This window comes from Thalassophryne amazonica, chromosome 6 (assembly GCF_902500255.1).
Source record: "Thalassophryne amazonica chromosome 6, fThaAma1.1, whole genome shotgun sequence".
NCBI classification, from domain to species: Eukaryota; Metazoa; Chordata; class Actinopteri; order Batrachoidiformes; family Batrachoididae; genus Thalassophryne; species Thalassophryne amazonica.
Genome location: NC_047108.1, coordinates 73,004,521 through 73,076,609, shown reverse-complemented (window position 1 = coordinate 73,076,609; position 72,089 = coordinate 73,004,521). Strand labels below are relative to the sequence as shown.

The window sequence follows — 72,089 nt, the reverse complement described above, 5'->3', positions numbered from 1 at the left end:
TTCACTGTAGGGATGGTGCCTGGTTTCCTCCAAACATGATGCCTGGCATTCACGCCAAAGTGTTCAATCTGCCTCATCAGACCAGATAATTTTGTTTCTCATGGTCTGAGAGTCCTTCAGGTGCCTTTTGGAAAACTGCAGGCAGGCTGACATGTGCCTTTTACTAAGGAGTGGCTTCCGTCTGGCCACTCTACCATACAGGCCTGATTGGTGGATTGTTGCAGAGATGGTTGTCATTCTGGAAGGTTCTCGTCTCTGCACAGAGGAAAGCTGGAGCTCTGACAGAGTGACCATCAGGTCTTGGTCACCTCTCCTTCTAAGGCCTTCTCCCCTGATAGCTCAGTTTCTCAGTTTAGACATGCATCCAGCTCTAGAAAGAGTCGTAGTGGATCTAAATTTCTGCCATTTATGGATGATGGAAGCCACTGTGCTTATTGGGACCGTCAAAGCAGCAGAAATGTTTCTGTACCCTTCCACAGATTTGTCCCTCGAGACAATCTTGTCTCTGAGGTCTACAGACAATTGCTTTGACTTCATGCTTGGTTCGTGCTCTGACTGTCAACTGTGGGACCTTATATGTAGACAGGTGTCTTTCCAATTCCTGTCCAATCAACTGAATTTACCCCTGGAGGACTCCAATTAAGTTGTAGAATCATTTCAAGGATGATCAGTGGAAACAGGATGCATCTGAGCTCAATTTTGAGCTTCATGACAGAGGCTGTGAATACTTATGTACATATAATTTCTTAGTTTTTTTTTTTTTTTTTTTTTGATAAATTTGGAAAAATCTAAATAAAAACAACCTGTTGTATGGCTGGGGGGGCCTGGCTGCCTTTTTGTTTCTGTCTTTTGTTTTTCCTTCCAGGTGGTGCGCATTTGGGACTGAGTGGCTGTGTAGCTGAGTTTATCAGGACCTCACCCTGATCACCTGCGGCTCGTCAGGGCTCACAGCTGTGGTGCATCTACATGGATTGGAACATGGTGGCATTTAAGACTGGAGTACACAGTGTGTATTTGCCAGAGACTCGACCTTGTGACCAGACGGGTGAGATCGTCGTCTCAAGAGCCATCTCATCATCCGTTGATGCAGAGAACGTCCAGGTTTGATGCATGGTCTGTGAAAGAGGAGGGGGTGAGGTCTCACGCTCGTCAGCACACTTCCTGAGGTACGTTTGGTTTTGTGACTAACATTTATACAGTCAGTAAATGTGGTGTCCCTCACACCTTTATTATATTGAGCTGTATGTTAGTCGTTTAAATCAGCTTCCACTGCAGTGGAGTTTTGTGAACGGGGTGTTCTATGCCTGCAGGGTGGGAAGCTGATTTGCAATTAAGCCAGGAAGTGTTTGCTGTTTGTACACCTTTGAGTGGTCTCTCTGTGTGTTGAGTGTGGACTCACATAATGGTTCCTTCTTTCACAGACTCGGTTTGTCGCGGCCACCTGGGGGGTGTCGGCGGGGTCCTTGGGTCCGAACTGGTTCTGGCTCCGGACCGTTTAGTGCTGCTGGGAGCACACCGCAAATCCGCCACGCCAGACCGCGCACTTATTTGTTTGTATTTTTTCACAGCACTGTTATGTTCATTAAACTCTGTTATCCTTTGTACCGTGCTCTGCTTATTTTATACTGGGTCCTTCAAACGCTGGTCGGTTCTCCGGGCTGCGTCCGACACATAACACAACCTTTTTTTCAAATTGTCATTATGGAGTATTGTGTGTAGAATTCTGAGAAAAAAAAAAAAATTTCATCTATTTTGGAATAAGGTTGTAACATAACAATATATGGAATAAGTGAAGCCCTGTGAATACTTCCTGGATGCACTGTATGTTTTACCAGCTCCTTATACAATTTGCAATTGTCACCAACCCTTGTACTGTGACGCTTTTGGATGATTTTCAGAGTGCCATCAGAGATAAAACACCTCCTCATGTGAACATAGGTAACTTCAATGTAATCCCTAGCAGCTCTCAGGGTCTTGTTGCAAAACAGCTTCCACATTCTTTATGAATAGGGTTTTTTGTGTCCATCTTTACAGATTATGTCTGAGACACTAATCAGACAACACTTAGGGAAAGTTCAAAAAGTCTGTGATTAGAGTTTACAAGCATGAAACTTATATGGACCCTGCCTTAGCTATATCACTAGTATTAGAATGCAGTGTTCAGGGGTGCCACTTTGTACAATGAAACTGGGATCAAGCATCTCATAGCCCCCAAGATTTTACAGTGTCAAGGAAACTGAGTCATATTAACCATGGTTGCCAGAGATATGACAGCAGTCTTCATAACCAGCCATGTCAGTGACTGTGGTTGAATTAGAATTACCTGTAGCAGCAGCAGTATTACTAGTGTCTTCACTGGGGTTAGGGTTAGTTGCCAAGCACGAGTGAAGTTGTGAGGAGAATGTGTTATTCACTAAGATGTCATTCAATGCAGTTGGAGCATCAACTGAGACAACAGACAGGATGCTCAAAGAATGCTTAAGTCTTAGTCCCATAATGCCTATTAACAGAGGTAACATCTGTCACCATCTGAGGACTTAGTCCACCACAGCAACTGTCAGGTATACCAACGATTGGGGTGTATAGACCAAAGATATGTACGTATATCCATGCATCAAGATGTTACTGCTTCCAGGTCTGCAGTCCACAGAAAGAAAGGCTGTTCCAGGTGCTCACCTGAAAAAGCTCCCCTTAAGTTTAGATTTGGAAGATTCCATGCAATGTACAACCCCTCATCACTGCTCCAGTCAACATCCTCCAGAGACAAAGATGTATCCAGTGTTTCTTTATTTGCCAAGAATGATGATCATAAAAACCTTTCTCACATTCCTTCCATAATTTTTTCCAAGGTCTAACAGAAAGTAGCAGCACAGCTACTCACAAAAAGGGTACAAACAAAAGATCTTATTTTCTGGTGTTGAGATTAGAGACGCATTTTAAGATGGCTGGAGTTCCAATCCCACTTCCAACCACCCAAAATAAAGTCATCTCCACTCTGGAGGACCATTCTACAGTTCCAGGTGTTGTTTGATGACATGCCCAGAACTACTTTATATAACCCGAAGTTTTTGTACTTTTTGTTATAATTCCATGCTGTAAAATACTGTAATTTACCTACGAGATGTTGAGTTACATTGACTCTTTGAGTTCTGTTGCAGTCTGAAACATCAGAGCAGTGGTGCTCCCTGAAACTGAGGCAGCTAAATTCTGCCAGAGTTTCAGAGTTGGACCATCTAAATGAGAAATGGATTGCATTTATATAACGTTTTTCGATTTGCATCAGACTCTCACCCCGATGTCAGGCTGCTGCCATACAAGGTACTCACTACACACCAGGAGCAACTAGGGGATTAAGGACCTTGCCCAAGGGCCCTTAGTGATTTTCAGGTCAGACTGGGATTTGAACTGAGGATCCTCTGGTCTCAAGCCCAAGACTTAACCACGAGACCATCACCTCCCCATCTACTTCAAATGCCAGTCCAAACTACTTTTCCAGAAGGAGGTTGGGAATCTTTAAGTTCCAATTTCCTATGAATTCAACATGAAATTGTATTTATTTATTCATTTATTTTAGTAAACCTAGTATTTATGTTTGAATCCTGACATGTTTATATTAATATGATATACTGTGGTCTTAATAAGAAGTCAATTTGTTGTTATAGTGTGCAGTATCAAGCAAAAGCTGTGAAGAGCTGCCTATTTGTACACTGACAGACTGACTCAAAGATGAGACTCATGGAAAGAAAGCATCAGTCTGGCCAACAGTTGATTATCTTTGGTTCAAATTATGTGTTGTCAAGTGACTTCTGCAAAAGTGCACACAGACAAAATAAGACAAAAGCAGCTGTAAGTTGGACTTGAAATACAAAGCCTGTGTTGGTCCAGGGCAGCCAATATTTTATCTGGTAATTACAGCAATTACACTCATGAAAATTCTGAGTAAGTTAAATAAAAATGTGGTGCAGAAACATTCTTATATATGCATATGTACAACATGTACATATTTGTATGCATTTTTTCTATATTTGCAAATTTTCACATATTGAAAATTTGTTACTTTTGTTACACATTGTTACTTTTTTTTTTTTTTTACATATTATGCATTTTACAAAGACAACTGTGCTTACAAACACCTAGGAAATTAGATGTAGGAAATACATCTAAAACGAATCAGATGCCATGAAATTAGCCCCCAGACCATGTGCATGTGCGTGTGTGCACCATATTACTATGATGCTTTTCATACGCTATAATATAAAAATGTAAACACTATTTTGTGCATATTCCTATGATTTCCCAATGCGCGTGTTGCACTTCACTTTCAGAAATGTGTGTTTGTGTTTTGGTTAAGGTTAGGGTTAAGTTAACGTTAAGGTAACAACAAACAATATTTAAAAGAAGACATCACTTTTTATTTTTGCTCAGATGATCTGCTATCGTGTCCCCTGGCGGAGGGGGCATGATAGCAGATCATCTGAGCAAAAAAAAGGGCAGCCCTGGCGCCAGGGCTTTGTCACTGGTTCTGTTCATTATCATTATGGACAGAATTTCTAGGTGCAGTCAGGGTGTAGAGGGGGTCTGGTTTGGGAACCACAGAATCTCGTCTCTGCTGTTTGCGGACAATGTGGTTCTGTTGGCTTCGTCAAATTAGGACCTTCAGCATGCACTGGGGCAGTTTGCAGCCGAGTGTAAAGCGTCCGGGATGAAAATCAGCACCTCCAAATCCGAGGACATGGTTCTCGACTGGAAAAAGGTGCTTTGCCCTCTTCAGGTTGGTGGAGTGTCTTTGCCTCAAGTGGAGGAGTTTAAGTATCTCGGGGTCTTGTTCACGAGTGAGGGACGGATGGAGCGTGAGATCGACAGATGGATCGGTGCAGCATCTGCAGTGATGCGGTCGCTGTATCGGACCGACGTGGTGAAGACAGAGTTGAGTGGGGGGCAAAGCTCTCGATTTACCGATTGATCTACGTTCCGATCCTCACCTATGGTCATGAGATTTGGCTCATGACCGAAAGAACGAGATCGCGAGTACAAGCGGCCGAGATGAGTTTCCTCCGCAGGGTGGCTGGGCGCTCCCTTAGAGATAGGGTGAGGAGCTCGGTCACTCGGGAGGAGCTCGGAGTCGAGCCGCTGCTCCTCCACGTCGAAAGGAGCCAATTGAGGTGGCTCGGGCATCTTTTCCAGATGCCCCCTGGACGCCTCGCTGGAGAGGTGTTTTGGGCACGTCCCATCAGGAGGAGGCCCCGGGGAAGACCCAGGACATGCTGGAGGGACTACGTCTCTCGGCTGGCTTGGGAACACCTTGGGGTGTGTGTGTGGATCGGGAGGTCTGGGCGTCTTTGCTTGAGCTGCTGCCCCTACGACCCGACTCCAGATAAAGTGGAAGAAAATGGATGGATGGATGGATGATCTGCTATTGTAGTCATCACTGTCTCCCTGTGGAAAATACATACAGTGGGGAAAATAAGTATTTGATCCCCTGTCAGTTTTGCAGGTTTTACCACCTCCAAAGAATGGAGAGGTCTGCAATTTTTATTGTAGGTACACTTCAAATGTGAGAGACAGAATAAAAAAAATCCAAAAAATCACATTGTATGATTTTTAAATAATTAATTAGCATTTTATTGCATGAAATAAGTATTTGACCCCCTAGAAAACCAGAGCTTAACAATTGGTACAGAAACATTTGTCTGCCATTACAGAGGTCAGATGTTTCTTGTAGTTCTTCACCAAGTTTTCACACACTGCAACAGGGATTTTGGTCCACTCCTCCATACAGATCTCCAAATATTTCAGGTTTGGAGTTTCAGCTCCCTCCAGAGATTTTCTATTGAGTTCAGGTCTGGAGACTGGCCAGGCCACTCCAGGACCTTGAAATGCTTCTTTTGGAGCCCCTCCTTAGTTGCCCTGGCTGTGTTTGGCTTTCATTGTCATGCTGGAAGACCCAGCCATGACCCATCTTCAATGCTCTTACTGAGGGAAGAAGGTTGTTTGCCAAAATCTCGCAATACATGACCCCATCCATCCTCCCTTCAATACAGTGCAGTCAACCTGTCCCCTTTGCAGAAGAGCACCCCCAGAGTATGATGTTTCCACCCCCATGCTTCACGGTTGGGATGGTTTTCTTGGGGTTGTTCCCATCTTCTAAACATGGTAAGTGGATTTGATTCCAAAAAGCTCTATTTTGGTCTCATCTGACCACATGACCTTCTCCCATGCCTCCTCTGGATCATCCAGATGGTCACTGGTGAACTTCAAACGGGTCTGGACATGTGCTGGCTTGAGTAGGGGGACCTTGCTGTCCTGCAGGATTTTAAACCATGACAGCATCATGTGTTACTAATGTAATCTTTGTGACTGTGGTCCCAGCTCTCTTCAGGTCATTGACCAAGTCCTCCTGTGTAGTTCTGAGCTTTCTCAGAATCATCCTTACCCCACAAAGTGAGATCTTGCATGGGATCCCAGACCGAGGGAAATTGACAGTCATCTTGTGTTTCTTCCACTTTCTAATAAATAATCATAACAGTTGTTGTCTTCTATCAAGCTGCTTGCCTGTTGTCCTGTAGTCCATCCCAGCGTTGTGCAGGTCGACAGTTTTGTCCCTGGTGTCCTTAGACAGCTCTTTGGTCTTGGCTATGGTGGACAGGTTGGAGTGTGATTGAGTGTGTGAACAGGTGTCTTTTATACAGGTAACAAGTTCAAACAGGTGCAATTAATACAGGTAAAGAGTGCAGAATAAGAAGGCTTCTTAAAGAAAAATTAACAGGTCTGTGTGAGCCAGAATTCTTGCTAGTTGGTAGGAGGTCAAATACTTATTTCATGCAATAAAATGCAAATTAATTATTTTAAAAAATAATACAATATGATTTTCTGCTGGTCTGCTCTGTGTCAGCCTGATCCTGTCACATCTCAGAAGCTAAGCAGAGCAGGATCTGGTTAGTACTTGGATGGGAGACCTCTTTGGAACACCAGCGGCTGTGTGTGTTTCTCCAGGTAAAAGTGGAGTTGCGTCAGGAAGGGCATCCGGCGAAAAACTTGTGCCAATTATTTTTCTGGATTTTTTTTTTAGATTCTGTCTCTCACAGTTGAAGGGTACCTATGATAAAAATTACAGACCTCTCCTTTCTTTGTAGGTGGGAAAACCTGCAAAACTGACAGGGGGTCAAATACTTATGTTCCCCACTGTATTATCATGATGTGTTTTACACAATATGTTACAAAAAGTTAAGTGCATGTTGTGCACGTTCCTGTAAATTCCCATGGTCATGCACAACATGTGCTTTGTATTATCATTCCGAAACATGTTTTTGCAGTAGGGTTTGGTTATGTTTAACATTAGAATAACAATAATAATTAAAAGATGACTTGCCATATTTTATTTTCACAGAAATGATTTGCCATCTTAGTGCAGGTGATGTCATTACTGCCTCCTGGTGGAAAATATATGGGATATGCATGAAATCTGCACAAATAATATGTACATATTCATATTACCATATACGGTACATACCGTATGACCATAGTGCAAAAACATGCTTCTGAATGTTAAATGGAAAACACATGTTGTGCATGTCTGTGGGAATTTATAGGAAGATGCACAAAATCTAGAGCGTAACTTTTTGTATTATACTGTGTAAAATGGATCATGATAATATGTAGGACACAAACGTGTACACTCACACAGTCATAGACTGACCTGGCTGTGACTTGTGTGGCATTTCTTTAGATTTTGATGTACAGGGTGACCAAAAAACAAACAAATGCAGAACCCATAAAATTGTAATAACTTGTACAAAAGTCCAGGAAATTCCTTCAAATTTGCTGGAATTAAACTACAGTCTGTGTACGATCATTCCCCAAAGTTTCAGTTGTCTTGGTTGCTTTGCATAAAAGCCATGTTCTTCCATGATATAACAGGCCTGGAGGTCTATTTTGCCAACAAATCATACCATTTGGAGCATATTTTGGAAAGAACATAACTTCTATGCAAAGTGACCAAGATAAATGAAACTTTGGAGAAAGATCATACACAGACTGAAGTTTAAAGCCAACAAATTTCAAGAAATTTGCTGGACATTTGTAGGATTATTACAAGTTTTATGGGTTCTGTTTTTTGGGGGTCACCCTGTACTTTGGGTGTTTGGTAGGTGTTTGTGATCAGACTTTCCATGTATTATGTTCACCACATTTTGAGTTAAGTGGTGAATGGAGTGCAATTCCATAGTGCTTTTCCATCTGATGTTTAAAATGCTTTACAATGATGACCTACAGTCACACGATGTTGATTTGCTGCCATGCAAGGTGCTCAACTGCAGACCGGGAGCAACTTGGAGATTAAGAACCTTGCCCAAGGGCCCTCACTGACTTTACACTCAGACTGGAAATCAAACAAACTAATCTCTGATGACCTGTCTAACCACTCCACCATCACCACTCCGCTTTAGATTTCTCTACCAGTCTGGTGTTTATACAATGTGAGCTATATTATGGTGATCCATGTGTTTATGCTTTAAATGGTTTGCACAGTCAACTGGTTTCTCTCATCTGTATTCCTGCACCTGTCTCTTATCTGTAATAACACATTTGTGTTTTGTTGTCTCATTACTTGTTTCAGTGTATCCGTTTTGTTTTTTCATTTTTTTTTTTTTGTTGTTGTTGTTTTGCGAGTCGTTGACAGTACTGTATTTTCCAGAGTATAAGTCACTTTTTTTTTACTAGTTTGAAAGGTCCTACGACTTATAGCCCGGTTCGACTTATATACAAAAAAAAAAAATCATGATTCATGACCACAAATTTTCTTTACACTTGAAATGAGAAACACACCATTAAACTGCCTTTTTTTTTTTAAAAAAAAACAAGAGAGGTGGAAACTTCCTCACAGGGCTTAATTATTTTCAGCACATAAAACCGATTCGGGTCACACAAGCGTTTTTGAAACAAGCGATCATGGTGTTACTATTTTGATCTCTTCCTCATGCTGGCTCCAGTTAAAATACAATTAGCAGTCATGCTCCCTTCAAGCAAGTATGTAGGAATAAATGTCTTTATCCAATAGCAAAGCGTGTTCAATGACACGAAGAACTGCACCATAAAAACACACAGGAACAGACATTTATGTCTGTGTGCAGTGCATGCGTGTGTATGTGTGTGTGTGTGTGTGCACAGTGCACTGTTACTGCACAAATGAACAGACAATTGTGTGTGTGTGTGTGTGTGTGTGTGTGTGTGTGTTTGTGTGTGTGTGCATTGTTACGGCACAAATTAAAAGATGTTTATTTGCAACGTGAACAGTAAACGGATAAATGGTGCTGTGAGCTGATTTAAGACTGAACTTACCGGAAGTTTGTGTTGGACCACTCTGTCACTTTGGGAAATGTTCCAGAAAGTAATCCACAAGAGGTCAGTGCTGTGCTCAAAAAGTCCATTTGATAATCCACAGTTAAACGAGGAAGAGGAAAACCAGCTGATTGAGCTCTGGAAAGAGACTCAAACAAAACAATCCATCGTCTGATCACAAAACATGGTCCTGGCGGATCTGTAGCTGAGAGGATCCACGAAAGGAGCCCATTCAGAGGGAGAGGCCACCCATGAGGCAGGTTTATTAGTCCCGCTTTTCACCCAAAGCTATGGTGTGGTGTAAATCTCACCCAAGATGTTTTCCTTCAGGAAGGAGACCTCTGAACCACCCGAATAAGATCACAAAAGACATAAAGAAAGAAAAAAAAAGCTCTTTGTTCTGAAGAAATATCATAATGTGTTTTTACTGGAAGGCCACACTTTTGAATGAAAATTGACTTTTTTCTCCAATTGGAAGAAACCTTATTTGAACTTGGTTATCTGTTCAGTGCCTGAAATAAATGGACTGCATTTATATAGCACTTTTCCATCTGTATCAGACGCTCAAAGCGCTTTACTCACTAATGCCTCACATTCACCCCGATGTCAGGCTGCTGCCATACAAGGTACTCACTACACACCAGGAGCAGCTAGGGGATTAAGGACCTTGCCCAAGGGCCCTTAGTGATTTTCTGGTCAGGCTGGGATGTGAACCGAGGATCCTTTCATCTCAAACCCAACGCTTCTCCACTAGACCATCACTTCCCCTAAAAATAAGCAGTTTATTTGCATTTCGTGCCCTTTATAGTGACATTACCTGTGCTCCTTTACATGTGTGCCTTATAAATGAAAAATACAGTGATTTAATCCATTTTGCTTCTTTTTGCATGAAGTGATCAATGCAACTTATACTCCAGTGTGAATTTTAAAAAAATTTGCTTAAAGAGGCATCCAATGTGACTTATACTCTGGAAAATACGGTACATTTGGTTCTCATCTTTGAAGTAGTTGGTCAAGTCCTTGTCCAGTTTTTGTTCTGACTCTTCACTACATCTACTGTTCACTGGTCAAGCTGTAAACTCACACAGCCTCTCTATCTTATGTCTCTCAAACCTTCACATCTTGTCAGCCTGTCAATCTCAATACTTCACGACTCTTCAGTCTGGTCTTAAACCTTCACCTCTCATCAGTCAAGCCTTCCCAACGCCAAGTCTTATGTCGCTCCCAGCTTTCATGTTACACAATGCCAAGCCTTCATTCTCACTGAGTCACATCATGTCCTCTCATCAAGGCTCCTCCCTCCAACAGCTCTCTACACCACCACCTCCTCTTCCCCAAATCCATTTTCCCTTACCGTTTATTAAACCGTTTCACAAGTTATTTCTTCTCTGTGTTGCTGCATCTGTATTTGGTTCCTGTTTAATCTTCAATACAAGGGGTATTTTCATTAGAGTCAAAGGACAAAACACACATTTCGGGTCATTTTCAATATAATGTTCATCTGAATCAAATAGATTCTTTAAAACTACTTTTAAACTACTCCCCTACCCTCAGTGGTAGGGGAGTTTTATATATTAACATGGCAGTGTCTCAGTTTCTACACTTAAAAAAAAAAAAAAAAAAAAAAAAATCCCAAAATTCTGTTGTTTCTATGACAAAAAAAAAAAAAAAAAAAAAAAAAAAAAAGCTGTGGTTGCCAGAACAATTCTGTAAAACTGAATAAATAAACAGTAAAAATATGTGAGTACCTTCACAGAAAATTTTAATACATTTTACAGTATGAAACCATTGCAATTTGCATACAATTAATAATGATAATGATAATAATAATAATAATAATAACAAGACAGGTGGCCTTGAAGTGGGGATATTCTGTTTGGGAAGGAATCACACTAACACTTTGTGCCATGTATGTGCTGGTCTGAATGTAATGTAATGAATTATAGAATCCATTTTATCCTGTTGATCTAAACATGTATTTTCAGAACTCTTCATATTAACATACTTTGTACAAATACAGTAAAAATATGTTACTATGGCAAAATGATGTACAATTCATAATATTTTTAAAGTAGTTCCTATTGTGTGACAGCACAGTGGCTCAAACACCAAGCACTGTTGTTTTACCAAACAAAATGTGGATCAAATGTGGAAAATGTGAATGTGAAAATGTGGATCCCATGCCAAACCTCTAGAGAATTATTTTGGTAATCATGGCTGCTGGGTTTATATATATATATATATATATATATATATATATATAAAATTATGAACAACAGATTTATTTTTTTAATAGTATAACAGTGATAAGAACCTGCAGAAACTTCTATGGCATAATGTGATGTAAAAAGAATCATAGACATTTTACATTTCAGTCAAATGAATAAATCTTTTTTTTGTGAGGCTTATTAATTGTCAAGCAGGCATTAAAATATATCTTGACATGACATAATGATGTGACCTTTGTGTATCTTATGTTCAGCTCTCAGTCCCTCGTTCCACCTGTTCCTGCAGTGCTGGTTTTAACCCGGTGAGTCCTGGGTCAGGACTGATGACAGGAAGCAGGGAGCCTCTGTCACTGAGGATGGAAATACTTGCTGAGCTCATCCCTGGACTGCCTGATCGGTGACAACCCAGCACACTTTGAGCCTCACAGGGGCACGTTATTTATCATTCCTCCAACACTTCATGCCTCAGCTTTTCTCTTTACATTTTCCCCTTGCAACTGTCCTTTCATAAAAAAATCCAGCATGATTATAATGTATCAACGATGAAATCAATTGGATTAGTCCAAAATCTCTGACTGTGTAAATCCCACCCTTATGTCTCCGACACTCTCGTGCAATCATCAAGCGTTTCAACACCTTCAGCACTTTTCCTCTGGGATATGATAGCCAGATTGCACATCAAGGTAAACTGTTCCTCCAACTGACAAGAAGGTGCTTGAATGTTTTTTTTTATCAAGAGAACATTGGGGTCAAGTTTGCAGAACTGGAAAAAAGAAAGGTGGAGAACAAGAGAAAACTCTGTTCCAGCTCATGCCCCTTGAGAGGGAACATAACTCAATGGTGTTTATGCTTCCCTAATTCTTTTTGATTTAGCAGAAAATTGTTGGTGAAGCTGTAAAAAATATTCACCGGAGCACAACGTCTTCTCACAAACCCACTCCAGCCTGTGCATTTGTGCACAGAGCAGCCCGACACTAAATACTATGAAAATGTGCGCGCTACAGCGCCAACCAAGAATAAATGTCTGAAAGACACTTATAGCTTTAAAAGTAGCTCTGGCATAAATGCCACAACTGTTTACTCAACGTTTTGATGAAATAATAGTTTGCAACAGGTAGTTAATTCCAATACGTTCATTTCCGGCAGGGATTTACCAGATTTGCTGGTTTGTTATCTGAATCAACTTCTTAATTCAGTGTTACAAAGTCCCAGGCGAAAGTTGTGGACTTCCCATGAACAAATCGACAAACAGTTGTTGAGTTTGCGAAAGATCTCAGTCTACTTAAAAGCAAATTTTCTCTTTGTCAGGAGTCATTCGAGGACACTGAGGAACATCATGGTTTGGACAGCGGATGAGCTCTCGCTGCCAAGACTGAAGACAACCTGACACACATATATGAGCAGGAAGGTACGGACAGAGACGGTGTGCTGGGTCCGTATTCCAGCAGTGTTTCAGCGCTCTGTTGCTCTTACACATGTGGTTCATATTTAAGACATAAAGCTGTACAAGTTGGCTCTGTTCTCTAAAGACCCACATTCCCTTCTTCTTTCTCTTCTGCTGTTCTTTGTGGTGGAGCTCCAGGAATAATTGATCACTGATATTTTACTTCATAATAAATTGAGGAATAAGCAGTTTTGCACAGAGAACAGCTATTTTTCGGAGTGTGAAAAAATAACGTTTCATATATACTGTTATAATATTATGATCATTGACTAAACATATTTTGACTGCATATATAATATTTATGACTGATTAATTTGAAATTCCACATTTCTCCATGTAATGTGGAATTATGTCAGGAAGGGCATCCGGCGTAAAACTTGTGCCAACTCAACATGCAGATCCACTTCGGATTTGCTGTGGCGACCCCGAGTGGAAAACAAGGAAGCAGCCCAAGGGACTTACTAATTACAAATTCCACATATAACAAAGTTGCATATCCGTGGAATTTGCTCAGCCATTATTTTTGTTGACATGTCTAAAAAAAATGTGAGTAAGCTCTATTATAATAACATTTTTGGCTAAATATTAGCTCATTCCCCAAATCGTGTAACCAAATTAATACGATGGTGCTAGTGGGGAGGTGATGGTCTAGTGGTTTCCTGACTGGAAAATCACTAAGGGCCCTTGGGCAAGGTCTTTAATCCCGTATTGCTCCCGGTGTGTAGTGAGCGCCTTGTATGGCAGCACCCTGACATCAGGGTGAATGTGAGGCATTATTTGTAAAGCGCTTTGAACGTCTGATGCAGATGGAAAAGCGTTATATAAATGCAGTCCATTTACCATTTTTTTACCATAACACATATATACAGTATATAATATATTCAGCCCAGTCTCACATATTTTTTGTGCCCTCGGCACGAAAAGCACCTGCTTTTCGTGACACAGATTTTTTTTGTTTTGCTATTATATTGGTATTAATAATCTTCCCCTTCTCCTAACTCTAACCATAACCATAGCGTAAGTGTGTACCCTCCCCAAACGTTACCCATGACCTCCTCCAGACCCCCGCCCTACACCCCACATTTTGTGTCCCCTTCACAAAATGAATTTGTGCTCCCATTATGTAAAGCACCCCATTTTCGTACCCCCGTCAGAAACCCATTACTTTTCATAACCCACTCCCACAAACTGCCATGAGAGTGGGTTGTATATATTACAGGTGTCAAAATCTAGCCCCTCATCTGCGTTGTGACACCTGGGTAATGAATCAAGTAGGGGATTACCTGTTGAGGATCAATACAGTGTGGACCTTGTGTGCACCATGGCCACGATGGTAGCCATGTAGGCCCAAGAGGAACCCTGCATGAGCTGGCTGATGGGGCTCTGGTGTAAAAGAATTCCTCACCAGTGATCAGCAGAGCTGCCAGCCGTCCTGCATTACCCCCATATCCCACTTTCCGCATGAGTGTGTGTAGGGCGCTCATTAGTCCCGCAGTTGTGTGAGTCTGGGCACGCCCCCAGACACCCCTAATTATGCTCCATGACATTGCCGTTCGCGGCTATGTGTGGGTGTCCCGCATTGTGACATCAAATGTTGGCAGTTATGGATCAGGCGGAGGAAGTGATGGCTGTGAAGGGAGATGAATGCAGCAGGTCTGTAGACACTGATGGTTTGGGATTTCCCAGCCATCAGACCAATGCTAAGAATCTGTCAGGGACCGTGTGCAACGACATTCCCATTTTAAACAAACCCATGCACAGGCATCTCTAGATGAACCCTGGATGTAGATATCCCATCCAGGTATCAATCAAGAGGCACTCTTCCTTGCCTCTGATTCCGGAAAGTTGCAGTTTGAAACCAAGTTGTTACCTTGAAGAATCTTAGAAGATCTTTCAGGGTATCCATTGTGAACCAGAATAGTCTGTCATTGTGCTGTTGTCTTGTTTCAACCATGGCAGAGTTTTCATCATGTTAAGTGCTTTTCTCTGGCCACGACTTTTGAATATTTTGGAAATCCTTTGCATTTCCATGGAGTGTGTACTGTTGCACATGCTGTAACATTGGCAGGAGGTATTCAGGAAGCACCATTACTTTGCTAAAATAATATTACACATGCACCATGATGTCTACAGTTATGATGTTTTTACACAGTACAAGCTAGACATGGTAGACTGGCAAGTGACATTATCAAGTGAGCAACCAGGATCTTCACAAACAGCTTGTCACAGTTATAGATCAAGTGGTTCTGGAATGCATGAGAATGAAAATGGAGCTTTAAAATCAGTGATTCATGGGAGGTTCACCTTTTTAAATATTGAAATAAGTTGCCTTTTTTTGCAACCATATCAAAATGTTTGTAAGCCTCTGATTACACTTCACTTTTAATGATTGCTTTGTTTGTGGGAAATTCATTTTTTGACAAATCATTTGGCCAGCTATCCCAGGAATGTCAAATTCACCATATGATCAAAATGGCAATGACATAACGCTCAGAAATGACATTTTTAATCACGGAAATTGGTCAGTTTGGTGTTTTGTTTGATTTTTCTTGTTCTTCCTAATATACTGGTTTATGTCAAGGCAGCGGATATAGTTCTGGTCAGGTGGCTTGGCACAGATGGAACGCACAGTATATAATAACAATATCACCAGATGTAAGGAATCATATAATGCATAAACAACTTAATAACTACAGTATGCAATTTTAGGATGTGGAAAAGTAGTTTTTAATTATTTTAGAGCTCTGTCCTTCTGGTGCTCAACTGACATTTATTTCCTTTTCAGCACATGTTTGAAAAGATTTCAGGTTTGATTGACAAATTTTAATGTGATTGAAGTTAGAAAGAAAGAAATATATTCCAATGTAATTTCATTAGTGTTTTAGAGAACAGCAAAAAAAAAAAAAGTCATTTTATTGCCATTTATTTTAACTGGTGAGCATTTAAGATCGAAGTCACTTTAACTTTCTGATACTGGAAAGAACGATTAACTTCTCATTCCAGGTTACAGGTGAACTGGGGTCACATCAGGACCGTATATCCGTCCGTCCATCCCACCCTTATTTCTCTTTCGGATAAACCCAATAACCCTTTTTTTGCCCAATGGTCGAGAGGAGCTGTCTGCATGGAGCCCTCCCTTATCTCTCCCCCTCTCTCTCCTCTGACTCTGGCCCCTGCGCACCGATAAAGGAGAGAGTCCAGTGCGAACATCCGAGCCGCCGCTGTACGCGTCACAGAGCCGACACAGTCTCACCGAGCCCTGCATGCACCCTCTTTGAGTTCAACTTTAATTCGAACTTCTGAACTCACCAGAAAGAAAAGAAAATCAGGACAAGAATCTTGCCAGAGCTGACTGATCGTCCACTGCGGTGAAATCACTTGTTGCCAGTCAGGTAAAGTTGCGTTCTGGTGCGCACATGGCACTGGACACGCGCTCCTCAGTCTCCTGACAGCCGCGCACTATATGGAGACGCACGCTGGATAATAAAGCCTGCTGTACCTGCTTCACAACAAACATCACCTTTATAAAAAAAAAAAAAAAAAAATCTTCGAAATTTGAATTTTTTTTTTGGAAGTTTTCAAGATAAAGCTGGCGCAGGCATGCTGGGTTTAAACAGGATTCTAAGCCTCCGGCCAGCGCACATTCAGAGATGTTCTTCGCCAGGAGTTAAAGACTCATCCCGGTCATCACTGTGCCAAAACCCCGTGGCCAATTCCAGGATATACTGTGCGTGTTTTTTGCTGCTGCTGCTGGTCACCCCGCGGGTGGACTCTTCATGGTGGTGAGTAAAATTTACACCCAACACGCCCACGGGCCTGTTATGATTTATAAAGCATGAGGCATTTATTATTATGATTACTATTATGATGATGATTATTAATATTATTTTATTTATTCATTTATTAGAAAGATGCTCGCATTATTTATCTTCTTCATTTGAAACGGACCTGAACTTGCCTATTTTGATTTTTTTTTCTTGAGGTTTTCAAGGATACAAATTGCCAGTGAATTTAATTCATGACTATTTTTTAATGCGTAATTTCCCCTTTAAAAGCAAAACCTGCTCCTATTTAAATTACGCGTCAGCTTTTTTTTCCAGTGTGTGTGTGTGTGTGTGTGTGTGTGTGGGGGGGGGGGGGGGGGGGTGCGCTAGACATGGTAGACATGGTGTGTGTGCAAGTTTGGGTTAATTTATAGTTTTTCCGCGCATTCCACAGAGCTGTTGGCAACATTTTGAATTTGATGATTGTCCTTGGTGGGTGTTTAATCTAAATTAACAAGTTGATTTGATCAAAATGTATTTCATGGGCTATTTCTCATAAATGTGAGCAATCTGAATGCATTTTAATGAATGCCAACGTGTTTCTGTCAACGCTTCATTTGAAGCCAATTTACCTTTTTTTCAAAACTTTCTGCAAGGTTTCATTTCTCGAAATAATTTTCTTCATTTGTTGGCCTGCCACGTTGCGCAATAATAAAAGAGCGATAAATTTAATTTATGTGCGCGGCAGCGTGTCGAGCTCAGCTGGAGCTTAAAGTGGAGCACTCATTAATTCACCAGGTACCACACAAATAAAGTTATGCCGTCACTCAAATAGCCCCAAAGCAGCCATGTAGAGCGTAGGTGAGCCTGGGGTATTAAAAAAAGTGCCTAAGTCCGTGCGTGTTTGTGGGAGAAGTGTCTGTGTGTGGGCGGGTGTGCAGGCTGCGTGGAATGTCGAAGAGTTTGTGTAGATTAAAGGCGCGTAATGGGAAGTTACGTGCGTAAAAGCTTTGGCTGCATTCACCGTGACTTTTCCCTGCAGAGATGACAACTATAAGAAGCAAAATTGATAGTGGGAAGCCTCGTTTGGGAAATGTGAAAAACATTTTTAAATGTTTGAAACTGGATAAATCTTCTTGTGAAATAATGAACACCCACATACTCCTCCAGCCTCCAAATTATTCATGGAGGGTAACAGCCCGAACAGGAAAAAAAAATTAGAATTTAATGTCAGCATACATCATTTGTGTGTGTGTGTGTGTGTGTGTGTGTGTGTGTGTGTGTGTGTGTGTGTGTGTGTGTGTGTGTGTGTGTGTGTGTGTGTGTGTGTGTGTGTGTGTGTGTGTGTGTGTGTGTGTGTGTGTGTGTGTGTAAGATGTTTGGCTTCTGTTTGTCATGGCTAAGTTCCCTTTTGACTGTCATCTGTAACACCACATAAAATTGATGTTGAGGGCCATGACTTGACTTAATCCTTGTTATCTTAAAAACTTAAAAAAAATCCAAAGGCGATTTCTTACTGAGTAGATATGGACAACTCCTGCAAGAATCACCACCTTATCGCAGAGGGAGGCATTTATGCACTGTTGTGTTGGGTAATTGGCCCTGTAAAGGGCTCAGATTGACAGGCAAAGGGAGATTGGTCCCCATCCTGAAATCAGGCCTGGGAGGGGGCTGGAGCTGTATTAATGGGGTCTTGTTGGATTAAACCTGAAGCCACCAACAACTAGAAGGATGTAAGTAATTTGGGCGGCAGCTTGCCATGGGGGTCTTGCAAATTCTTGGCTCCGGTAGTCTGCCTGCGTGCACTCAAAAACTGATGCACTGGATGAACTCAATTCAATTATGAGCAGGATTTCCATCTAATAAATATATGTAGCCCCAACTCAAATAAAACACATCCACACCAGATAATTTAATTTAATTTTGTTGGGGGTACATATATTTATTAGATGGAAATCCTGTCTATAACTGCACTGAGTTCATCCAAAGAGTCATTTGTTTGAGTAATACACAGAAAAAACTGACTCCATCCATCCATCCATCCATTTTCTTCCGCTTTATCCAGAGTCGGGTCGCGGGGGCAGCAGCTCAAGCAAAGCCGCCCAGACCTCCCGATCCACACACACCTCCCCCAGCTCCTCCGGGGGAACCCCAAGGCGTTCCCAAGCCAGCCGAGAGATGTAATCCTTCCAGCGTGTCCTGGGTCTTCCCCGGGGCCTCCTCCCAATGGGACGTGCCCGGAACACCTCTCCAGTGAGGCGTCCAGGGGGCATTCGGAAAAGATGCCCGAGCCACCTCAACTGACTCCTTTCGACGTGGAGGAGCAGCGGCTCAACTCCGAGCTCCTCCGAGCTCGGGAAAAACTGACTCACTGGATTGGATTCCATCTAATAAATATATGTAGGCCCAACTAAATTAAATTACATTATCTTGCATGGATGTGTTTTATTTGAGGTGGGACTAGGTATATTTACTAGATGGAAATTCTGCCCATAATTTGAGTTCATCCAATGAGTCATTTGTTTGAGTGATACACACAAAAAACTGACTCACTGGATTGGATTCCATCTAATAAACATGTTGGCCCAACTAAATTAAATTACATTATCTTGCATGGGTGTGTTTTATTTGAGTTGGGGCTACATATATTTATTCAATGGAAATCCTGCCCATAATTGAAGTGAGTTCATCCAATGAGTCATTTGTTTGAGTGATACACACAAAAAACTGACTCACTGGATTGGATTCCATCTAATGAATATATGTAGTCCCAACTAAATTAAATTATGTTATCTTGCATGGATGTGCTTTATTTGAGTTGGGACTAGGTATATTTACTAGATGGAAATCCTGCCCATAATTTGAGTTCATCCAATGAGTCATTTGTTTGTGATACACACAAAAAACAGACTCATTGGGTTGGATTCCATCTAATAAATATATGTAATCCCAACTAAATTAAATTACGTTATCTTGCATGGATGTGTTTTATTTGAGTTGGGGCTACATATATTTATTAGATGGAAATCCTACACATAATTGAATTGAGTCCATCCAAAGAGCCAATTTTTTCAGTGTGGTTGTCATCTACAACCCAAGGCGGTTCTGTAGTGTGGTGGCTGTGGTAATAAGGGACACTAGCACATGCTCCCAGATCTAACCACACCTGTGTAGTGAGTACCTTGTATGGCAGCACCCTCACATTGATGTGAATGTGAGGCATTATTATAAAGAGCTTTGAGCGTCTGATGCAGATGGAAAAGCGTTATATAAATGCAGTCCATTTACCATTTATGACCAAAGATTTCATACTCAGTTTAAGTCACGGATGTCTAACCCTCCTCTTTTAGAGGACTTGTACTGACTCACCTGAAATCTGGTGTTTCCCTGTTCTTGATTGGCTGACACATTTGTTTACGTTAATTTCCTTTGGGTGGAGCATTGAGAATTGGGAAACATGCAGAGAAGGTGCTCTCCAGAAGCAAGTTTGGAGATCCTTAGTTTTAGCAATTGTTGGAGGTGTGAACATGCACCTCTGGCACTGACCAATCAACTGGACTCTGATCCACCTGAAAATGGTTCCAAGTGGACTATAGTAGATGATGGTCCACTTACTAAAAGAATGCAAACTGAATAAACATGTCAAAAAGGTATTTCACACAAGACACATTTTTGCAATGAAAAGATTCAACAGAATGAGCCATGTCAGTGAATACAGATGATGTGCAGCACCTTATTTAAATTCTATCAGATGACCAGAACTATGCACATCTTTTATAAACTACAAAAATATGAAGCAATACATAAAATGTTAATTGAACTACTTCCAGAATTGGACTTTTCAGTAGTCTGTAGTACAACCCCATATTATGAAAACTTGGGACCGCATGGGAAATGCAATTTAAAAAAAAAAAAAGCAGTGATTCTTACATTTACTTATAGACATTTATTTCATTGCACACAGTGTGAACCAAAGATATTTCATGTTTTGTGTAGGCAACTTCATTTCATATGTATGTTAACCTCGATCCATTCCCACATTTAAAGCCTGCAACTCATTGTAAAACATGCATTTACCACTTTGTAATGTTGCCATTTCTTTTTTGGCATTAAGGACACACCGACTGATAAGGCGTTTCAGGTGTTATTTTGTCTCAGTCCAGTATCCATATCCTCTTCCTCTGCAAACATGCCTTTGAAATGTGTGTAGAATGAGGTTTTGCACATTTGTCTTGTTGGAAAAATGCATGGACCCCCTGGAAACACTGTGTTAAATGCAGCATACATTGCTCTAAAATTTCTATGTACTTTTCTGCATTAATGCTGCCAACACAGAAGTGTAAATTACTTTTGCCAAAGGCACTGACACAACCCTATGCCATGAGAAACCCTGAGTTTTAGTTGCTGATAACAGTTGCTGATAACAATCAATCAAAAATTCCGATTCATCTGACCACAATACATGTTTCCACTGTGTGAATTCAAATGTCGTGGAGTCCACAGAAGTCAACCCCATTTGTGGACAAGGTTAAGGCTTTTATTTCCACAACAAAGTATTAAGTGGAATTTGTGAAAGTAGCTCCATATTGCAGTGCTTAACAAAGGTTTCCCAAAGTATTCCCTTGCTTATGGGTTATTCTGTGTGAAATCATCAGAGTTTCCAAAATCTTCCCAGGTCACCGACTCAGATTCTCATGATTTTTTTTTCTACAAGTACCTACCTACATATGTCTGATGAACACATGCAAAATATTTCTGCTTAATTCCAAGTAGTTTTTTTAGATATAATTTTTTTTAATTAGGGTACCCACAATCCCATTTTACACTCGTGAATGTATTTTGAGCTTTCTTTCATTTTTAAAAGGCATAATCTCAGCTAAAAATGCAGATATAAAGCTCAGATTTGTAATACACCCTGTTTGGGCACCCCACATACAATAGTACATTTCAAAAATGGGATACAGAGCTAATTTTTAATTCTGTTTGACATATCTGGTCAAATCCTAAAGAGACTGGAGGCCTATTTTTGACATTCTATGATCATGTTCAATTTTTAAGAGTCAATAATTCAAAAACCCTTCAAGTTATGACCACAGTGTTTTACACACATATAACTAGTACCCCAGATATGTGTATTCTAGAATATGAAGATTGTCCATTGAATCCCTTCTTTAGTACAGCTCTTGTGAAATTTTGTAATTATTTGTGACAATGGACAAACTGCCATTTTTATGATGTTACAGAATGAAAAATTAGCTCTGTATCCCATTTTTGAAATTTACTACTGTATCTGGGGTGCCCTAATAGGGTGTATTCCAAATTTGAACTTTATATCTGCATTTTTAGCTGATATAATACCTTTTAAAAATGAAAGAATGCATTCATGACTGAAAAATAGGATTATGGGTACTAAATAAATGAATAAATAAATAAATAAGTTGATTGATTTAAAAAAATAAAAAATAAAAATTGCACCATCTTCAGCTCTGCCTTCTGTATTATTTATTTATTTTTTTTTATTTTTTTTGGGGGTAGCACCACTGCCTCCAAGCTGTACAACATTGCTGGTCTCACTACATAATTGTAAACTTTCTCGTTCATTATTGCAGATACTCAAATTACTCTTGACACCTTTCTCCATCCACTCCACCCTGCCTGCAGTCTGTTCTTCACCTCTCGAACACACTTTTCATTACTTTGGACAGTTGAGTCCAAGTACTTAAACTCATCTACTATCAGCACCTGTACTCCTTGCAGCCTTACTATTCCAAGACATTTACATGCATGCAATCCATCTTTCTCTAGGGGTTGGTAAGGTTAGACCTTACTTGTGTGGAGCACCTTGAGGCAACTTTGTCTTGGTTTGGTGCTATATAAATGAAATAAACTGAAATTGAATTGTATTCAAATGAACTGCTCCTACTGACTTTCATTCCTCTTCTCTCCAGAGCATGTCTCCACCTTTCCAGGCTAGACTCAACCTGCTCTCTTCTTTCACAATGTCATCTTCATTTATCATAGTCCTTGGAGACTCTTGTCTGATCTCATGCATCTCCTATATAGAATGTAGTTGACCTGTGTGAGTCTTCTAACACTTTTATACATCTGTGTGTAACTTTGTATTGCCTTCTTCTTAAAATAGGTATTCACAACAGCAATTTAAATTTTTTTTTTTTGGAAAAATCTTTCACCATCTTCTGTTGATACCATATCTACCCATTAGTTCCTTCACCAACATATCAACTGAAGACACGCTCCTATCACCACACTTTCATCCTTGGGTATGTGGGTTAAGTCTTATTTAATGAATTAGTATAAAGTTGTGTTTAACTTGATGTGTGGTCATTTTAGAGTGGCAACAATCATGCAGTTGGCCAGCTGCTAGCATGGTGCGAGTTGCTTTCTGAGTATACTGCTAATTACATTTTGATCAACTTAATACAAAAATGAGATAACGCAGATTGGCCATCTATCTGAACTCCAATATTTATGGTGAATGAAATTTAATTATTATTTACAGTACGTCTAGAAAGTATTCACAGCGCTTCACTTTTCCACCTTTTGTTATGTTACAGCCTTTTTCTAAAATGGTTGAAATTAATTTTTTGTTTCCTCAAAATTGAAGCTCAGAATTTAGCTCAGGTGCATACTGTTTCAACTGATCATCCTTGAGATGTTTCTACAGCTTAGAGTCCACCTGGGGTAAATTCAGTTGATTGAACATGATTTGGAAAGATACACACCTGTCTACATATAAGGCCCCACAGTTGACAGTGCATGTTAGAGCACAAACCAAGCATGAGTCAAAGGAACTGTCTGTAGACCTCTGAGATAGGATTGTCTCCAGGCCCAAATCTGGGGAAGGGTACAGAAACATTTCTGCTGCTTTGAAGGTCCCAATGAGCACAGTGGCCTCCATCATCTGTAAATGGAAGAAGTTCAGATACACCAGGACTCTTCGTAGAGCTGGCCACCCGTCTAAACTGAGTGATCGGGGGAGAATGGCCGTAGTCAGGGAGGTGACCAAGAACTTGATGGTCACTCTGTTAGAGCTCCAGCATTCCTCTGTGGAGAGAGAAGAAACTTCCAGAAGGACAACTATGTCTCTTCAGGACAACTCTGTGAATGTCCTTGAGTGGCCCAACCAGAGACCAGACCTGAATCCAATTGAACAACTCTGGAGAGATCTGTTAACCCCCAAAACATGAATCAGCTGCAAACCATGAATTATGTGCAAACTGTTAATTGCAAACCGGAAATATAGAAAAAATATATCCCAAAACATGAACGTAGGTCTCACAAAACATGAACTTGGTTCTCGCAAATCATGAGTATCATTCATGATATATGTATATATATATATATATATATATATATATATATATATTATATATTTTTTTTTTTTTCAGTTTAAGTAGTTTATGGATTTCAGTTTACGGATCAATTATTGCAAGAAGTCTTGATCGCAAACCCTATCACCGCAAATATCATTATTATTATTATTATTTTTGGCATGGGGGCAGGGGTCACAACATCCAGTGAGGTGCGGAGGTGATCAGAGCAGCTCTCGCGTCTGGTGTGACACGCATGGTCCCGCTGTATGTGTCCTGCTCTGGGAACAGTGACAGTTGTGGAGTTTGACTGGGGTGGCACACCTGTCAAATGGTAAGGAAGGCATCAAACTTACAGGAGGACAGAAACCTCTGCCTCCCATAAACCAGAAAAATATTCAATAAATTCAGTTGTGGTGTCACTGAACACATCAGTGGTCTCCTGCTGTTTATACTACAGCAATAACCCCACCCCCCTCCCTCATGCTCTAATTTTACCTCAGATTATTAAAAGACCTCCCCTAAAGCAAAGTCTAATGCACTCTTTCTCAGTGACCCCCCCCCCCACACACACCTAAATTCTTCTTCTTACAGCTGCTCCCATTAGGGGTCCAGATCAAGTTTCCATCTCACCCTGTCATCTGTATCTTCCTCTGTCACACCAACCACCTGCATGTCCTCCCTCAGCACATCCATAAACCTCCTCTTTGGCCTCCCTCTTTTCCTCCTGCGTGGTGGCTCCATCCTCAGCATCCTTCTCCTTATATACCCCGGGTCCCTCCTCTGCACATGTCAAAACCATCTCAGTCCCACCTCTTGGACCTCAAACTGTTCTACCCTAATCTGGCTGATAGAATACATAATTCTCAATATGTTCATGATGCACCATTTTTGCAGAGTTCATAGACTGCACAGTTTATTTTTGTACATTAAAATATTTCTGTATTTTTTTTAATAAGAGTCAAATATTTTTTGTTCATTGTTTTTACAGCTACATTTTTTCCCTGTATATGCCTTGCAAATTAAAGGGCAATATATATAACTAAACTCAACAAAAATATAAACGCAACACTTTTGGTTTTGCTCCCATTTTGTATGAGATGAACTCAAAGATCTAAAACCTTTTCCAAATACACAATATCACCATTACCCTCAAATATTGTTCACAAACCAGTCTAAATCTGTGATAGTGAGCACTTCTCCTTTGCTGAGATAATCCATCCAACCTCACAGGTGTGCCATATCAAGATGCTGATTAGACACCATGATTAGTGCACAGGTGTGCCTTAGACTGCCCACAATAAAAGGCCACTCTGAAAGGTGCAGTTTTGTTTTATTGAGGGGGGATACCAGTCAGTATCTGGTGTGACCACCATTTGCCTCATGCAGTGCAACACATCTCCTTCGCATAGAGTTGATCAGGTTGTCAATTGTGGCCTGTGGAATGTTGGTCCACTCCTCTTCAATGGCTGTGCGAAGTTGCTGGATATTGGCAGGAACTGGTACATGCTGTCGTATACGCCGGTCCAGAGCATCCCAAACATGCTCAATGGGTGACATGTCCGGTGAGTATGCCGGCCATGCAAGAACTGGGACATTTTCAGCTTCCAAGAATTGTGTACAGATCCTTGCAACATGGGGCCGTGCATTATCCTGCTGCAACATGAGGTGATGTTCTTGGATGTATGGCACAACAATGGGCCTCAGGATCTCCTCACGGTATCTCTGTGCATTCAAAATGCCATCAATAAAATGCACCTGTGTTCTTCATCCATAACAGACGCCTGCCCATACCATAACTCCACCGCCACCATGGGCCACTCGATCCACAACATTGACATCAGAAAACCGCTCACCCACACGACGCCACACACGCTGTCTGCCATCTGCCCTGAACAGTGTGAACCGGGATTCATCCGTGAAGAGAACACCTCTCCAACGTGCCAAACGCCAGCGAATGTGAGCATTTGCCCACTCAAGTCGGTTACGACGATGAACTGGAGTCAGGTCAAGACCCCGATGAGGACGACGAGCATGCAGATGAGCTTCCCCTGAGACGGTTTCTGACAGTTTGTGCAGAAATTCTTTGGTTATGCAAACCGATTGTTTCAGTAGCTGTCCGAGTGGCTGGTCTCAGACGATCTTGGAGGTGAACATGCTGGATGTGGAGGTCCTGGGCTGGTGTGGTTACACGTGGTCTGCGGTTGTGAGGCTGGTTGGATGTACTGCCAAATTCTTTGAAACACCTTTGGAGACAGCTTATGGTAGAGAAATGAACATTCAATAAACGAGCAACAGCTCTGGTTGACATTCCTACTGTCAGCATGCCAATTGCACGCTCCCTCAAATCTTGCGACATCTGTGGCATTGTGCTGTGTGATAAAACTGCACCTTTCAGAGTGGCCTTTTATTGTGGACAGTCTAAGGCACACCTGTGCACTAATCATGGTGTCTAATCAGCATCTTGGAATGGCACACCTGTGAGGTGGGATGGATTATCTCAGCAAAGGAGAAGTGCTCACTATCACAGATTTAGACTGGTTTGTGAACAATATTTGAGGGAAATGGTGATATTGTGTATGTGGAAAAAGTTTTAGATCTTTGAGTTCATCTCATACAAAATGGGAGCAAAACCAAAAGTGTTGCATTTATATTTTTGTATATATATACGAGGTCTGTCAATAAAGCAATGGTCCTTTTTATTTTTTTCAAAAACTATATGGATTTCATTCATATGTTTTTACGTCAGACATGCTTGAACCCTCGTGCGCATGCGTGGGTTTTTCCACGCCTGTCGGTGACGTCATTCGCCTGTGAGCACTCCTTGTGGGAGGAGTCGTCCAGCCCCTCGTCGGAATTCCTTTGTCTGAGAAGTTGCTGAGAGACTGGCGCGTTGTTTGATCAAAATTTTTTCTAAACCTGTGAGACACATCGAAGTGGACACGGTTCGAAAAATTAAGCTGGTTTTCAGTGAATGTTTTAACGGCTGATGAGAGATTTTGAGGTGATTCTGTCGCTTTAAGGACTTCCCACGGTGTGAGACGTCGCTCAGCGCTCTCAGCCGCCGTTGTCAGCCTGTTCAAGCTGAAAACCTCCACATTTCAGGCTCTATTGATCCAGGACGTCGTGAGAGAACAGAGAAGTTTCAGAAGAAGTCGGTTTCAGCATTTTATCCGGATATTCCACTGTTAAAGGAGATTTTTTTAATGAAAGACGTGCGGACGGGTCCGCGCGTACGCGATGCTCCGCACAGGAAAAACACCTCCGTGTTGATAACCATTTGTAAAATCCAGGCGGCTTTTGATGGCTTTCAGTGGAGTGAGTATATGAGAAATTGTTTAACAGCAGGACATGTTCCAACTTGTCCTTAAGGCTTTCAACAGAGGTGTTTTTCCTGTGGCGGTGCGAGCCGATGCGCGGACCCGTCCGCACGTCTTTCATTAAAAAAATCTCCTTTAACAGTGGAATATCCGGATAAAATTCTTCTGAAACTTCTCTGTTCTCTCACGACGTCCTGGATCAATAGAGCCTGAAATGTGGAGGTTTTCAGCTTGAACAGGCTGACGACGGCGGCTGAGAGCGCTGTGCGACGTCTCGCACCGTGAAAAGTCCTTAAAGCGACAGAATCACCTCAAAATCTCTCATCAGCCGTTAAAATTTTCACTGAAAACCAGCTTAATTTTTCGAACCGTGTCCACTTCGATGTGTCTCACAGGTTTAGAAAAAAGTTTGATCAAACAACGCACCAGTCTCTCAGCAACTTCTCAAACAAAGGAATTCCGATGAGGGGCTGGACGACTCCTCCCAGAAGGAGTGCTCACAGGCGAATGACGTCACCGACAGGCATGGAAAAACTCACGCATGCGCATGAGGGTTCAAGCATGTCTGACGTAAAAACATATGAATGAAATCCATATAGTTTTTGAAAAAAATAAAAAGGACCGTTACTTTATTGACAGCCCTCGTATATATATATATATATATATATATATATATATATATATATATATATATATATATAGATATATAGATAGATAGATAGATAGATAGATAGATAGATAGATAGATAGATAGATGAGATTAGTTATGGGATTACATGTGATTAATTATTGGCAAAGCTTGGAATTAATTTGTTTATTTTTTAAATTGTCTGACAGCACTAATTTCATTTAAACTTGAGAAAAGTGACCATGTAAAATGGGTAAATGGTTCCACCCCTTTACCCATTTATAGGTTGGCTGGGAGTTAGGTGGAGTCAGGAGCTGCTAAGTTGGTGACATCTTGAAGCATCTCACTTAAGCTTCAAACCCACTTTCAGGAAATCTGTGACTAATATCACAGAGGGTGTGTCCATTATATATGGAGTCTATGGTTGGGACTAAACCAGTGGCAGCTTGTGATCACGCTGATGTTTGCACCTCAGTTTAGTCTTCAAGTTGAACTTTTGTCTGTAGTATAAACACACAGTGTTGTATAAAGTACCGGAAAATCACACTTAAGTAAAAGTACAGATACCCATTAAAAAAATGACTTTGGCAGAAGTTCAAGTAACCGATTGAAATGCTACTCAAGTAAAAGTCTTAAAGTATCTAGTATTTATTGTACTTAAGTATGACAAGTAATGTACAACTAAATGTACTCAAGGATTTAAAGTAAAAGTACAAGTAAATGTTAATAATCAAAAACGGACAGATTTATTATTATTTTTTTATATATGTTTATCTAGGCTTGTAAATGACTGGTAGTATTAGTCAAAGTACTGAAAATGGTGCACATCACACAAAACACTTCAGAAACAAGGTTTCAAAACCTAAAAGAGGGGCTACTCACGGGGTGTTCACAGGAAACAGTTATTTATTTCTATATGTATTTATTTATTTTCATTGTTACATGGTTTTATCTTTTCTGTTGTGTTTTGTTTCATTAGGTTCTTTTTGTCTCTTTCTCTAAAATTGTATTGTAACATTAATAGTCTATTATTATTGACTATTATTGTCTATTATGTACACTATTATTGTTGTTGCTATAATATATTAATTAAAAATAAATTAAAAAAATTACAATTTGACTCTTTTACAACAACGAACACAAATCAACACAAACGTGCTGATGCGAACAGCTTAATGCAACCTTTAACATTGAAAACGCCATAGACATGCTAACGCATTAGCATCGGTCCCATTTTTAAGTTATAAAATACATCTATCAACGGTTTCAGAAGACCATAACAGGTCGGTTTAACATAAAAATAAAAATATTACTCACAGACATATGCTCTTCAGGGTTTTAGCAGGAAAAAAATTAGGATAATGCGAAATAAAATCCACGAATCGTAGATCGAAGCACTGCTTCGACCTGCGAATCACTGCTTCGATTGGTTCAAGGTTCAAAGCAAAGCCGCGCTGCAGAAAAGTTGATTACAGACCCACTGCAGGTCTGTAATCAATTTAGAGAAATTATCATTTTCCTGACAAACACCATCCAAGTGCGCAACTGCAAAAAAGCCTACCGGACGTGCTACATGACAAATCGGCCTGACTTTGTTGCAGTCACTAGTAATCAGTTGTGTCTCTGGGTGAAAACACGACTTTTTTCGTTTGTGTGTGTGTGTTTTGTGTGTGTGTGTGTGTGTGTGTCTGTGTGTAACGAGTAACGGCATGGCGCATAGAAAATGTATCAGAGTAGAAGTATGCAATTAAGGTTGGAAATGTAGTGAAGTAAAAGTGAAAGTAAGCTGAATTATACAACTCAAGTAAAGTACAAAGTCTCCCAAAATGTACTTATGTACAGTAGTGAAGTATTTTTACTTTGTTACTATACAACACTGTAAAACACAGCACTTTTGACTGATAACAGGACAGTGTGCTCTCTCTCCTGTGGCTTTTGGTTAAGAGTTTTTGTCCTCATAGAAGTGTTGCTGTGTGAAAGCAAACAGAACAAAGTTAAAAATACAACACTGTAGCATTTTGGACACTTGTCCAAACTGAATAAACAAATGCTAGGGCCGTATCTCTCATCCAGCACAAAGCAGCACACAGCGCAGTGTGAATGTTGTTGCTCGTTTCCAGCTGATGCAGTTTCCATTTTCACAGTGTTCATGTTCTTTATGTTGTCAGAGCACTTGTGCCATAGATCACCCAAACCCTAATCTAAGCAGGTTCATGATGTGCATACACTCTGCTTTTACACACAGGGATGTGCATTAGTCTATCATACTACAACAAAATTGAAGTGAAAATAAAAAATAACAATTAAATGGACTGTGTTTATATACGCAGGCTTCCATTTGAATTCAAAGCTCAAAGCACTTTACCACGATGCCTTACAGTCACACACCAATGCCAGTGTGCCACCATGCAGGGTGCTCAACTGCCCACCTGCCTACTGGGTTAGGCAGGTGGGGAGCATGAAGACAGAACTGGCCATAGAATTCAGGGACAGCAGGGTGGTGGTGCTATCTGTGCCTGGTGGTATATGGAGGAGATTGAGTCGTCAGAAGAAGGAGGTCGAGGAGATGTTGCAGAAGCACTCAAATGCTTCACCTCAGGCAGCTGTGGTGGATGACTGCCACTCCTGCTTGTGCACTGTGACACTTTGCAAGCAGAATCAATTACTTGCCAGAAACCCTCTCACATCAGTTAAATAAAATTCCACCAGCTGCAAGGACAGATGGCATTATGACTGATTGATTTATTTGATAATATGCATAAAACACGTCCATGACACATTAAATAACTAAATACAGCCTGTTCTGATCCTACAGTCAACTTTGGGCTCAGAATATGCCTCATGAATTGAAAAGTGGAGTTACAGACATCCAAAATTCACTTGCTTTCTATGGTTGATGTCCCACAGATTTTCAAGCTAGGGCTCGAGGTGTGAAGGTGTCCTTTGTCAACTCCATTTCAGCCAGTATTCAGAGATGACAGTCAGGCTATTCAGTTCAACGTTTCCCCTGTACTACATTACCAGGAAACCTAGGAGAAGAACATGGGAGTGTAAACAGTTTTTACCCAGTTGGCCCAGCCTCGTCTTTAGAGTATATTATCTGGAAGGACAATACATTGTTTAAAAACTTATCTGGGCTTCTTGACATTAGCTATAAACATGGAGCTCCTCTACCTACTTTATTTTCTTGTGGTCCAAACATATCACCTGACCATAGCAACAAATTCAATGAGTAACTTTGTTTTCACATGTAACCAAGATGATTCGCTGTTGATAGTTGGGATGGCTGAATGTTAACCTCCCAAAAAGCCTCTGGAGAAGTAAGACCAGACCTTTAGAAGACCTCACTAATCCTCCCGGTTCTTATTGTAATATAGTGCCCCTTACAAACAACAAAATCGATTTGAATTTATTGAAAGTCACGCTGAAAACCAGGCCCGGGTCCCCAGAAACACAGCCCACACATGGACTCCATCTTCTGAGAGACCCCGAACATGGACGACAACTGGTTTTTATATAAGACAATGCAGGCAGTACAGTGGGTGGGTTTTAGTCCCACAATCCCAATATGGAAGCAAAACCCAACTCTTCTGTTGAGACTTTGAACCAGGTTCCAAGCACTTCTAAACAAAAGCAAATACTTGATAACTAATACAAAACAACAAAATAAGGAATTAACACTGATATTATCTAACAGTTTCCAGACAACACAACATCTGAATAGTCTTTGTCGTGCATCTTTCCTTCCTGATCCACAGTGGGGTTGCACAGCTTTTACGGCATGTTGTTTTAGACCTATGGATAATGATTTACTATCCTATAAAATCCACAAGTCCTCTTGACTCCCTGAGAGAAGGAGAGAGAGAAAATTAAGTGTGAATTGCTGCTCTGGCTCTTTCCTTTGATGAGCACTCTGTTCTTATTCATCTCCTCTAATCCCACTCAGGGGAGCAGAGAGCCTCCAGCCTCTCCATCCTCTCTCCCGGCCTCGTAAAAAAAAAAAAAATCTGTGACCACACAGCTTCCTGCTCTCTGACCTTCCCTTATGAACTCACCAGAGTCCTGCAGCCACTGGCCAAATGGCTTGATTGGTGAGCGCGCACATAGGAATGTCATATTTTGAAGGCTCACAAAATCATTTATGTTGATTTCAAGGGCTTGTTGTGTTGGGATAAGAAAGTCTGGAAGAAGCAGGGAGCTGGGAGTAAGATGAGAGTGAACGGAAAAAGACAGATGAGTAAGTGAGTAAGGAGGTGTTCTGACAGGGTTATTAGACGCCCCAGATGTCTTGCTGTGATTTGTGACAACATGATTTTCGCTATCCCTTTGGGAAACATTTAAACACACACGCAGGTCTTGTGGGGAGAGGTTAAGTGCTTATTTATTTGGAGAGCAGAGTAAATGGTTTCCCCTCCCCTCCCCCTCGCAAACCTTAAACTGTTAAGTGTCGTGAACTCTGACTCACAGAGGACTGTTACTGCGACTCTCCCGCACCAACGTCACAACCGGATAATCCATCGGAAAGAAGCAGGTTTCTTTGAAGTCCATTCCATGACACCTGTGTCTTGTGTCTTCAGGTATATCGGCGCGCTGGGGGCCCGTGTGATCTGTGACAACATCCCGGGTCTCGTAAACAGGCAACGGCAACTGTGCCAGCGCCATCCAGACATCATGCAAGCCATTGGCGAGGGCACCAAGGAGTGGATCAGAGAGTGCCAGCACCAGTTCAGGCACCATCGCTGGAACTGCAGCACGTTGGACCGCGACCACACAGTGTTCGGACGAGTTCTACTGCGCAGTAAGTCCTTGTGTCTGACTGCTGATTGTGTGGCCAAAAGAGCAGCATGTGAGTGTTATCTGGCACTGTTTCATTTTCCTCTCACTCCTCCTCATTCACACCTCTCCTCCTCATGTTAGCTGCCATTCGTCTTTATCGCTGCCTTGTCTCCCCACTCCTTTTCTGTTCTTCTCCCCATCTGAGCTTCTCAGGATGGCGTACTCTGGTGCTCTGTGTTTATAGTCGCTAATAGAGTGTTATAACGCCTTACGCCTCATCAATAAACACACAGTCTTCGAGACGTGGGTTCGTCATCACTTTGTTTTTCCACTCCCCGCCAGAGTTCTACGCTTTGTGCAGATTCATATACAAGCACAAAGGGGCACACGTTGTTCAGTCCATTTTATTCACCACTGTCAACATTCATAAAGCCCTTTATGAACAAGAATTGTGCATGGCTAAAACATGATTTTTTGATGAATAACAGCAAGATAGAGGCTTTCTAACCTGATCCACAATGAACAGCGGTGGTGTAGAGTTGGATAATTTACCAAAATGTGAAGGCAGTTAAGACAAAATACACACATTTAGTGCAGCTGCTGTGGCCACGAGCTGTTGTTCAGCTCAACTAAAGCCCCGGTCACATGGCACTAACGAAGCCCAAACAAAACATGAAATCTGGACTTACGTTGACTTTCAGAAGCATCGTTTAACCATCGTCCAGCTTTATTCCTGTAGCTGGTGCTTCGTCAGAATTTTCAAACTGTTGAAAAATGTGAACGAATCCCCGACGACAACCTCAATTTGTTACTTAACATTTGCGTACTTTCCGTAATGTCAGCTTTCCATTTGACTGTTGTCCATCTTCGTCCAACCTACCTCCCAAATCTGTTATCTTGCATGAATGTTGATGATATCTGAACAGATCAATAACTGAAGCTCCAATGAGCTGAACGTAACATCCTTGTATCACTGGTGACTCGTCCATGTGTGGGACGGAAAGGAACGTTGTCATACAGAAATAATAGCAGTAAGAACATTTTATCAACTATCTTAACTATTTACACATGTTCCAGCCGTTTGTGGCTGGCCTGCGTGTGCACACACTTTGTTGTTGTGAAGACAAACAAAATCTCTCACCTGTTATCAAGACAAACAAATCCCACCCCTGCAAATACTGCAGACATGAGGACAAGGCTGGCTCCACTCGCTCTGAAACCCGCTGTCAGTCACGTCATCTCGAATGTTTCATTTTGATTTTGTTTAAAGCGTTGAGGTCCACGTTCGCGTTGTTTTTCTTTTGTTAGTTTTGGTTTTGTTTCATTCCTTTTTGGGCTCTTGATTCGCAGGCTTTTTGGTGATGGGAAAGGTGCAGAATCATTCATCCATCTTTTCTTGAAAATTTGTGACAGTTTGATTATTCCTGTGTGCCGTGCGGCCATAAAATAGCACAGAAGAGATCGATATTCCTATGCATGATAGTTACAGGTTACTAGGGATACACTTGTAAGTAAAGGTCAGGTCAGGTTACATAGGTGTGGTAGCATGTACCATTGCCATGTGTCACCACTTCTACCATACCGTAAATCTGCCCTAGATACTGGACAGCAACTATGCAAGCAGACATCCGGGCCATCCCCACCTCTTGAAAGTAGCCATCTGTTTGTCGCTGGCAGATAAAATGTGGTCATGCTCTGACCCTTTTCCATTAACTGGGGTCTTCAACATTGCTACACTTGCATACTGTAACATGCACAGACCCACACACCTCATGATCAAACTGTCATACCTTCAAAAAATGACATTCTCTCACTATGCAAGTGACATTCCTCACTTGAATTTCCCTAAGCAAGTATTTGTTTGATGTCATGTCATTCCACTGGAACCCAAGAATTCTACGAGGACCCAGTACCAAACACATCCAGTCATCGAATTAGAGACCTGTTTATTTTCCAGGTCTCACAACCACACAGTAAGACAGGAAGCACCAGGAGGACCCGAAAGACTTGGGCCTTCATTCTCCTGCAAGGGTATCAGCATAGCCACAGACCTCATGACTCCTTAAGCTCATTCCATGTGTCTTGATCTGAAAGGCTGAGGACACAGAGACATGGACATCAGTGCTTACATATACTTACATTTATATCTTGTGTTAACATAAATGCGTTGTTATCGTGTTAACTTTTATACATGATTTGGCATATGTTTTACAACAGATGTCCTTCTTGACACACCTCCACATTATATGGAGAATGGGTGGGGGTGGCCTTGAGCTGAAAGCTGAAAACTGCAAACACTGCACTTAACTGCTTGACCACCACCTCTGTGTAACTTGGCATCAGCATATATTTTTTTAACACCACTAATTTTGCTTATTAATTTTAACACACCCACCTTCTGTGACCGATGGCTTAGATGTAGTTTGGAACATCAGGAAGCCAGGCAGCAGTGTGTGTATTGCAGCAGAAACAACCCACCAAAGAAATGTCAGATCAAGGCATGTTTTTTTTTTATTGATCTGTATCAGATTAATTAAAGTTGAGTCACCAAATAAGTGTTTGCACTTTGTCTGCTTCACAATAAGCCTGATGTCTGCTCTGCATTGGGTTGTTTTGTTTCATAAGCATGGAGTGGCCAAATAAAAAAAAACCCCACATGATTCAAATATGCACAGCATGTGTGATATTACCTTCTGCCCAGATAATCATGTAGTGATTTCCAAAAAAAAAAAAAATCAGGTTTCCCTCACTGTCGTCTAACTCCTGTTTAGACAGAATGAACAAGTGAGGAACTACAGAGAGGAACTGACAGCCCCCGTTAGAGTAAAAGTCCACTTTTGAAGACTCTGTAAAGACATCTTTTCCAAACAACAACAAAAAACAATAATAATATTAATAATAATTAGAATAATTAGAATTATTATATTTTTAACAATTGAAAAAAAATCAATCACTTTACTCCAATTGTCCTTATTTTCCTACTATAATTCTGGACTGTGGAATTGATGAGACACACATATACATACATACATACACACACACACACACACACACACACACACACACACACATATATATATGAGATGAGATATACTTTACTGATCTCACAATGGAGAAATTATGTTTATGCTCCAGTTACCTCAGACAGCAATTAGTCCACAATTATTACTTGTTTACCGTAATAATGGCACACATCAGAATTAAAGGCAGCACATACACATTTGACATTGTTTATGTGCACTAAGTTTGAAGAAGTCCGTTATCCGAATTGAGGCAAGTTGGGTGAAGGCCACGCAGCAACCCTGAGATGTGCTGCAATCGGCTTGGGGGGGAGTAACGGGGGCTGCAGCTAAAACTGCACCGCCTCAGCAGAAGGGGAAAGGAGTGACATGAGCAGACGCCGGAGTGGGGAGTGTTTGATGGGGGATGGGGGGGGGGGGGGGGGGGATAAAAAGTTAACTATGAAAAGTCATGCAATTTATGCAGTTAAATATTGCAAGCAATTGACAGCCCTGACTAACTGATAGATAGATAGATACTTTGGTCATGGTTGCCACAGCAGATCTGGTATCCATCAACATGTTGATTTGGCACAAATTATACACTTCATGACATAACTCAAGGTGTACATGGAGAAGAGTGGAATGATGTGGGTGGCCATAACCTGGGGATCTTCTGTGTAGGAGGCAAGGGAGCTAATCACTTGGTGCAAGGTGTTTGTCCATGCAGACGTAGTTGAGTGGTTGTCACTCTTCCAGTTGTCTTACATATGTGTGGGGGCTGACAATCAGGGGTGCTGAAAAGGGGAGAATGATTGACAGGGGCCCAGAGAGGCCCCTAATACAACTATAATACTGACCAAATAATATGCCCAGTAAGATTTCTTTTCATGGGGCCCAAAATCCCTGGCAGTGCCCCTTCTGACAATGCATGAAAAAATATCAGATATGGAGATAGAGACTGTGCATGCGTGTGTGTGTGTGTCTGTGTGTGTGTAGTGGAACAGAATAAACAGTAATGTTGATGTAAATATTTAGAGATATTCTCACTGTCAGGCAAACAGCACAGATCTGAATAATGACCAGCAACGATCCCTTCCTCTGAGTCAAGATAGTAAAAGAAAAAAACATCTATCGGTATATTTTGTGACTTTGTGTTATGTTTTGTTACTTTGAATTCTGACATTGAGCACTCCACACGGTTGCACAGGTATTAGATATTTTACTTCAGTATGTTTTTGTAGTATATTGTTATTTTCCAGTACATAGCTTAAAATGCAAAACATATGATTATGTCATAAAAAATAATGCATTATTCAAGTTTGTCCTTGCCTTCATGCTCAACAAAGCCAAGAAGCAAATGTGCTTTTGGTTATCATTTTTGTGACCTAACCTGATGCAAAACAAACCCACTAGTGACTCTCTAGAGCAGGGCTGGCCAATCATGCGTCATCTTTATAACTCCACATATTCATCTCATGTTCTCATTTCTATCACATCCAACTTTTCTCTGGCACTCCCCTCACTGCCCGTGACTTTGCCCCATCCATCTTTGGATGGGCACCATTCTCTCATAAGTGGTCTTATCTCTGTCGTATGAATCTAATTGTTCATCCTTGCTTTACTTTTTTGGTTGCACCAAACTCTCGATGCCTTTTGTAAGTTATTCCATCCAGCCTGCACTTTCAAGGCCCCTCTTGGAATATGGTTGGTCAGTCCTGATCTAGATACCACAAAGTTTATTACACCCTAATGCTGTGGTCTCCAGCCATGTCTTGTAAAGATCAGGGAAGGTGCAAGTTTTAACTACCACCAGCTGAATTGACTGATTAACACCACTTGGAGCAGAGGGTAGGAATTCATCAGTGAAATCACCTGTAGCTGTTTGTGATTTACAATGAATACCTGCACCCTCCAGGACCTTCAAGGCACATGGTTGGAAACCACTGCCCTAAAAAATATCAGTAATGTGACTTTAAAATAAATAAATAAATAAGTTAATAAAACCTACATAAAAAATGTGCACTGATGGCTAAACCAAAGAAGAGGTTTCATCAAATCTGCATGTACAGTAATAATATGCTTATTGCTGTATGAAGCAGAGTATTATATAGAGTTGACATTTTAGCAAAAGGTCTTCCATAATTGATAAAACAAAGAATTCATCATCTTGGGGTGAATGTGTCAAAAATTTCACCAGAATCTATATGTGCTTATTATACTCCCTACAAACAAATGTTTATGGATATATCAAAGAAGCACTCTGTCCACCTGCCCATCTGTCCATGAATCTTGTAAGCGCAACTCCGTCTAAACCATTTCAATCAAACTTTGCTCAGTGGTAATAATACAATAACATGCTTTTGGAGGGCGGTATGCATTTTCAGAGGCCTGATGTTCATGCCCAGTCACCCAAAATGACAGATATTCGCCCTCATCTAATTTGGGCGAATATCTGTCATGAACGGAGTGACTCAGAAAATGCATACCGCACGACAACAGCATGTTATTTGCATATTATCACTTTTTACTGAGATACACAACACATAACGTGTACATAAAAAGTTGGCTCACTTAACTTTTGTCGTGTCGGCTGGCGCGTGAGCTGCTCTCAAAATTCGGCAGTGTGTCCTCATCAAGCTGGCTGCTTTAGCTGCTGTTCATTGTCATACTATCCATGAGAAAATCATCCAGAATATCCATATTGGGACCAAAACACACTTCTCGCCTTTTCATCTTTTCCTCTGCGGACAGTTCTTGGGCTGCGCGCGTGCTATGATGTCATTTGTTTACGCACAGCGGCCGGGTATAGCCAGGTACCGTCGCCGTAAAAGTTGCAAGATTTATAACAATTCTGGTACAGTGTTGCCAAGAGGAGATAATTTTTGAAAACATATTTATAAAGGCACACTCTAAAAAATGAACCGCTGTCTCAATGAGAAAAAGTGATGTAACAATTTACATAGATTTTTTAAAGTTATTTTAATTTAACTAAAATTATTTCAACTTAACTATAAGTTGGGTGGCATTAACTCAGTTGAAAGTTGAAATATCTAAGTTGAAATGACTTAAAAAAAAATCTATGCAAATTGCTATATCAGTTTTTCTTGTTGAGACAGCAGTTCCTTTTTTAGAGTGCACCTTGACATGAATTTGATTCCTGCACTGCCACGCAGTTCATCATGACAATGTGTCCCACTTTGTCCCGTTTGATTCCCTGCTATATAAAATCAAGCCTGCGCCATATCATTTCGTAGTTCTGAGAGCCGATGACACATTTGCACATTTGCGGCTCTCAGAACCTGGCTGATGAAACCATTCTGTCATCACTCCCAGAATCACTACAGGTGGTCTCGCTACAGATTGTCTTGTGCTCATCGTGTGGTGGAGAACGTATTTGGAATTTTGTCTCAAAGGTAATTATTTATAATACATACATATATATATATATATATATATATACACACACACACACACATGCACACATAATATAAATATAAATATATATATATATATATATATATATATATATATATATATATATATATATTGTAATATATATTGTAATATATATTGTAATGGACAAACAGTTGCATGAGTTAGATAATGTATCTGTAAAGTTATGTTTATAATAGATGTAGCATCTTGTCATAATGTAATATCAGGTTCATATGACTTGTACACAATGACACGCAGTGACTTGTAATGTTTTTGAATAGGTTGCGCAATGCTCACAACTAGCTCACGCAAGTGGTGTAAAATTTATGCATGCCAGAAATTTTGAACATTTCAAAATTTTCTTTGTGCACTGGCATGCAGCCACGCACAATTCATACACAGTTTACGACAACTGTACTCATTGGCACGCAAGATTGCATGCCAGTGTGGGGATCAAATTTGTGCAAGTGTCAAGGTGCCTTTATATATATGTACAGAGGATGACCAGTTTGTTAATTCAGATGTTTCTTCACAAAAGATTTGTTATCACTGATATATAATACATGCAGAATTTAGTGTGGCAGGAGCAGGGCCTATGAGTCTATGAATTGATTACAGATGTCTTGTTTATGTATTGGTGGAGTTCTGTGTGTTTCTCTTAATTTTCCCCACACATTTATATGGGGTTGAAGTTTCTAATGAATCTTCTCCAAACAGTCCTGTCCTGCACCCCATCCATCCATCCATCCATCCATCCATCCATCCATCCATCCATCCATCCATCCATCCATCCATCCATCCATCCATCCATCCATCCATCCATCCATCCATCCATCCATCCATCCATCCATCCATCCACCTCCACTCCAGCCTTCTTCCTTCTTTCACTTGTCTCCCCTTATCGCTGTTACTGACATACTCACTGTTTGTTCTCACCGCATGTCTACTTTCCTGCACTTTCTCAAGTTTGTCTCCTGCTTTTGTTGTACTTCTGTTTCTCTCATTTCTCATTCTTTCTGTCTCTGAAAATCCACACATCCATCTCATAATTCTCACTTCTGCCACATCCAACTTATCACGCACTCCCTTAACTGCACAAGTCTGAGTCCATTATATCATTTCTGGTCTTATGACTGTTTTATAAACATAACCTTTAACCCATCGGACAAATAATTCTTCAGTCCTTCAACACGCCTGATACCCTCTTCCAGCTGAACCATATAGACTGCAGTCTGTGGATTATTTCTGAATAGTTCTTATTACATCTGCCAAGGATGTAATAAAATCATCTGAGTTTGTTTATTTATTTGTCTATCTGTCAGCAGGATTACGTCAAAACTGCTGCACGGATTTTGACAAATGTTTCACCACAGATAGATATTAGGCCATGGAAGACTCCATTTAGTTTTGGAGGTGATCTGGATACAGATCTGGATTCTGGATCAATATTTCGCTTTATATAAGCTTTTAAGGATTTCATCAAAACAACTTCGTGGATTCTCAGATTTGCACCACAGATATTAGGCCATGGAAGACTCCATTCAGTTTTGGAGGTGATCTGGATACAGATCTGGATTCTGGATCAATATTTCGCTTTATATAAGATTTTAAGGATTTCATCAAAACAACTTCGTGGATTCTCAGATTTGCACCACAGATATTAGGCCATGGAAGACTCCATTCAGTTTTGGAGGTGATCTGGATACAGATCTGGATTCTGGATCAATATTTCGCTTTATATAAGCTTTTAAGTATGAATTTTGGAGGTGATCCAGATGTGGATTTTAGATCAGGATTTTAATTTGTATGCTTCACTTTGTTGGATTTTGAGGATTACGTCAAAACTACTTAACAGATTTTCACTACATTTTCACCACACATTGGTGGTAGGCCTTGGAAGACTCCATTAAACTTTGGAAGTGATCTGGATCCGGATTCTGGATCAGAATTTCACTTTGGAGACTTTTAAGAATTAAGTCAAAGCTACTTCATGGATACAACATCACGATGTAAAACCAAGATCAGGAAGACACTATTTAGTTTCAGCTTGTGAATTAAATATCAGATTGAAACATCTTGATCAGTTGGACCATTCTGGATCAATATGCAATTATTGCATTGTGTTGTGGAATCCGAATCTAGGTAAAGTCCAGGTAATGATGTGAATCACATATCTTTTATTTTGAGCCCTTGTCAACCCTTGGCGGACGTCAGAAATCTCGGATTGCTCTTGTTCGTTTTATGTAACATCAGCTTAATCTCTTTCTAGCTTCACTATCCTGAACATCTCTCTTTTCACACTATTCCTATTCACATTGTTCCTCAATTCATTTGAGAGTTTCTACTGCTCTGAGTTTTTCCTCTCCATCTAACTGTCATACATTTCTGATTTCATTCAACCTGGTCCAGTGACTTTCCAATTGCCATACCTTTCAACGTCTCTCTTACTTTCTTCCTACAAACTGTTACTAGCCCTTCTACTATATTATGAGGGGCGAATGAGAAGTTCTGAACCTGATCCAGAAATTGTAGGCGTGATTCTCCATCTTTTGCATTCTGAGAAACCAGCATTGCTCAACATTCCACCAAATGAGTCAAAACTTCATAACTGGCACAGGTTTAACAGACATTTCCAGATCTGCCTGATCTATGCCAAGTATCATGCTGACCTACCCAAAGGACATCAACAAGCCTTGCTGAAGTGCAGTTCAGGAAAACCCAGCACCAAACTTGGCCATATATGCAAGGATGCCCATTATTTGCGCATTTGTGTTGGTCCGGGCATTCCCTCAGACCTCCTAGTTATGCTTCGCACCCTTGGCGCTCGCAGCCACGCACAGGTGTCCCATATTGGTACAGTAAATTCAAATGTTGGTGGGTATGGCTTACCACCAATATGTGAGTGCGTGAGTGAATGAATAATAATGCAACTTGTAAGCGCTTTGAGTATCTTACCCATAACAAGGTTTCCTATAAACACAAGTCATTATTATTATTATTATTGTTGTTGTTGTTAGTATGTAATCTGGCAGGTGATAAACTTAAACAAAAGCACCTGTCATGTTTTAGCATTTGGGACTTTACTTAATGTTATATAAAAACAGAAAAATCCTCGCAGTTTAGATTCATACTCTCACTGATAGACTTGACTTCCTGCTATTACATTATTTTTATTACATTATTTTTCTCTGGAATGTCACAAATATTGATCTTATTTTTATGCCAAATCCATTTTTGAGAATATATCAACATACAGTTTGATGTTGTAACTAAGCCCAAATCTTGTAAAATTTTAAATTTGATGGTATCTTCCACCTTTAATGTGTGGTGTGCAACTTTCTGTTGTCCTCTTGAAAATTCTGCATTGTCTGGTTTTATGTCTGTAGTACGCCATTAACATGCATTTGCAGCATTAGGATGGTGGAAAGAAATGAGCAGGGTTGAAATTCTGATATCTGTTATTACTCTTGCATTTTTATGTCATGCATCAAGTGACACAAATATTCATGTTTTTTTATATTGAAAAGCACCTAATGATTGACAAATGCTGTTGGCAAATTTCATGAAATTGCTTTCTGAGCCATTCATTTCATGCAGGCCTTCCAAAAACCAACTATAACTAATGTTATCCATGATTTTTTTAACCACACAATCACTGAATCATAGTATAAGGGACTGAAAAGACCAGAAAAGAACAGATGAGCAGACCAACAATAGATAATGTTGTCATGACATCACTGTGGCTCTGATTAATGGGGTATCACTGTGTCTGTATTTAAACAATTTATGTGAGCAGAGGAGAGCCCCGCTGCTAGGATTATTTCCATGATAATATTTAAACAGAGCTGTCCTGTACTCCAGATCGGGCCTGATATGCCCCGTCAGCTGCACAGTCACCCTCATGGTTCACACCCAGGGATCGTCATGGTATTATATCAATTCAGTTATTTATATAGCGCCAAATCACAATGAAGTCACCCCAAGGCTCTTTAGATGGGTAAGGTCAAACCTTACCACCCCCTTGAGCAAGCACATAGGCAATGGTGGTAATGAAAACCTCCCTCTGGCATAATATAAGTATTCATAAGCATGTTATATGTATGTACCACCTCCACATTTTTATGTGCTTGGATTTGATAACAACCACGTTGCTGTGGCTCCTCACACACTTACATTGCCTCAATTCGGATAACGAACTGTCTCAAAGTTTAGAGCACATAAACAATGTCAAATGTATATGTGTTGTCTTTAATTGTGATGTGTGCCATTATTACAGTAAACAAGTAATAATTGTGGATTAATTGCTGTATCTTGTCTGTGGCAGTTGGAGTGTATTGGAAACAAATTCCACCAACTTGTTGTGTGGTCATTAATAAATTAATCTTGAATCTTGATATATACTGGCAGTATGGTGATGAAAGGAGTTATTGCACTTGCTTCTATGAAGGTCCCCAGTTCAAGCCTATTTTCCATGTACATCTCCAGCTGCATAAGGAAGGGCATCTTGTGCCAAATCAATGTGCTGATCCAAACCGGATCCACTATGGCTGCTCCTGACCATAAATGGAAGAACCCAAGAAGAACTGGTTCAGGGTTTGATATGTGTAACTTCTTCTTGTGTATTTGGAAACAGGCTGTCATTATAATTTAAATTCAGCTTCAGCTCTATTCCATTTATTTATACAGCATCAATTGACAACATAATTTGCCTAAAGATACCATACACAGCTCAGGTCTTGACCATACTCACCCCATGAGCAAGCAGAGTGGCAACAGTGTAAGGAAAAGTTCCATAGTGATTTTTGGATTATTGGTAGAAACCCAAAGCAGAACTGACTTAATGGAGTGACCATCTATGGCCATTCAAACAAGGCAAAACAAAAACAAATATTTTCAGAGCATGCAGTGGCAGAAATACTACAGCTAAACAAGCATATATAGTCCAGTGTTTACATTGATATGATAGTTGAAATAGAAAAAAGTTGTTGATGAAAGTAATTATTGTCATTTACTTGGGCATTCTCTGGAGGTTAACATTACTTTTCATGCACTGACACTCTATATTGGCTCGTCAAAGGTGGATCAATAATGAAAGGTGGTCTGATAATGACATTATCCATCCATTGCATTGGTATGCTCTGGAACATAGTGCATTTTTTAAGACCATGGTATCTTTTCACTGATTTAGCATAGTACACAATGTGGTTGTACCCTGTTCAGCAGCACCTGCCGAGCCTCCTGACTGTTTGATTGAAACAAAGTTTGATTTTTCTTTCAGTAATGCTCCTGTATCTCTAGTTTGCTTGGCAATGTCACAGTAAGACGTCATTCTTCTTTGGTAACCTTTACTACACTCAACAAAAATATAAATGCAACACTTTTGGTTTTGCTCCCATTTTGTATGAGATGAACTCAAAGATCTAAAACTTTTTCCACATACACAATATCACCATTTCCCTCAAATATTGTTCACAAACCAGTCTAAATCTGTAATAGTGAGCACTTCTCCTTTGCTGAGATAATCCATCCCACCTCACAGGTGTGCCATATCAAGACGCTGATTAGACACCATGATTAGTGCACAGGTGTGCCTTAGACTGCCCACAATAAAAGGCCACTCTGAAAGGTGCAGTTTTGTTTTATTGGGGGGGGGGGGGGATACCAGTCAGTATCTGGTATGACCACCATTTGCCTCATGCAGTGCAACACATCTCCTTCGCATAAGAGTTGATCAGGTTGTCAATTGTGGCCTGTGGAATGTTGGTCCACTCCTCTTCAATGGCTGTGCGAAGTTGCTGGATATTGGCAGGAACTGGTACACGCTGTCGTATACGCCGGTCCAGAGCATCCCAAACATGCTCAATGGGTGACATGTCCAGTGAGTATGCCGGCCATGCAAGAACTGGGACATTTTCAGCTTCCAAGAATTGTGTACAGATCCTTGCAACATGGGGCCGTGCATTATCCTGCTGCAACATGAGGTGATGTTCTTGGATTTATGGCACAACAATGGGCCTCAGGATCTCGTCACGGTATCTCTGTGCATTCAAAATGCCATCAATAAAATGCACCTATGTTCTTCGTCCATAACAGACGCCTGCCCATACCATAACCCCACCGCCACCATGGGCCACTCGATCCACAACATTGACATCAGAAAACCGCTCACCCACACGACGCCACACACGCTGTCTGCCATCTGCCCTGAACAGTGTGAACCGGGATTCATCCGTGAAGAGAACACCTCTCCAACGTGCCAAACACCAGCGAATGTGAGCATTTGCCCACTCAAGTCGGTTACGACTACGAACTGGAGTCAGGTCGAGACCCCGATGAGGACGACGAGCATGCAGATGAGCTTCACTGAGACGGTTTCTGACAGTTTGTGCAGAAATTCTTTGGTTATGCAAACCGATTGTTTCAGCAGCTGTCCGAGTGGCTGGTCTCAGACGATCTTGGAGGTGAACATGCTGGATGTGGAGGTCCTGGGCTGGTGTGGTTACACGTGGTCTGCGGTTGTGAGGCTGGTTGGATGTACTGCCAAATTCTCTGAAACGCCTTTGGAGACGGCTTATGGTAGAGAAATGAACATTCAATACACGAGCAACAGCTCTGGTTGACATTCCTGCTGTCAGCATGCCAATTGCACGCTCCCTCAAATCTTGCGACATCTGTGGCATTGTGCTGTGTGATAAAACTGCACCTTTCAGAGTGGCCTTTTATTGTGGACAGTCTAAGGCACACCTGTGCACTAATCATGGTGTCTAATCAGCATCTTGATATGGTACACCTGTGAGGTGGGATGGATTATCTCAGCAAAGAAGAAGTGCTCACTATCACAAATTTAGACTGGTTTGTGAACAATATTTGAGGGAAATGGTGATATTGTGTATGTGGAAAAAGTTTTAGATCTTTGAGTTCATCTCATACAAAATGGGAGTAAAACCAAAAGTGTTGCGTATATATTTTTGTTGAATGTAGAAACAACACCTGGCAAAAATTATGGAATCACCGGCCTCGGAGGATGTTCATTAATGAGTGACAAACAGTACTCTTCATCCATCTGGCTCCAACTTTCTCTGATTGCTGTTGCCAGATCAGCTTTGCAGGTTGGAGCCTTGTCATGGACCATTTTCTTCAACTTCCACCAAAGATTTTCAATTGGATTAAGATCCGGACTATTTGCAGGCCATGACATTGACCCTATGTGTCTTTTTGCAAGGAATGTTTTCACAGTTTTTGCTCTATGGCAAGATGCATTATCATCTTGAAAAATGATTTCATCATCCCCAAACATCCTTTCAATTGATAGGATAAGAAAAGTGTCCAAAATATCAACGTAAACTTGTGCATTTATTGATGATGTAATGACAGCCATCTCCCCAGTGCCTTTACCTGACATGCAGCCCCATATCATCAATGACTGTGGAAATTTACATGTTCTCTTCAGGCAGTCATCTTTATAAATCTCATTGGAATGGTACCAAACAAAAGTTCCAGCATCATCACCTTGCCCAATGCAGATTTGACACAGCTGACTGTGAACAACCAACATCTTTTGCAACATTGCGTGATGATTTACCCTCTTTTAAGAGTTTGATAATCCTCTCCTTTGTTTCAATTGACATCTCTCATGTTGGAGCCATGATTCATGTCAGTCCACTTGGTGCAACAGCTCTCCAAGGTGTGATCACTCCTTTTTAGATGCAGACTAACGAGCAGATCTGATTTGATGCAGGTGTTAGTTTGGGGGATGAAAATTTACAGGGTGATTCCATAATTTTTTTCCTCAGAATTGAGTGATTCCATATTTTTTCCCTCTGCTTGGTCTAAAAAAGTAACCGTTACTGACTGCCACAATTATTTTTTCTTGATTTCTTATAGTGTTTCTTAAAGCCAGAAAGTTGCCATTTGAAATGACTTTAGTTTTGTGTCATGTCTGTGATCTGCTTTTTTCTACAAAATTAAACAACTGAATGAACATCCTCTGAGGCCAGTGATTCCATAATTATTGCCAGGGGTTGTAGATAGATAGATAGATAGATAGATAGATGAGAAGAAAAAAATAAGGGAAACTGATTTATAGAGAAATACACCTGTCTGGGAACATATTCCACCATCTTCGATTTTTTTCAATCAACCAACCAAAGTATGGCACGCTAATGTCACTCAGATTTGCAGTCACTGTCTCACATCACTCAGCAATGGATGTTTTTTGTTTGATGAGTGATAGTGGATATTGTTTGTATTCGCTTGTATGTTGAAAATAATAATGATAATAACATTTATTCTGGCCTGAAGCTGCTAATGGAATGGACAACTGCTAACCATAGGTGGAGGGCCAATAATTAACCAAAGCACCCTCCAAAATCATAGCATTGCATAATTACAACTAATTTGTTGTAATCTCTATTTCTGTGTCAATTCTGTCTTTCTCTCTCAGGCAGTCGGGAAGCAGCATTTGTCTACGCCATCTCTTCAGCCGGAGTGGTGTATGCACTTACTCGCGCATGCAGCCAGGGGGAACTCAAGACATGTAACTGTGACCCCCACAAGCGTGGACGGGGTAGCGATGACAAAGGAGAGTTTGACTGGGGTGGTTGTAGTGACAACATCAACTACGGGATAAAGTTCGCCAAAGCTTTCATAGATGCCAAAGAGCGGACCGTCCGCGATGCACGGGCACTCATGAACCTACACAACAATCGATGTGGCAGAACAGTAAGTGTGTAATGGCAGAAACTGGTACAAGTGCAAATAAAATCAGTTTTCTAGAATGAAACAACGTACACATAATTATCACTTCTTTCTCAATGTTTAGGCGGTCAAACGGTTTATGAAGCTGGAGTGTAAATGTCATGGGGTGAGTGGATCGTGCACACTGCGGACATGTTGGATGGCTATGGCAGACTTCAGGAAGACCGGTGACTACTTGAGGAGAAAATACAACGGTGCGATTGAAGTCACAATGAATCAAGATGGGACAGGCTTCACTGTAGCCAACAAAGCCTTCAGGAAGGCCACAAAGAATGACTTGGTCTACTTCGAGAACTCTCCAGATTACTGCCTACAAGACAAAGCAGCAGGTAAATAAGCAGAGCGATAGACAGAGATGCAGACAAAAAGAAGTGGTCTGGAGGTTGATGGATTGCCCAGACTGTGTTATGTTTTGGGGGTGTGTGTGTTGTGTGTATGTTCATGCGTGACTAGTGTTTGTACGCGTGAATGTCAGTGTGGGTGTGTGTAACGGTGGTCAGATAACACAGTAAGCCTCCCGTGTGATGTCTTTGGAAGCTAATATCCTTCTACCCCGAGGATATGCTCTTTCTGACCTCTGTCAGTTTCTGTCAACACACACAAACACACACAACCTGATGGCCAGAAGACAGCCAGTGGATTTTTATCAGTATACCACACCAGTTATGACTGTCTTTGTTTGGACGTTTGAATCTGAGGCGTATTCTGCAGCACCTCCACCGACAGCAGACATGGAAACTTCTTCTTCTTCTCTCCTATTGTCTACCTTTCCCATCTTCCTTCCTCCTCCTCTGCTTCACCTTTGTGGTGGAATCCACAGCCTGGGGATACAAGCAGTTCATAAAAAAAATCACTTCTTTCTGTCAGTCTCTCTCTCTTGCTCTCTCTTTCTGTCTGAGCTAAGCGTAGCTGGAGGGCACGGTGGGCCTCAGAGTGTGAGAGCCTGTCTGTCTGTCACGCTCCACTGTCCATTTAACCCTCACATGCACGCACACACATCGATTGGCTTCAAAGGGAGTGTTGGCTTGGGAAAGGCAGTATAACTACAGGCCTCTCTACCAACACCGCATACTTGTGTGTGTGGGTCTGTTGTTCTATGGCCAGCTTGTTGTGATAGGTTGCAGTTCAAATAGAGAGCTTCTCACATAAAACACCACTACTAAACTCTGTAAGGATACACACAATATATTTTCTGCATTAGTTAATAACCAGACTACTAACTGACAGCTAGCATGCTAGCATCAAGCCATATACAAACTGGACACATGCTCTTGTTTTGGCCAAATTTATAATATCATGATTTTGTCTCAATTCAGAGGCTGCATCCTTCGAAAGCTGCATTCTATGATGATCTGGCCGTCCTAGACTGTGAATGTCGAATCAGTCATTCTGAAATTATACTGGTCTAGCCATGGAGCGCGCTGTGATTGTGTTGTTAGCTTTTCTCGCCCATACCTCCTGTCGCCTAGCAAACTTCACAGCTGTACGCGGCAAGCTAGCTTAGTGCCCATAACCTGTAGTTTAGTAATCATTTTTCAGTCTTTATTCATTCTTATTACTCATTTACAATTGGATATATTGAGCCCAAAATTGTCCTTTTGTTTTTACTAATTTACAAACTATTTTGAAAAATTTTAAAATAATCATGCAATAATAACTCTTGGGATTGTATGGACTGCAAACACCTGTCGTGTCCTTCATTTTCAAGGGAAAGAAGGCTGCATTCATCTGCTGCATTCCAAAGAGCCTTCAAAGTGGGACAGCCTAGTCACGCCACTGTGACGCATGCAGGCGACAAATGCAGCATTAGGAGGATGCGGCCCCTAAATTGAGTCATAGGAAATTTTGAACATCATGAAAATAATTGAATTATATTGTGGGCATATTAGAAACTGGCAACATAAATTTGATCTATATCGGGGTGGGCAGCTTGTTCCAGAAAGGGCCAAGAGGGTGCAGGTTTTCTTTGCAGCCACTGATTCCACCAGGTGATTTCACTCATTAACTGATTTCACCTGCTCAAAGTGATATTAATTAGTGAAATCACCTGGTGGAGTCAGTGGCTGCAAAGAAAACCTGCACCCTCTTGGCCCTTTCTGGAACAAGTTGCCCACCCCTGATCTATATGGTTTAGCAAGATGGATGGGTCTTAAACTTTGGTCTCAGACAACACCACTTGGGTTCTCCAACATACATAAATATCAAGCATCACAAATGAAAAGTTAAAGTATTTTATAAAGTCACTAACTGACATGAGCACATATGGTCAGAATATAATATTTTCTCAACAGGCCTTTATTAGCTACACACTAACTACACAAGGAGAGCCTTAGAGAGCCTTTGTGGTGACTAGACTAAGCCAGCAAGCTAGCACGGTTCTTAAATAGATAATGTTAACAGCTAACTTCTACTGGATGTCCAATGGCAAGATAATGAACAAGTACAGGACAACATGGTAAACATACATGCAACCACCAGGAAACCAACCTGTCTTAAGTCCACTCAAAGTTTTGAGTATGCACAAAACTTTCCAATGGACTTGGTGACAAGGAACACATGTAACAACTAAGAAAAGGATTTGTACAGGACAAAAATGGATATCAAAATTTAACTTCTATTATGCATACATTTCCTCAATCTGTAGCATTGTGAGAGCTGCTTTAAAGTTCTTCAAGTTGATGTTAATGCAAGCCATTTGCATTGATCCCTCAAGTGAAGAACATCTAAGGCTTGAATCACAAAGAAATGTAAAAATAAATTTTCTGGACAAAACACAAATTGTGCTACTTCAGTTTATTAATTTTTTATTAATTAATTTTTATTAATTTTATTAATCAAGCGTGAATCAATGAAAGATTGAGAATATGTTTTCGTTTTTTGTTTTTGCTCTGTGCACAGGCTCCTTGGGCACGGCTGGTCGCGTCTGCAATAAGACATCACGTGGCACTGATGGCTGCGAGGTGATGTGCTGTGGGCGGGGCTATGACACCATGAGGGTCAAGCGAATCACCAAGTGCGAGTGCAAATTCATATGGTGCTGCGCGGTGGAGTGTAAGGACTGTGAGGAAGCTGTGGACATACACACATGCAAGGCCCCGAAACGAGCTGAATGGCTGGACCAGACCTGAGGAAGCACCCCTTGCAATATGACCCCGCCCCTTCCCTTTGCAGGACATCCTGTGGAACATGGCTTTCTGGAAAAGTTTGTCTGAAAGTGCTCTGCATCGCTGTCGTTCCCTGCTCCCATCTTGGTTCCTCATTGCATGGCTTTTCTACATTTCTCTGGCGAAAGCACTACATACAGTACCAGTCAATATGAATAAATACCAATTACCCCCAAGCTTGTGAACAACCCTCTGATCTGGATGCACCTCTGGGATTAGCTGACGGACAATGAAACCAGTAAAAACGAAATGGTTTGGCTGGAGTTTTATGAAACATTCAGCCTAGAGGGTCATTTTCTCATGTGTGATTCTGGGTTAAAATTGGTTTGCTGCTTCATGATGCTTTAAAGACACATTTCACATTAACTGAGCCTTCAAACATACTCAGTATTATCCAACATCATCATCATATACTCATATAATTTTACTTTGGTAAAATGCGCTCTCACCTACCGACAGGAATGCCTGGTTGAACACTGGGAAGGAGTTTGGACAAATGTGCTTTAAAGCAAAAGTCCAAGCAGAGGACTCTACAAGAACAAAGGGATGAGAGCACCAGGTGAACGTATGGACACAGAGATGGACTGATGCCTTAAAGGAACTCTGAATGCAACCGTAAAAAAGAGAGCTGTGTAAAGTGATTTATTTAAATGATAAAGTGTTTAAATTCTCATCTGCCGATGGGACTGCACTACGCGAGGAGACGGACAAGCACTCAGTTATTGTGATCATACAGTATAGTCTAGTTTTCAGTGTGCGAGACAACAATCGGCTGCTGAGAAGTAGTTGGAGTTGGTTCAGTCATGCAACAGCAGACAGATTTCACTTCTGCACTCTGCAGCTTGCTTGTATAACATTGTGTATATTGCTTCATCTAAACAGGTGTTCGTATGAAATATATGGCATATTAGTATGAAATTGCAATCTTTGAATTTTTTTAAACAGACAAAAGGCATGTTGAACGAGAAAGTGAGATAGTCGGAGAGCCTATATACTGCAGACAGCAGAACTAATCAGTGTGACCGAAAAGGCCAGAGAGTAAGTTCTGTTGTACTGCTGTCATAACCTGGCATGTTATTCCCATTACACACGCACGCAAGTACGCACACACACACACACACGTGTTGAGAGACCCTGGGACAGTAATAATACAAACTATATCAGTAACAAAGGCTGCTTCAGTCTGAATCAGGGTGTGGTGTTTTATCAGTCAAGGGGAGGGAAGTGTTTGATTAAAGGCCTGGTCTAAACCCCAACCCCTGCTGGCCTCATCTCACCCATCGCTATGTGGAATTCCAGGTAGCTAATGACTAGATGGCTGTAATTACCTCAGGCTGTTGATAGCTGGTGATTGGACATGGTTGTGCCACAGAGGACCTAGTGTGGGTTCCTGCTGGGACCACATTTAATCAAAGGCTTCTTGGCCGGCTTATCAAAGGCAATACTATTCAGCAATCTTCTCTCTCACCCTCCCTCTGCCCCCAAATTCTCTGTCTAGTTCATTCTAGGTTTTATTAGAGTCTGTAGGTTCTTGATGACTTGACTGGGAAAGGAATAACAGACAGAAGAACAGAATGTGTGCAAACTGCATTGATCAAGTTTTAGAGGGATCAAAAGTACGAGCACTGTAGGATCGTTCTTGCCAGTTGCAAGCGTGAATAGAGTGTGAATAGACTGATGTTCCATAAATCCTTGCACAAGAGCATTTGTTTGTCTGACAACACTGAACAAAGACAGGTCATGGTAACGACTCATTTATGCTGCATTTGCATGCATATATCTACCCGTGCTTTTAAAACGGTGTGACCATCACAGTCTTTATACATGGCTTCATACTTTCAGACATGTTACACAAATACTGAAAAAATAAATGCAGAGTCCAGACAGAAGACCATGTCCTCTATCTATATCCATCTGTGAAATAATTTGTTGTCATAACAGATGAGAGACAGAAGATGTGTTTCCATACAGTTTATTGATTTTAAGAACCAGGACCATAAAAATTAAAGAGTTGTCATGTAATTCTTTTGGAAGGACTAATGAACAAAACATGCAAATTTTGCTTGGGAAGTATTGTACTGTTTTGTGTCGGTATTTCATAACTCATTTAATGTGGGGAAATATGATGAAACACATTAGGCAGTATGTCTCATGGCCAATTTGCTGCTTTGCTAACTTCATATCCCCTTATACAAATAATAATAATATTAATAATAATAAAATAAAAACTTAATATCTCCTTATACAAATAAAGATAATAATAACATAATAACTTCATATTTCCTTTTACAAATAAAGATAACTTAATAACTTCATATCTCCTTATACAAATAAAGATAATAACAATAATAACTTCATATTTCCTTATACAAATAAAGATAATAACTTAATAATAACTTCATATCTCCTTATACAAATAATACAATAAAAACTTCATATCTCCTTATACAAATAAAGATAACATAATAATAACTTAAATTTTCCTTATACAAATAAAGCTAATAACTTAATAATAACTTTATATCTCCTTATACAAATAATAAAATAAAAACTTCATATCTCCTTATACAAATAAAGATAATAATAACATAATAACTTCATATTTCCTCATACAAATAAAGATAATAACATAACTTCATATCTCCTCATACAAATACTACTACTACTAATAATAATAATAATAATAATATAATAAAAGTCATATTTCCTTATACAAATAATAATAATAATAATAATAACAGAATAATAACTTCATATCTTCTTATACAAATAACAATAATTATAACAAAATAATAACTTCATATCTCCTCTGGAACGCCATGATGCATACTGTCCTTTTGCTTACCACACTACACAGACAAAACAGTTTACTTTTACACATACCATTTTAAATAATACAATGTGAGCAGTCACCAGATATAAATGTCAAATGCAACATCTTTCAACAAGTCACATAACGCTGAAGGCAATGGCCCACCCATCTGGATGCAGAGCTGAAGAAGAGCAGGCAGAGAACTGTGTGATCACCTTGCAAGCTGAAGTAGCAACTTTCTGTTCAGGGAAGGCATCTTTCAATACAACATCTAACACTGAACTCCGTTTCCTATCAGTTTTTGCAAAATTGGGAAAAACCGCCCCAAACAAACTTTGACATTCATGGCAGTGCATCTAATTTAATGTTGTAAAAAATTATGCATTGGCTACACAGTAAATTTCAGTTGGGTTTAAGGTAATTAACCTTTTTTTGGTCAAATTAGAAAATATTACAAGAGCTAGTCATTGTCATCAAATACACCTTGCATATATAGACATTGAATGGACCTGAGATAACTGTTTTGATACAAAACACCAAGCAGGTAATGGTAGACTATGATTAAAATTAATGCAGTTGTTCACTGCCAAAACTGTTCAACAAATGACAAAACCACAATTGTATCCCCACAGTTGCTGTGGTTACTATTGTCAGCCAGGGCCATAAATCAAAAATAATATTCAGAACTTCTGCAACAACTTTCATGAGGAGCCAACAAAACAGTGAAAGCGTTTCTTAACTCAAAGTGCTTAAAAGAACAGGTATCAGTCACCAGTTCATCGAGATGTGGCCCACATTTTTCATATCTATACAAAGACCTGTACACTTTGAGTTCATAAAGAGTAAAAACACTTTTTCATTAGTGATGTCTACTTTGTGAATAAAGGAACCTGGACAAATAAATTGTAAGTGAACTACAACCCCACAAGCTGGTTTATCAAAGTGTTTTAACTGAGAATCGAAAGTTAAGATTGACAGTGAAATCAAAGTACATAATCAAGATCTAAATGAGCCTGATATTTAAATGAACACATCCAGTAAATGAAACCTCTGCACCACAATCACTATAATTAAAATGCAATTGGTTGTTGAAGGGCTGAAGACCAACACTGAGTATTACGTGATGTCACCTGTTTCATTACCAACTGTGTAGTATGGTTCTCTTGGGGGGTCTCAAATATAATGTATCTTTTTAAAAAAATATTTAAGATGTACAGTCCTTAGATGTGGATTATTTAACTTTTCTCTGTGGTCTAGTCTGACAAGAACATACTGATATTTGAGAAGTGAAATGAAGTTTATAGTATTTACAGAAAGTGTGCAATAATTATTTAAACAAAATTGCATAAATTTGGCGCCCTTTTCATTTTATTGATTTGAATACATTTAGCACTAATTATTGGAACACAAAATTGGTTTGGTAAGCTCATTGACCCTTGACCTCCTTACACAGGTGAATCCAATCAGGAGAAAGGGTATTTAAGGTGGCCATTTGCAAATGTTTCCCCTCTTTGCATCTCTTCTAATGAGTGGCAATATTGGAGCCTCTAAACACCTCTCAAATGACCTGAAAGCAAAGATTATCCAACATCATGGAGTAGGGGAAGGATACAAAAAGCTATCTCAGAGATTTCAGCTGTCAGTTTCCACTATGAGGAACATAGTGAGGAAATGGAAGACCGCAGGCTCAGTACTAGTTAAGGCCCGAAGTGGCAGGCCAAGAAAAATGTCAGATAAGCTGAAGCAAAGAATGGTGAGAACAGTCATAGTCAACCCACAGACCTGCTCCAAAGACCTACAACATGATCTTGCTGCAGATAGTGTCTCTGTGCATCGTTCAACTATACAGTGCACTTTGCACAAAGAGATGCTGTATGATGCTGTAATGCAGAGGAAGCCTTTTCTGCATACATGGCACAAACAGAGTTGCTTGAGGTATACTAAAGCACATTTGGACAAGCCAGCTTCATTTTGGAATAAGGTGCTGTCGACTGATGAAACTAAAATTGAGTTATTTGGACATAACACGGAGCGGTATGCATGGTGGACAAAGAACACAGCATTCCAAGAAAAACACTTGCTACCTACAGTAAAATTTGGAGGTGGTTCCATCATGCTGTGTGGCTATGTGGCCAGTGCAGGTACTGGGAATCTTGTTAAAGTTGAGGGTTACATGGATTCCAGTCAATATCAGCAGATTCTTGAGAACAATGTTCATGAATCAGTGACAAATTTGAAGTTGCGCAGGGGCTGGATCTTTCAACAAGACAATGACCCTAAACTCTGCTCAAAATATACTAAGGTATTCATGCAGAGGAACAAGTACAACATTCTGAAATGGCCATCTTAGTCCTCAGATGTGAACATTATTGAAAATCTGTGGTGTGATTTTAAGCGGGCTGTCCATGCTCGGAAACCAACAAACCTGAGACGTTTTGTAAAGAATGGTCCAAAATACCTTCAACCAGAATCCAGACTCTCATTGAAAGCTATAGGACGCATTTCGAGGCTTGTTATTTTTGCTAAAGAAGGATCTACTAAATATTGATGTATTTTTTCTGTTGGGGTGCCCAAATTTATGCACCTACCTAATTTTGTTTAAAGAATTATTTCACACTTTCTGTAAATCCTATAAACTTCATTTCACTTCTCAAATATCACTGTGTTTGTCTGCTTTATGATATATTTAAATGGAATTGCTGATCCAAACAGCCAATGATTTATAAAGGAAAATCATGCAAATCATCAGGGGTGCCCAAACTTTTACATACCACTGTATCATGATATGTATTGTATTGGGAGATAAGTGTATTGTTCCAGTCCCAATATCTGCCTCAAATTGCCATTGAATGCTATGGACCTATGGTAACGCATGAAGAAGTTACAACTACAGTAAAAATAATATTTAGTGTTAGCACTAGGATAGCTAACCCTTGATCAGGGGATTAGGGTAACCGGGGAGACAACTGGTAACCCTGGCACACATATCTAGGGTCTCTGTGGCAATGGTCTCCTGCATGCTCGAGGGTTTGTGCTTGCAGTATAGGTCTGTGCCACACTGATGGAATTCCGCACACTCATTCACATTATCTCACATCAGGTCAGGTTTGTTAACATGTGCTGATGCTATTCATCACTGCATCCACCACACTATGGAACCATCTTTGCCTGGGTGGTTGCGATCAAGGACCAGACAGTTGGTCCATCCCTATCGATTAAAAGTAGCTATCTACCTGCTGCAGTCAGGTGAAAGGTGGATGTCCTCTTGCTTTCTCCAGCCATTGTTGTCCTTAACACTGTTTTACCTACATGCTGAATCATGCCAAGAGAAATTTTCTATATGGCCAAAATGTTGTAACTGATGCGCCCTCACAATACAAGTGATATTCTTCATCTTACCATTCATTTGATACCAAGTCATTACAACAATACCCAAAGATTCTCCAAAGTCTCATAATACCAAAGGTGTCGAGTCATCACCTCAAGTCAATGGTTAATGTCCCACCATATAGCAAGACAGGAGGTACCAGGATGCCAAAACCTTGGACCTTCAGTCTGCTGCAAAGAAATCAGCATTGTAAAGCACCTCTGTCCAGCAACCTAATGATCAGGGTATTTATTGAATCTGCAAATATCATCGTATTGTCAAGGTCAACAAACTTTCCTTGCCAACAAAGTCACCTAATCTGGTGGATTTCACAAACCTACATGTCACTCAGTCCATGCAAACACTGAACAGTTTAGGAGCCAGAACACATCCCCGATGAACACAAGTATTTATCAGGAAACATACTTCATCAGGAAAAGCTGTTGCTATTGTTTCTTACACAATTTAGTTGATCTATTACAATATGCACAAATATTTATATTAAGTAAGACCATTCGGATGCTCCCTTGTTATCACTCGGGGTCACCACAGCAGAGCCAAGGTGGATCTGCATGGTGATTTGGCACAAGTTTTACACAGGATGCCCTTCATGACACACGTCCATATTGGATGGAGCAATGGCAGGGGTGGCGTTTGAACCAGGACCCTTCCGCACTGAAACCAAGCACACTAACCCCTTGGCCACACAAACATTTATAGCTTTCCACATATTATATACTCACAGGTACATTCATGTTATTTTTTATACAATATACTCCATAACTTATAAAACCGCATATTTATACTACTACTATGAGCACTTCCTCTCTTAAATCTGTCTCTTAGTATTATTAATTTTTTTTTCTTCTCTAGCTTTGTTAGCATCCTTGTTGTTACAGACTTTGTTTTTGTAGTTATTTGTCACTGTCACTGTTAATGTCACAGTCATTGTTTGTTGACATGTTTTTCTATGTGTTACTGAATTCATGCGGGAAAAGTGGGCCAGCAAATCACTGCTACAATATTATAATTGTATATATTATTAATGGTATGAGCAGCTGTGACTCATACAAAAGTGATTTAGAAAGACAAAAGGGAATAATAATAATAATTATTATAAATGCTGTCTTTGTTGTAATTGAGTTTGGGTTCCGATATGAAACCAGAATAAATAATCTGTTAAATGCCTGCTGGAGTAAAAGTTGAACACTACATAAACAAAAATTTTAAAAATAAACGTTACCTAAAATTGCAGGTAAATGCTTTGCCAGACTAGTTTAATATTACCTCCTGCTTTTAAGGACCATTCTCACTTAACACACTCTAAGAACTAAAACGCTGAATTTAATTGATAAACTTAAGGTAACTTTTTCCACATAACATTGTCAAAACAATATTGTAGTTTAAATTAATTAAATCAAATGAAACATTACTTAAATCTCTAAAATTAACAATTGCAAGTATATTGAAAATAATCGTATTAATTACATTTAAAAACCCATGTGTTTCATTTCTTAGAGTGCATGATTCTACGTGTTAAAAAAGCCAACAGGTTGCAGGTAGCACTTACACGTTAGAAATCTTATTTTTCATCAAAACACGAGTTCTTAGTCCATTCAAAGATGACTCAATCTCTTCACAAAGCTGTGGTTTGTTGAGGAGTTCAGTCACAATGTGTCAATTAATTCAACGTTCTGTGCCTTTATTTTCAATTAAACTGTTTTATTGCAGCTAAACAATTACATCCTAAAATAACACAACTCGCAAATGTCACTTTAACAAACACTGTCACACTCAGTGACATCATTTTGTGATTATGAATCTGAAAACATTAAATAAATAGATGTTAATCATGAGAACAGCGTTACTGTATCATTGCCTATAGTCACTGTTGCAACTACAGAGAGCTTTATAAGTGACTGCAACATATTTTAACTTTATTACGAGCTTCATGCTTTCATCAGGACTTACTGTGTCTCACTATTATTTGATTCACCGCGAGAGACTGAGTGTGCTGATGATATTTTTCCATCCGCCAAGGACTTAATAAAATTTTCGGAATTTACTTGTCTGTCTATTAGCAGGATTATGTCAAAACTACTGCACGGATTTTGACAAAATGTTCACCACAGATAGATATTAGAGCATGGAAGACTCCATTAAATTTTGGAGGTGATCTGGATCAGGATCTGGTTTCTGGATCAAGATTTCACTTTATATTGGCTTTGAAGGCTTAAATCAAAACTACTTCATGGATTCTCACCGAATTTGCACCACAGATAGATATTAGAGCATGCAAGACTCCACTGAATTTTGGAGGAGATCCAGACCCGGATTCTGACTCAGGATTTCACTTTATGCACTTTTAAGGATTACGTCAAAACTTCTGTATGGATTTACACAAAATGTTCACCACAGATTGATATTAAGCCATTACATTTTGGAGTGGATCAGGATCAAGATCCTGATTGTAGATCATTTTTTAAATTTTCACTATTTTGAGGATCATCTCAAATCTGCTTGATAGATCTGGAAAAAAAAATTCAATCACGTGGCTGCTGGATGTTGGGAGTGATCTGGATCAATATGCAGGTTCTGCAGCAGAAAGATACGAGATCACGATGTAAAACCAAGATCAGGAAGACACTATTTTGTTTAAGCTTGTGAATTAAATATCAGATTGCAACATCTTGATCAGTCGGACTATTCTGGATCAGTATGCAATTATTGCATTGTATTGTGGAATCCGGATACAGGTAAAGTCCGGATCATGATGTGAATCACATATCTTTTATTTTGAGTCCTCATCAACCCTTGGCAGATGTCACAAATCTCTGATTGCTCTTGTTTATTATGTCCAAAACCTGAAGAGTACAAACGTCTGAGAATGAAGAAGAGCTGTTTACACATAGGCGCCAACAAAAATTTCTAACTGGACAGAGCATGAGATTGGGGAACTTCTGTCAGTCAGCACTGATGCAGAAATCCTCAGATACATGCAAGAAGTAGGAGAGACTTCTGTATGCTGTTTGCAAATGTTCTGCCTCCTGCACAATATTCCCAACCATCACCCATTACTAAACGTATTAAAGCATTGCCATTTCCAATTCGTGAGAAAACAGCAAGTGAAGATATTGTTTTATGACTTATAGTTTTCCTGAGAAGATAAATGCTAATATAAGGTAATAACAGCTGAACTGTGACTGGTCATAAGCCTATATACAAAGTGCCAAACATGTGCCTCTGTGATTCTGTGTGTGTGTGAGAGAGAGAGACAGACAGACCAAGAGAAAGAGAGCGAGAGAGAGAACCAGTGTTGATGCAATTTGGGTCCAAACTTGGTGAATTGATGAAGGATCCGCCAAGGACAAAATAATTTGTGTTTGAGGGGAAAAAAAAACTTTAAAGTCAAATGTAGGTAATATGTTATATAATGGGTGGTATTTGTGATGGCTAATTCAAGGAATTATTTTATATTCCCATGGTTACAATTAACATGAATATGGAGGAATTGGTTAAAGATGTGATTTATACTACAAAGCATTAAAATGAAGTTATACATCACTGTGAAATGGCCTTTGACCTTGGGATACCTTGAAAGGACAAAGTCGACGTCACAGCTGTGACGAATAATTTGGAGCCAGTATGGATGAAATATGGTGGAAGAGTTGTTTAATCTCCACAGACACTCAAAATATCATCCATATGAATCATATGAATCATAATGTATGGCTTGGTGGAAATTCTGGGCTGTATGAGGAGCTGAAAAGTGCACAGTGATGGTACTGATGGTAGACAAGGAGAGATTTGTTCAAGGAATCTGCGGGCTGGTGCCCCTAGACATCTTCAGCCTGATTCCAGAAGAATCAAAGTATTGCATTCTTCTAAACCTACACCCTATCTTACTGCTGTCATGGCATGGCCCTGAGAGAGGACTCTGCAACTTCATGCATCCCTCTGCTGCCAAGGTTCTGGTGGCAGATCCAACAGTCAGATGTGAATCATTGAACATCAGGGAAGTGGCAAAGATGGTGAAACAACTGAACATGGGTATATCTGCATGGATCTGTGGTACTGGATGTCTTCAGGCAGGTGGAGATGTTCTGCTCTTGGCATTGCAGGTGATCTGACTTCATTTTGGGAGCTAGGTATAATTCCACCAGATTGGAAGAAAGGACTTGTCCCCTTCTGGAAAGGAAAGAATGATCACCTGGATTGTGATCACGACAGGTGTATGGCACTGTTCTCGGTGCTGGCCAAGGTATTTGTAAAGATCATATGAAAGATGAGACAAATATCACCATTCTTGCTCTTCAAGTAGTCACTGAACATAGCAGGATTACCATCTTTGCTTCTTTGTGGAGCAGTGTGGTGGCCAAGTGTTTAGTGCACTTATTTCCAAAACAGGAGGATCTCAGTTCAAAACCACCTGTGTCAGGTCTCCAAGTAATGTGGAAGAAGGGCTTCTGGTGTAAAACTTACACCAAATCAACATGCAGATCGATATCTGACCTGCTGTAGTGACCCTGAGTGAAAACGGGAGAAGCCACAAGAACTTACTACCATCTTTGCAGGTTGATTTTTCACAATGTGCTTGATTCTTTGTTTTCTTTCCAGTGTATACTAGTGTTCTTAATAGATCAGTTCTGTGTCTTCATTATTGCATGCATGGACTTATGTGTTGGATAGTGAAGGGGAGACTAGAAACATGGGTCTGTTTTTCACTTGAAAATGTTCCCTGGCCTTGACTTTGAAGACAATACTGTGATCTTTGTGGAATCAATGGCTATCTTGATTGCAACACTTAAGAAACTGAGCGAGGAGTCATAATGTAGGTTTGGTCATGGGACAAGACTGAAGACCCATTCTTACTTTTATGGATATGCATCCTGGAAAATCATGCTTTGAAACCTTGTGTATACATTAGAGAACCTTAGTGGATCCAGGAGGTCGCTAATGATGAACCGAAATATTCCGTCATTGTTGTCTTGTTGTAACCATAGAAGGATATTCAAGATGTTCAAAGTTTCCTTTATTCCATTGATGTATTTTCATAATCTCATCCATTTTACATGGAGCCCAGTAACTGCTGGGATGTTACTACAGTTGTTTTTGCATGTCACATAGTACAAATTTAGAATTTTATATAATCACAACAGCTGCTTGGTCATATTCGTAGACAAAAATATTCTTCACATACTGGTTTCTCAGCATTATAGATTAGGAGTTTGTAGGATTCATACAACCCCTGGCAAAAATTATGGAATCACCGGCCTCGGAGGATGTTCATTCAGTTGTTTAATTTTGTAGAAAAAAGCAGATCACAGACATGACACAAAACTAAAGTCATTTCAAATGGCAACTTTCTGGCTTTAAGAAACACTATAAGAAATCAAGAAAAAAAGATTGTGGCAGTCAGTAACGGTTACTTTTTTAGACCAAGCAGAGGAAAAAAATATGGAATCACTCAATTCTGAGGAAAAAATTATGGAATCACCCTGTAAATTTTCATCCCCAAAACTAACACCTGCATCATATCAGATCTGCTCGTTAGTCTGCATCTAAAAAGGAGTGAACACACCTTGGAGAGCTGTTGCACCAAGTGGACTTACATGAATCATGGCTCCAACACGAGAGATGTCAATTGAAACAAAGGAGAGGATTATCAAACTCTTAAAAGAGAGTAAATCATCACGCAATGTTGCAAAAGATGTTGGTTGTTCACAGTCAGCTGTGTCTAAACTCTGGACCAAATACAAACAACATGGGAAGGTTGTTAAAGGCAAACATACTGGTAGACCAAGGAAGACATCAAAGCGTCAAGACAGAAAACTTAAAGCAATATGTCTCAAAAATCGAAAAATGTACAACAAAACAAATGAGGAACGAATGGGAGGAAACTGGAGTCAACGTCTGTGACCGAACTGTAAGAAACCGCCTAAAGGAAATGGGATTTGCATACAGAAAAGCTAAACGAAAAGCATCATTAACACCTAAACAGAAAAAACAAGATTACAATGGGCTAAGGAAAAGCAATCGTGGACTGTGGATGACTGGATGAAAGTCATATTCAGTGATGAATCTCGAATCTGCATTGGGCAAGGTGATGATGCTGGAACTTTTGTTTGGTGCCTTTCCAATGAGATTTATAAAGATGACTGCCTGAAGAGAACATGTAAATTTCCACAGTCATTGATGATATGGGGCTGCATGTCAGGTAAAGGCACTGGAGAGATGGCTGTCATTACATCATCAATAAATGCACAAGTTTATGTTGATATTTTGGACAATTGAAAGGATGTTTGGGGATGATGAAATCATTTTTCAAGATGATAATGCATCTTGCCATAGAGCAAAAACTGCAAAAACATTCCTTGCAAAAAGACACATACGGTCAATGTCATGGCATAGGGTCAATGTCAATGAGCAGATCTGATATGATGCAGGTGTTAATTTGGGGGATGAAAATTTACAGGGTGATTCCATAATTTTTTCCTCAGAATTGAGTGATTCCATATTTTTTTCCTCTGCTTGGTCTAAAAAAGTAACCGTTACTGACTGCCACAATCTTTTTTCTTGATTTCTTACAGTGTTTCTTAAAGCCAGAAAGTTGCCATTTGAAATGACTTTAGTTTTGTGTCATGTCTGTGATCTGCTTTTTTTTCTACAAAATTAAACAACTGAATGAACATCTTCTGAGGCCGGTGATTCCATAATTTTTTGCCAGGGGTTGTATTAATGAATGTGAGAATGACACTTTAGACCCATGCTTTAAATGATTTCCTTGTTTGAATCATCAGAAATGGAAGTGAATTTTTGTCAAGGGTACATTTGCATTAATCAGTGTCAAACATTTAACATGCCAGAGTTGCACTGTCTCAGTGCCCATTCTAGTTTTAACTTCAATCTCTCAGAGCTTGTTTGAGCAGGACAATTGGGAGATAAAAAGCTAAAACGTCATTTTTGGCAGTTCATCTTTAATTGTGCAACATATTCACCTCTGGCAACCATTTTCACAAAGCGTGCCTAAAAATGCTGTCTTAATGTGGTCAGAATGTGGACCCTCCTCATCTTGCCGCAGTTCATTGTGGCTCTTCAATATCTTTGTCCATCTCAATGAAAAACATAGTCAACTCTCATGTCATTTGCTTAATTTATTTCAAATAAAATATTAAATTACCATAACACAGTGGCTACTTTGTTGTTGTGCTTTGTGCCATTCCTACTGTTCTCATGATACGATCCAGAAGCTTGAGGGTCTGAGGAGGACAACTGCTGCAACAGCTTGTTCTGAATTGTGCTTTATGTTTTCTCATGTACAGCTGTGCCAGAGAACAGCATGAATGCATGTCTGAACAATGTTTTAGAGTTTGTAATCTGGGATTTTACTACCAGGAGATCAGCACTATGACAACTGTAATATGAGTTTAGTGTCCTGCAAGTTTACAACCCTGTATGCTGCTCTGGTGCATGCGTCTCCTGATGATAAGATCATCTCTCCTTGTCCAGGTTTGTGACAGGAAACAGTCCTATTCAAGTCTGATTGTGCATGCTGCTTTCATGACGCAGGAAATGCAAAGCACTTTATCGCAGGAAACGAGAAGACACCAAACTTAACTGTCAAACTGAAAATACAAAATTGTTCAAATTTTAAAGTTTTTAATACAGTAGACCATGCATGATCTATGGGGGTGTAACAATTAACCAGTACAAACTGAAAAGCATTATTAAAGTAATAGGTAATACAGCAAAACATGCTGAAACTGTTGTCGTATAACCTGCACTCACCGGACAAAAGCAAAAGTCCCAATACTTTTGTATGGTTTTCCATGTAATAAACACCATATATACCAGATTTTGTATAATGGATTTTGGCTCACATCAGACAAAACTTCCGGTCCAATCGCAATGCATTTTCATAAAAAAAATAAATAAAAAAAAACCTTGCATATACCAGACAGAGCAGTCTGGATGTGCTCAGTCAAAGAGGTACGAAATGAAGATCAACACTAACACTCACTGATCCAAGGAAAGTCGGTACTGACTTTCCTTGATTAAAAGCCTGGGTGTTTTTTTTTTTTTTTTCAAGCTGTGCTCAGACCCAGTGCCAGAATGAGGCAGACGATTATTAATAAAATGCTGCTTGCTGTCTGCACTGTAATATGGTTTCACACTTATCCCTGGGTGCGGTGAGCCAAAGACAGCTACAGATCAGAGCCCTCTGTGTGGCTGTGAACCTGTGCACCTGCAAAACAATGACAAGGGCTGTGATTTGTCACTTTTACATTTTCACTCCTTCCTCTCCCCTCATATTTTAAAAGTTTTTCCAGTGCGCTGACCAATTCCATTTTGATCATGGATCAAATATGTTTGGCAGAAAAGTTTGCAAATATGACCAACTTTACAACACAGAGTCAGAAAAAGACACTCAAATGACCTGCAATTTATGAAAGAAAATTGTACGTACCGTAAGTTTGGTGGCAGATGATTGTATAAGGAAGTGGAGCTCATTGAGGGACAAACTGATCCAGAAAAAGCCACTGTTCCTGCATTAAAATGCAATAAGGTGCCCACTAATGTGACAGAGAACTTTAAAAGGGTCACATGTGTGTCAACGTCATTGTATGGCCACAGAGTTACATTGTTGGAGAAGCATAAATCAGGCTTTAGGATTTTAAGGTACCACTTTGCAGTGGGCTTAGAAAAAAAAGAGTGACTCGATTAAATGTAATCTTTTTAATGTATATAATGCCTGACACTTATTTAAGGCAGGTGGTTATTTTTTCAGACAAAGTTTTGACTCGACCAGTAAATGTGGCAAGACAATATTTACGGACAGGCTTTTAATCAAGGAAATATGTAAGCCGAATTACTGCTGGGGATTCCTCGTAGATTATTCAGCACCTCCTGACTGTAACTACAGGAATCCATTGTAATCACATTACAATGGATTTTGTCCATTTTTACATATAGTGACTTTTGTCAGTTTTATACATATAATGGATTTCGATTATAACGGACAAAATTCATTGGTCCACCTGAATCCATTATATGTGTGTTTTACTGTACTACATTTATACATGGACCCCTGAATCTCAATGGTTCTCAAACAAGTCCTCAAGGACCACCTAATTAACACATATTCCATCTCTTCTTGCTCTGAGACATGCTTATTAGCTCATTCAGGTGTGCAACCAATCAAGCATTGACAGACATCTGAATGAACTAATCAACTTGTGGCTAAGCAGGGAGAGATGGTAAATGTGTAGGTTTTGTGGTTCTTGTCGACCAGTTTGAAAACCACTCATCTAAACAAGTAGATGGACTGATTTTAACATTATAGATTAATTGAAATAGTCTTGGTTTGCCGCAACTTTATGCTTGGTTCACAATCTATTAATACTGTCATATCATCTCAGAGTAGGAAATTTATGCTAACAGCAGCTGACTTCTTCTTCTGGGCTTCTTTTATACTCTGCTTTCTGCAACTGTATGTGGTGCTGCCCCCAGGGGTGAACAAAGGCAAGCAGTGGCAGTGCTAGTGAGCTGCAGCACAGTAGTAAAAACCTAAAGAAGGCCCCTGGTTTTTCATGAAATATGTATTTGAACATCGGAAATGCCATTTTTGGGTTATTCCAATTCATCATGGAAAATGAGTTTTACAAATATTTGTATTGTATTGCATCGTATCATGAGTTGAATCACATTGAATAAAGTCATTCCACAATAAAAAGTGTTGTTTCTGAATTGTACACATTATATTGTATTGCGAAGGTGAGGTACACACCATTAATAATACATTTCAATGCCTGAAACTCATTGTTCCACCAAAAAGCCCTTTATATCCAAAAAGTGTTCTTTTAATAGCCACTGGGCCCCACATTGTCAGATGAGATAAACTTTATTGTGCCTTGGGGTAATGCTATCAAGTCATTCCACTTTAAGTCTATTCTAATGTCAGTGTCCTATGGCAGTCTATCCATGTCTTGGATGCCAGGCTGAAAGCATTCCTTTTGCAGATTCACACCATTAGCCTTCACAGTGAGTGTTTTTTGGTGACAGAAAGGGGAGACAGCATGTACCCACCGGGGAGGAAGAAACATAACATCAGAAGGTTTAATTACACAGCATGGTTCATTGCTTTCCAAGTATAAAGTTTGAATCACAAACAAAATAACAAAGAAAAAGAGTTTTAAATCTTAACTTTATTGATCAAAAAGAAAGACAACAGTAGCACAGTTGTGTCGAACTGCCTTTGTCGTGTTCAACGTCAAAGTGCCCTGCATTACTGTAGTATCTTTAGCCATAGGCAGCCCACATGGCTCCAATTATTTATTCACCATCATCACAGTTATTCTCAACTGTGTTGCCTTCTCTCTTTCTCTCCACCTCGCCTTTCCCTCTTGTAGTGACAGTTATGTAGATATATCAACCGTATGTCCAGGCTGTAAAGCGTGTCGGAGTGATTGCTGCCAACTGACAACATCCCTGAGAATAGACAATGAATTACAAACACATGCGCGCACTGACTCAGAGTTTGGAGGAACATGAAGAGGACAAGGCATGGCTAATCTGTGGGAGGGTCGACTATGCAATCGAATTCAAAACCCTGTGATCGAAAAATGGAAATGTGCAAGAGAGTTAGTAGGAAAGAACAAGAAGACAAATGGATGGATGAAGGGGAGAAGAAAATGTATCGGGTTACGAAGAGACCTGGTGGGCATGTTTATCAGCAAATTCTAATCTGAGCCGAAAGAACCACGTTCCCCACAATTCATCATCATTACCCACCCAGAATGCCACATCCCTTAAATGTCTTCATCCAACTCCCTCCCCCTTCGTGCTTCAGACACACAGAAGGTTTGGTGAGAAACCTGGAGCGTCCACACCAACACCCAATAACATTCACCTTGGGGTGGTCTGAGCATCAGCCATGCGATCTGTTTTGCACACATATTCACATGTACATACCTGCAGGGTAGGACCCACCCCCACCACTAGTGCCCCTCATCTTACCTTTTACCTGTCTGGTAAAAGCCCCCAGTATGTTAGCACGCATTTCCACTCTGTCACTCACCAATTTGGACCAGAATGTGGATAAAAACAGGCATGTGTGCGGTAGGGTGAGTTTAGCCCTCAGGGCCTGCAGAACCGGAGGTTGAAAGAAGAGTCTAGCAATGTCAGGGGTCATCAAGTTTAGGTGTATCAACAGAACACCTTTGGCAATATGGATGACCACCACTGATCTGTCGCCTGTTGACACCTTCTAAACACCAACTGCTTACTCATGTAGCTAATCTCCTCTGTGTCTGCTTAGCTTGAGGTGATCTTATTGAGAAGAACACCTGCTCTGCTGGCTTAAGATCTGGCCTACAGTACAGCTGTCCAGAGTGTCAACTCTTCGTCATCTTTTATTCTCTCGCTCTCTTTGATAGGGCATGTGTCAGCCACTTAGTATTAGGTGGTGCCGTTTTGTTGGGAACAGGTTTGGGCTGGGAGCTGTGGGAGCAGTAGGAGTTACAGATTTATTAGCGAGCTCAGACTAATATTTACATGACCTGCCAGGAACTGATGGGGCTACAGAGAGGGAGATACAGAGCAAGAGAGAGAATGACAGAAAGTATGGTATGAAGGAAAAGGGGAAATACAGCACAAAACACTTATCTGCTGCAGACCTACAGCAAAACTGTTCAACACATAGCCCCCAAACACAGTCACTTTACTCTCTTCTCTCTTTGTTGAGTTATTTCTAGCAACACATATTGGCCCACTCATTACTGATACTCATTTATAAAGTACCCTCATCACGATCAACAGCTAACTTAGTTGACAACAGTCGAGGCACTACTTCTTCTCACTGAAGTTGCAAGCTTGATAACCCAAGACAACTATAGGTATTTCCCACATCTATTGATCAGTACTGTAGCTAGCATGTTAAAGACATAAGTAAATGTGATAACTTCAGAGTTTCAGACAGTCTTGACTCTGGATGCTGGAGACCGGTAATGTGGTAAGGGGACTATTCATGTGGGTGGACATCTAGAATATCCTTCATCTCAGCAAGCATGATCATTTTTTTGTGTTGTTAAGGGAGCTTGGAAAGCTCCATACTGCAGTGGCAGCACTCTCTCTGGTCCCCAGATTTGGAAGTCACTAGATCTCAGTGGCTGATATGCCTACTTTTTGTCTGGTTGCTCCAGTGGTCAGCAAACTGAAGGCAGTTGCAGTTGCTGTGGCAGAATGGCTCCTTCTGATGGTGTTGTCAACAACCGTGTTATGAGTCTCAGATTTCTTTGGGTTTCTTGTCTCATGTCCCAACATATCCTCTGACTACAGTGATTGATTTCTTGTTGAGAAAGACAATTTACTTACACATTCACTCAGTGCTGGTGAAATGGACTAGTGTCCCAAAAACGACACTCCTGTCATGGCTGATTTCAGCATAATCACACACACTGACAGGTCTGGTTACAAGGATGTTGTTGCTATTTTGCAAATGCAACAAGTCTTTCAGTCCATATGACCATCAGAAATAACCATGAGCTATTCATAAACATATTTCAGAAAAAAAGTGCTCCACAGCATGAAATACAAGACGGGCTCACGAGTGACTTTCAACACGGGACTTTCTTGTTGAGATGCAGGTGTGCTACCAGCAAGCCACCATACTGTCGAGTACAAAGAAAATATGTTTTGTTACCTACACACGACATTGTTGAGGTGATGTGTGCTGGTAGTGCACCTGCTATGCAACAAGAGCGTTCAAAGCTGCAGGGTTTTTTTTTTGGGGGGGGGGGGGGTGAAGGGGGACAGGGGTTAGCATTAAAAACAGAATATGAGTGAGATACAAAATTACCTATGGCGACATCTTTGCGGTGAGAATATTTTCCAAACATGGGTCAGTGTGCTTCAAATTTTGCAAAAGTTGGGGGATTGGAGTTGCTGGATCCTGGTTTCAGTGTCCACAAGAGCTGGATATACAGTAGCACTCCAATGATAATGGTGAAGCAAAGGAATTTCATTATGTTCTATTTGGATGATGCTAGAGAGGCTTGAGAAGCTAGGCCAAGAAGAGGTGAAGATCTGTGAGCCACAACATGGTTTCATGCTGAGAAAGAGCACCACAGATGCAGTGTTTGCTTTTAAAGTGTTGATGGAGAAATAATGAGAAGGCCAGAAACATTGGATGTTTCTGAAATGAGTAAAAGCCTGTGTTATGTTAGCAAGAGAAGTGTAATGGTCCTGTATGAGGAACTCAGCAGTGGCAGAGGAGTATGTGAGGACAGTGTGACAGTACTGGTGTACAGTTGTGCGCAAAAGTTAACATATCCTGGCAGAATTGTTTAGTTTTGATTGTCATTATGATTACGATTTAAAAAGAGTAAACAGTTGACTGACAATAAATGGCTTCACACAACCACTAACTGTGAGTGGAAAAAAAAGTTTTGTGTTATTCCTATTCTCTGAAAAATAGCCAAAAATATTCAAAAATTCTGCCAGGGTATGTAAACGTTTGAGCAAAACTGTATAGTGTATTAATATATGATGGGATCGAGTAGTATTGAACCAAGGATCGTATCTGAGCCCCTTCTAGTTTGAAATTGTGAAGGACAGTTTGACAGTTGAGATCAGAGAGCAGGCTCCATGGACTGTGATGTTTGCAGTGAGTAGGGAGCATGCTGAGGCAGGTCTAGAGAGGTAAGGGCCCCTTCACACATAACACAATTGAATTCGACTAGCGCATGAAGGAGGAATTGCATGCTATTTGTGGAAAATCAAAGCTCCCTCAAACACCTTGTACACCTGTCGTTACAACCATTCACACACACAAGTGGCAGAAAGACAGAGAGTGCCCTGTGAGAGCCCATTTGATTCCTCTTGCGGCAGGTGCCGGCCAAATTTCAGGTGACACACACAAACATCTAATACTGCACACGGAGCACTTAGGAAATGTGTGGCCATTCGCGCTGTTAGCACGAAAACAGTGAGCAGATGACCACTTTCGAGCTTGCTGTGAAATTTGTCTAAGTGCCCCCATGACTGTGGAGTTGCCAAGTACACATGTGGCATGTCAGAGTGCCAGGTCCCCCCACAACACGTGCATGTGTTTCACACACTCCCCTCTGCTACCCCCGATACCCCCCCAACACGTGGTATGCGTGGAGTTGGCGCATCCCTTGCTCTCCCCTGCAGGTGAGGCGCCTCTCATCTGATCACAGATTGACACCTTGGTCTGTGCACTGAATGGACAGGGGGGGTGGCTGGCTGCCAACAGCAGCAGCTGTTGACATCTCTGGTCCTGGACATCACAGCTGCAGAACACGTGTTTTGACGGACAGGACCTTACAATTGTCCACCGTGACACACGTGTGTGTGTGCTTGCTGTAACACATGTGGAAATACATAAAAACATATTTCATCTTTGCGACCAGCTGGAGAGCGTGCACAGCATGCACATTGACAGGAAACGGGCCGTCAGTTCACATGGACATGCAGCAGGCGATCTGAATGTCACGTCTGTCTGACAGGACACGTGTGTCGGGAGAGTCCTGTGAGTGGACTATATGACAAGCCAAAAGTGCGACAAATGTGCCACTTTCAGTCATGCATCAGCAGAAATACGCCATAACAAATGGTGTTTGGTCAGTTATCACTGTGCTTTTTCCCTTTTTTTTTTAAATATTTGTCTCCTTGTTGATTTTAGCCATTTTATGCTCCTGTTATA

At 40.4% G+C, this 72,089-nt stretch overlaps 1 protein-coding gene across 1 annotated transcript; it reads left to right on the top strand.

Moving 5' to 3' along the window:
- Positions 1-16,279: 16,279 nt before the first annotated feature.
- On the top strand, positions 16,280-51,695 carry LOC117512415 (protein Wnt-2b-A). The gene is made up of 5 exons (XM_034172472.1): positions 16,280-16,790; positions 32,629-32,849; positions 47,708-47,985; positions 48,086-48,350; positions 50,920-51,695. The coding sequence occupies exons 1-5, from the start codon at positions 16,609-16,611 to the stop codon at positions 51,147-51,149; spliced, it is 1,176 nt and encodes a 391-aa protein (XP_034028363.1). The 5' UTR covers positions 16,280-16,608; the 3' UTR covers positions 51,150-51,695.
- Positions 51,696-72,089: the final 20,394 nt, after the last annotated feature.

Bases quoted from the DNA above. Each gene is read 5' to 3' on its own strand.
- LOC117512415 (XM_034172472.1), top strand. From the start codon at position 16,609: ATGCTGGGTTTAAACAGGATTCTAAGCCTCCGGCCAGCGCACATTCAG. The intron at 32,850-47,707 runs GTAAGTCCTTGT...TTTCTCTCTCAG, and splicing joins CGGACGAGTTCTACTGCGCA to GCAGTCGGGAAGCAGCATTT. The intron at 48,351-50,919 runs GTAAATAAGCAG...CTCTGTGCACAG, and splicing joins CCTACAAGACAAAGCAGCAG to GCTCCTTGGGCACGGCTGGT.